The sequence below is a fragment of the Tuber melanosporum genome (assembly GCF_000151645.1).
Source record: "Tuber melanosporum whole genome shotgun sequence assembly, scaffold_131, strain Mel28".
Taxonomy (NCBI): Eukaryota; Fungi; Ascomycota; class Pezizomycetes; order Pezizales; family Tuberaceae; genus Tuber; species Tuber melanosporum.
The window spans coordinates 8,964-76,209 of NW_003298788.1; the positions used below are offsets into that span (position 1 = coordinate 8,964).

The 67,246-nt window shown below is 45.4% G+C and overlaps 3 protein-coding genes, besides 2 other annotated features; 1 reads left to right on the plus strand and 2 right to left on the minus strand.

The window, feature by feature from the left end:
* Positions 1-33,949: 33,949 nt before the first annotated feature.
* Positions 33,950-36,823, minus strand: GSTUM_00002484001 (uncharacterized protein; the record flags this gene model as incomplete). XM_002836121.2 has 6 exons in its annotated part: positions 33,950-34,027; positions 34,089-35,564; positions 35,618-35,738; positions 35,795-36,409; positions 36,475-36,659; positions 36,720-36,823. 5 exons carry the CDS (start codon positions 36,821-36,823, stop codon positions 35,444-35,446), a joined length of 1,146 nt encoding a protein of 381 aa, XP_002836167.1. The 3' UTR covers positions 33,950-34,027; positions 34,089-35,443.
* Positions 36,824-37,994: 1,171 nt separating this feature from the next.
* On the plus strand, positions 37,995-38,682 carry GSTUM_00002485001 (uncharacterized protein). XM_002836122.2 has 2 exons: positions 37,995-38,384; positions 38,453-38,682. The coding sequence occupies exons 1-2, from the start codon at positions 38,062-38,064 to the stop codon at positions 38,532-38,534; spliced, it is 405 nt and encodes a 134-aa protein (XP_002836168.1). The 5' UTR covers positions 37,995-38,061; the 3' UTR covers positions 38,535-38,682.
* A 73-nt stretch (positions 38,683-38,755) lies between these two features.
* GSTUM_00002486001 (uncharacterized protein) lies at positions 38,756-41,237 on the minus strand. XM_002836123.2 has 2 exons: positions 40,485-41,237; positions 38,756-40,419 (listed from the first exon to the last, which is right to left on the minus strand). Exons 1-2 carry the CDS (start codon positions 40,745-40,747, stop codon positions 38,955-38,957), a joined length of 1,728 nt encoding a protein of 575 aa, XP_002836169.1. The 5' UTR covers positions 40,748-41,237; the 3' UTR covers positions 38,756-38,954.
* Positions 41,238-61,260: 20,023 nt separating this feature from the next.
* Positions 61,261-61,287: a sequence feature (Short protein (GSTUM_00002488001, CAZ80361.1) was converted to a misc_feature.).
* A 42-nt stretch (positions 61,288-61,329) lies between these two features.
* Positions 61,330-61,356: a sequence feature (Short protein (GSTUM_00002488001, CAZ80361.1) was converted to a misc_feature.).
* Positions 61,357-67,246: the final 5,890 nt, after the last annotated feature.

Sequence of the window (67,246 nt, forward strand, 5' to 3'; positions counted from 1 at the left end):
GCGGCAATCCCTCCAACTCAATTCTCGTCCATGGAAATAGCATGGTACAATAGATGTAGAAGAGGGAGGGTAGATCAATGGCAAAACCATCGGAAGTCGACCTTTTTTTTTTCTTTCTTCCCCTCTATCCCCTCTTTCTGTCTATCATATGTTTCCACCTTCTACGATATTAAGGCACCTGTTAGTCTACGAATCCTTTCGATGCAAAAAAATACTTACGAGTAGACAGATGGATAGAGGGAAGAAAAAGAAAAAAAATAGGTCGACCAGTCGTTCTCCTTGTGCTATTCTCTTCCCGGGTCAATCACTGAATCAACCAACCAACCAACCAATCAATTGATGCATCATAGCCCGTTTCGGGAGTTGATGTCTTGGTTGACGCCTAGACAAGAGCTACAAGTACTCGTGACAAGATTAGGATACGGTAATGGTCGCTTGTCTCACCGCAGAGTACTAGTACTTGTACTCGTACCGGTACCGGCAGTCGATTACCGTGCCAGTCAGTACTTGTGGTACCGGTACTCGAGTAGTTAATAAGGTTAGACCAAAAGCGTCGGTTCTGGATCCTCGCACATTTAATCATTGAGTTTGCTATTTACTCGAGTACCCGAGCATGATTCCTTTCCCTCCCGGGAACCATCACCATCAGCACACAAGTATGATACGAGCACTCGAGAAGAAAGGAACGGCGGCATACGGTGCTATAACTATACTTACTCACGCTATGCCGACCTCCTTTTCCCCGCACTCATGGAGGTTTTTTTTTTTCTTTTCACTTTTGTGAGAGTTGGGTAGTTAGTTATGCAAAGGTGAAAATCATTCATACCGGAGAGCGGGATTTTAACAGTAACAGTTCACGAGACACACCACTACCCATCCATCCAGATGACGGACGCAAGACCCAGCCATCCTGCCATACATGAATCATCGTCGTCACCCACAGGGAAAAAAAAAAGAGAAAAAAAGTAATGAAAAATGCGGGGAACGGAAAGCTCCTCCAACCTATATCATAAAGTTACCCCAGAGTTGAAGGAGAAAAAAAAAAGGATCGAAAGCATGGGCAACAATGCGGTTGGTGGAAGGGTGAGTGAGGGAGAGAAGGGAAGGAAAAAAAGGAAAGAAAAGGAAAAGCACGCAGAGCTCTGTTTCTCATGGGCCGGCCAGCTCCGTTGGAGAGGAAAGTCCTCTCCTCTCCCAGGCTTGCCCTATACGGTACCGGTACTCCCAGAGGAAAAATGGTGGGAAAAGCAAATAGAGTACCAAGAAACAAGAGTGTGATTTCCAGCCATTCTTTGTGCTACGTTCCAAAAAGAGGAGCGTTTTTTTTGTTTACTGTCCGCGAGCACAGTACTTTTTGATTTTTTTTTTGAGCGCGCGGGGCCAGCCAGCTCACTTCCTTTCTTTTTTTCTTTCCTTTCTTTTTTTCTTTCTTTCTTTCTTTTTTTTTTGTCCATCAGTACTCGAGTAATGCACGAGTACCGTACATGCGTCAAACATGAGCTCTGCGGTCATTTTTTTTTCCTCCCCTTCCTATTGTAAACGAATACCAGTGCTCGAGTACGAGTACTCGAGTACAGTGCCGGACAATGCAAATGAACGCCCCCATCACCTCGAACATGGCCAACTTCAACCTCACCTGGCACAGCAACCTCAGCTCCCAAGCTCAAAAGGCTTCTGTGAAAGTGTTTACTTTATGACAGTCTAGAGAAGGATTTGAAGGAATCTCCACTTGCCGTGACGCCAGGGCAACCAAAGCGAACTTGTGTCGGGTAAAATTCTTGGCGACACTGCGCTAAATGGGGTAATATATTGGCCGATCATTTGCTGTCGCATAACCAGTCTATCCCAGAGGGGAAGATGATCGATTGCTTAGTAAGCGACCGTGAATTTCGGTGACCGGCACCATGCCGACATGCACTTGCTCTGCGGTGGTGTGGTATTCGTAGCAACGCCCTTTTTGCTCGCTCTGGTCGTACGTACCGTATCGAGTACAGTACGGCGCAACTCGTACAGGAGTTCTGGTTGGATCAATCATCGTGCCAGTCTACCAATCAGTAACATTGGTTATTGGTTGGCTCGTTCTAGAACTCAAGCCTTTTCAATAGGCCCCACCCCGAGGGGTCCCCCGGGAATAATCTTCGATTGCTGGATGATGTGAAGGATGATGTGTCGTGTGCTTAATTTCTTCGTCCGTTCAAGCCGTGTCGTATGGATGGATATAAATATAACCGGCGCTTGTGAATGTGTATAAAAAAGTTTTTCGGACCCAAGGCCATGAAATCCCGGAAGCGGGCTACTCGACGGGGGCCAAAAAGTCCCTCTTTTCCTCTCCGCTCTCCATCCCCTTCCCCACTCCTTCCCCCCTCCCTCTCTCCTTCATTCGCTTATTCGTTGCCTGAGGTCCGAGTCCTCCTATTCAACTTCAAGGGAGGGCGAGAGAGAGAGAGAGAGAGAGAGAGAGGTCAATGAACAACACGCCAAAAGTGATGAAGGCAAGCCAACATTTTGTGTATCCGGGATTCCAAATCCACTGTGCACGGTGCACTGCCAGAACCCAATAACTGTACAATATCCGGCCTACCCCATCTACCCATCCCTTGCGGCAGCAGATCCAACAGGGTGGCCACCGAGCGGGAAGGATCTAAACCTTGCTTTCCCATGTCCTCGTGTGCGCAAAACAAGCCAGACTGGTTGGTTAATTATCTTTTTTCCTTCTTTCTTTTTCTTCTTTCTTTTTTAGCTGTGCCGTGAAACAAGAGCCCATCAAATAATCGTTGTAAATAGGGAGGGAGGCAGGCCGGGTACTGTAGATACCAGCGAGCGAGCGACATGAGGGATAATTGAGAATATGATGATGGGTTTAGCCTTGAATCAAAAGTGCGTGCATGCATATCAACCGATTCGTCTCTGCTCGGACTTATCGGGAAGGGTGGATGGGGTTGTGGCCCTTGTGGATGGACCGACACGCGGTTGAGTTGAGTTTGGGGGGGGGGCGGAAGAGACTTCGCCATGGTCAATTTACCCCGACCGATCGGCAATGCTTTTTCAAGTCGGGTTGCATACATGGAAAAGGGTGTGGTTACAGGAATGATACAAGTACTCGAGTACTGTACCTCGCAGGGCGTCCGACGAACAAAAAACATTACCACTATCCCTTATTTGGACTGAGAAACTGTCAAACTCGCACCCTGGAACGGTTCAGAGTATTCAAAGCCGCGAAGAGTGCTGAGTCATTCGAGCACTGGGAGGAGTGAAAACCCCATCTTCTGACTGGGTTTAGCCAACACTTGCCAAATCTGGCGAATTTCAATGTTTCAGACTGACCAAGGGAAAAGTGGTAAATCGACAGGGATCAGCAACTGGGATTTTTTGTTACCCTACTTTATGATTGCGTTCTTTCCTTTTGCCTGGACAATAATCTACTCCATTGGAAACCTGAGTTACTCGAGTAAGTAAGACACACACGGAAAGACAACACGTGACCGTTGCCAAGGAATACCCTATCAAATTAAGGCTTGTTTGGCGGGACACAAAACAGCCATCTTTCCCACAGAGCATTTCTCATGACAAATAGAGTCGTAGATGGTGCGAGTGTCAAATTTCAGAGGTATCATACTTGTACGAGTACCAGTATGTGCATACATCAGTGGCGGGGTCCACCGGAAACGCGGGTCCTGGCCCCAGGGGTATCCGGATTTCTTCGAAATTCCCTACAAGCAGAACAGATACAAAAGCAGTCCCCTAACTTGGCTTCCGTACGTAATCGCAATGCAACGGTTTGGTTGTGGACTACCAAGGTAAGGATTTTGTTTATTGTCCTTCAGAGGTCGGATTCTGGGAGTCTTTTAAGTGTCCTTGCTCACAGCGATTGTATAATGCCCGGTATGTACTTGTACTAGTACAAGTACTCGAGTACGAGTAAACATACCGTATGGGATTCGGGAGATTAGGCACCGGTGTTATCCAGTGGCCTATGGCCAACCACCGGTACGAGTATCTTACTTGGACTTCATTTTTCCCTCAATGTTTCAAGCCACTCCCCCCTAGCACCGCAACAAATCAAAATCCACATACTATACTCGTACCGGTAATCAGTAGTCATGATTTTCTAAAAGAAAACGCCTCATCCGTTGGTTGGGTACCGTACGGGTACAGCACAGCACGGTGCTGTCCCGGAGAGCAGAGACTTGTTCCATAAAAACTGGAACAATCGCACCGCGGGCGAGGGTCCGTCCCAGTAATGTAAGGGGTATTTTTCTTTTCGATTGTGTCGGTCGAAGGTCGAAAGCGTGTTTTTCGCTGTGCCTTCCCCTGAACCCAAAGGGGAATTTCCTTACCCACGTCTTAGCGTGAGGTCCGATCATCACCACTTTCGCAATGGTTTCGTATCAAACGACATTTCGGTACCGACAATATTCGAGACAGGGTCTTCACCGCCATATCACATAATAGAGCAAGAAAAATCGGTCCAGGATCCACAGCCTCGGAAGAGACGTTCGCGGGTGAACGATCAGGGCCTGAGACTGGATACCATAAGTATCATTCCCGTTACGCTTCCTATCGCAGTGTTAGATTTCAGGATAATTTTTCCCCGGCTCTTTCTCCATGGCAGTTGCGCTTTTGCAAAGGTATGATCGAGGGAGATCTTGGCGCTTCCTGAGCCGTGCCAAGAGGTTCGGATACGTTTTCGACCTGCAGATGCGACAGTGATGCCGTGTTAGCACGACAAATTGGGTGGACTACGAGAGGTGCATTGCAAATTTTTGATCTCCTCGGACAAGCGAATTCGAGGCTAGCTAACTTTCAATACTCGAGCACCGTACCCTATGTGTCTTGGCGGAGAGTTGAGGGCACCGCCGGACGGGCATTGACCCAAACCTCCTTGCGGGAGGGTGGGCCGAGCCGGTCATGGTTATCCCCCAGTGCCGTACTTGTACTAGACTTATACTTACTCGTGTATATCCGGCATCAAAGTGTCTGAAATGGGACGGGGTCGTTGTTTTAGCTGATTGGGGAGTGTGCAATAACAGCCCTATTTTTCAAATACTTACTGTAGTGCCAATAGAGAGGCACGAGTACTCATACATCAGGAAAGTACTAGTATAGTACCAGTTAAGCATAAGGATTGCAGGGACAACTTAGGCTGAAACATCTTAATAGATCAAAGTACAGGTCTATCATATTCCTCTGCCCTCTTTGTGCGCGCACTTGCACCATCGACTAGCTACTTGTGGGCTAAAGTGAAGCGGTATCCCGAGACAAGAGGAGAGTCCTTGGGGGCTGGTTTACTCGAGTACTGTCATGGGCCCCACTCTCATTCCGGTTCAGTGTCGGTTTCGTGCATCTTTTCTCCACGCCCCGCCTAATACAGGGTCCAACAGTGGCTGTGGGGTAGGGAGGGTCTTTTTTTATATTTTTTTTTATAACATTCCTGGCCGGGTTCTGTCCCGTTCCTGAATTCACCAGTGCTCACTCCGTGGGTTCCTATTTTCTATAATAAGTAAAATCGTCCTATCTTGAAAAGATCGAAGAGATTCTCAGAGATCCCCAGATAGAGGACAGGAGGAGAAGTATTACCGGTATTCTCTGAAGATACAGATAAACATGACTTGGTTATGGGACACTAACTAGTAATAGAACACTTTTTTTAAAAATTCTTAGTACTAAGTCAATACTATGTCAAATAAGCTACTAATTTGTACCTAGATTACTGATATACTACTGGTTACACTATATGAATTTCATTATCAGATCAGAAAGGGGAGAACATTTGTTAGTAAGCAAGTGACAATCTATGATCGGTAAAGTTGTGTATTGTTGAGATTCAAAAAGAAAGGGTTTAAAAATATTTCATTTACTAGAACATGTACATGGAGGACTCACTTGGGGTTTCCAGATTACAGTAAAGAGATTACAACTCTGGAAGATTCAAGTCATTTATTTTGGATATGGTAAGACACTAAAATATATTAGTATTTTAGTATTTACTTTTGACACAAGACAGCTTAGCAGATAAGTATACTTTTTGAAATTAATTGATCAATTTATAGTAGAATAGAGGTTGAACATTAGAGTTAACTTGAGAATTTTTATTTTTATTTTTATTTTTTATTTTTTAATTTTTTAAGTTTTCATTTTAGCTAGATGGAGAAGGCAATTTTAAAATCATACTAGTTATATTGCTCAAATATTATATTCTGATAGTTTTGAATTAGTATTAGAAAACTTGTTCATAAAATTACTTTTATGAATTTTAAAAAAGTGTAGTGGTTACTAAGCAAACTTCTAAGAGTAATAACTCAAAACTAGGTTTAAGGTGTCTGACTAATTGTCACAAACCAGCTTGTGACAAGGTAGATTGATGAGGAGGAACAAAGGGTTTCACATAACTTACGCTTACGAGTCATAGGAGTTTATTACGCGATGACTCAGAGCTGTGAGTCATATGATGTTATGAATTTCGCATGTGATACATACTTATGAGTTACGAGTCTCAGACATGTGAGGTAATTAGCACATATGAATTTTTATAAAAATTATGATTAGTTTAGGTATGATGCACAGTTGACTCATATGAGTCAACACAGAATCTCACATGGCTCATGATTATGAGTCATAGGATATAGTAATACAAAGATATAAGTCACACAGGGTTAGGGTTGGTAAGGTATCTGTATAAATAGTGAGGTCCAGGGACCTCAGTTACAGCACACTCCTTCGCTCCTATTTTCCTCCCACATAGTTTGGCAACACCATGTCAACTATCGTGGGCCCTCCCACTCCCCTCTGCCCCCTCGATGGTTCCTGCCTAGGGGCACCGTTAACTCTACCGTCCTCTCCCGCTTTGGCCTCGCTTGTCTCTTGTCTGCTTGATGGGGGAGTTATCTGGGCTCACCCAGTAGTCCTGTCTTGCTAATAGGGGCTCGCTTAGCTTTGGCACAGTCGGCTTCCTCTCTTCGCTTCCAGATGGCACTGGCAGTGGTGGACGTCCTTCTCCCCACTTGCACGATCCCCATTGGGGAACGCCTCGGCTAGTAACTTCGGGGTCTGTCTCACGGTGAGATTTGACCATACCCTCCTAGTCGCTCGGTTCAAGTTTGGTTGCCTTCCTCACCTCGCCCTTCCATACTCCCTGCCGCCGGTGGGATCCCTTCCACTAAGTGACGTTATCTCTCGGAGAACAAGGGACTACATAAGAGACGTGGTAATACGTCAGTTCGGTCTACGGTCGGGTTTGCACTGGGGCCTTTGGCCCTACCTCCACTTTCCACTTCGGTTGCGTCGGCTCACACCCTACTGCCTTCCCTCCTTGGCTGGTACCCTACTACCTCCTCCCTTTGGCTGGCATCCTACTGCTGGGCGGCATCCCCTCTGCCAAACATCCATTCATTGGGCCTGGCACTGTTGCCTCTGTTCTCGATTGGCGGGTCATGGTATTGCACTACTTCTGTGGCTTAGCTGGTTGGGGGCGATTCTTTAAATAACGGCAAATCTGGTGGTACGGTGGGCAGTGGTTGTTTTCTTTTGTGGCCCTATGGGTCTTGTAGTTTACGGGATGGAGTTTTTCCTTATGCTTTCCTGCCTAGCTTGTTTGGTTTCCTTCCTGTTGGCTATGTGTAGTTAGTGGGTAGGGCTTTCTTTCAGGTGAGGAATCTTCTTGGGCTTTTGGTTGGCTTCTAGGCGAGACCCTTTCGCGTTCAAGTCATGAGGCCTGCGGGCTGGGCACCTGAGTTGATCGCCCTTGGAGTGTGTACGGTTGGGCCCATACCAGAGGGTCTTGGGGGTACGGGTTTTCTCTTGGTCCGGGGTGGAGGGGTTTTCTTAACGCCATAGCTAGCGCTGCATGCGATGTTCTTGTACCTTAAACAAGTAACTAAATACTTATAAAAAAAAAAAAAAAAAGGACCTCAGTTACAGCATGCTCCGCGCCCTCTTCTTTCCACCCCCCTACATTTTACTTCTGCTCTCAACACCATCTGCATCTGGTGAACAAGTCCCTTACACTTCATGATCCTCCTAGCCTATACCCAGGGATTATCTCTCCTTGCTGGGCCATGGACCCTTCCGCTCGCTCTCGTTCCGGCACACCTGTCTCTAACCAGGGAGATGCCTTTCACCCTCTCTCGCAGCCGTCGTCAACTACACTGATCCTCCCTATCTATGAGAACCTAGCAAGTCTTATCTCCTCTGCGAGAGCCTTGATGGACTGGCCCCCCGAAAGCTTACCCCCAATCTCCTGTCAGGAGGTGCCGGAACTCTCCACCGGAGAATGCTACCTGCTCCCCCTCGTCTCCTCTCTCGTGCACGGCATGTCCGCCCTCTCCCGAACCGTCGATAAGCTCAATACGAGAATTCACGACCTATCATCTCAGGTTGCCCACATGCTACCTTCCAACGACACCCCAGTCAACGCCACCAACATTTTGGCGAGCTCCGTGGCCTCCCTCCAAGCATCCATCAGGGATCTGTCTACTAGGTTGGTGGCAAATCCTGCTCCTCCACCCCAACCAGCTGTGTTGGCCCCAACTGTCCCGCTCTATTGGCCTTCCCGAAAGGGTAAAGCGCCAGCCACCAACATCTCTGCCTCCACTCTCCCTGAGGTCCTACCCTTGGGATACCCGGCATTCTACGACTCCGATCTCCCCAACTATGACACAGCGATAGGCAAATACCGGGGAAACCCTGCTGCCTACGCAGCCAAATATCCCAGGACATGGGAAGCACAGCAGGGGAGGGACGGCAAGTACCCTGACTCAGCTGAATTTCTACCCAGCATCCCCAACACAGATGACCCCCTATCTGGCAAGACCAGAATGTCCTACTCTGAGGCCGTGTCCTCAGGGCCCTCTAGGGCTAAGAAAAAACAAGGTGGCTCCACCCCCTCAGCAGTACAAGTCACGAAGACAGTCCTCAGACCGGCTAGTCCTCCCGCCTCTCGGCCACTGCCCGCTGCTGAGAGAAGGTTCTTTGCACCTCGATCTCTCACTGCTCACCACCCCCTGAGTAGAGAAATAGCGGCTTCCTTTCCTGACACAGCGGTAACAGTCCTTAAAGAGGCAAACTGCCCCCTTCTAAAAGCCTTTACAGCTAAAGTTAATGATCGCGGCACAGTGACCCTCTTTGCCCTTGATCCCCACACTCCAGCCACCACATACGCACCATACTACGAAGCCCTCTCCTCCCGTCTCAATAAAGCCTACCCTGTGGGCGATAACCCTTACCTCTGCTTCTGCCCTGCACCCAACAAGGTGCAGCTAGCTGTCTACTCCCTCCCCGTCTCCTTCCTTCCTGACGATCAAGAGGTCCTGTTGGGGACCCTGAGGGAAACTATTCTGAATGTCAAGGAAGTATGAATACTCTCAGCAAGGTTCCTCATTCAAGATGAGGAGATTCACCTCTCCAAGGCAAATACCTCATGCATCGTTATGGTCGTGCCCACGGATGTGGACAAGATGGTGGGCAGGACCATCCTCTACACCTCACGTTGCCGGATTGAAAGAGCCTTTTCCGTGAACAAATTCACTCAATGCAAGAACTGCTGGGGGTATGGCCACCAAGCACCCAGATGCAAAACTGACCACCTGGTCTGCCCAATATGCGCCCTCAGCCACACAAAAGTGACTCACCGCTGCCAGAACCCGACATGTCCCAAAGGTGGTAACCTCATACCAGTAGCATACTGGTGCCTAACCTCCATCCCCTTCTGTACCAACTGCTCTTCAGTCTACCCTGCCTTCGATCAGTCATGTACCTAATGACCTAAGCCCCCTCCGCTGCCCTCCTCTGAGTCCCCTCCCCTCGGGGAAGAAGAAATCGATACGCAGGACGATGGAGGTGAGGGTCCTTCTACCAGACCGACTTGGCCCGAGAGCCTTGCTCCTTCCGTGGACTTGGGAGATGGTCTCGCCACAAGAGCCCCCCCCAGCCTTCTTTTCTTGACTCCCTTCAGAAGACCTGGAAGTGTCTTCCCCATCCCCAGTACCCCATCGCGCCCTCAAGGTACTGACCCCTCCCGTACCCAGGAGGACGTCACTCCCACTCCAGTCTCCAAACCACTCCAGTCTCCAAACCACCAGCGGGTCCATCCCGTTAATGCACAATAACCACTCTACTCCCCCTCCTTTCCTGGTTTCTACTACTCCTCCACAGAGCACTAGCTCTTTTTCCCTCGTTCAACACAACTGCATGGGTAGCTGGAATGTATTTCTCTCACTCTTTAATGCTTTAGTCACTTTGCCCTCCCCTCCTGTGCTTGTTGCCCTTCAGGACCCCCCTTTCTTTTGTAGAAAACTCCCACAGTTCGCTGGCTTCAAGTCCTTTTAGCCCCCGACGGTGCTAGGGGAAAAGCCACAGGTGGCGATGTTTGCACTTCGTTCTTTTTTTGATATTGTTTCTTTGGTTCCTGTGTTTTTCGACAACCCTGCCCTGATGGCTGTAGATGTCTATACCCTGTCAGGTTTGTTCGACTTCTCCCATGAGAAATTACGTTTGATCAACCTTTATTCCCTTTGGACGACATCGTCGCTCTACCGCTCTATTTCCCCAAAGGAAGCTTACCCTGATCTCGACTTCCCTACCCTTGTAGTGGGCGATTTCAATATCCACCACCCACAATGGGATCCTGACCGGCCTCTTAGGAAATAGGAGATCCGAACCTCCACTCCATATGCAGAACTGTTGCAAGAAAGATGCTTCTCCCTCTTGAGCACTCCCGGAGTGTTTACTCGATTCTCACTAGGCTAAGACCATACGCCATCTGTGCTTGACTTGGCATTCGCCAACCAGCACCTCATGCCTTTTGTGGAAACATGGGATACATCTCTCCAGTCTACTGGGTTGGACCACGTCCCAATATCCATAACACTGACGTCTCTGCGTCTCTCCCCCCCCCAGCTCACACCGCATTGGAAAGCTACCGACTGGTGCAAGGTCATGGAGGACCTGGGCTCCCTCACAATTCCACCACCTCTACCCCTCCCAACTCAGCATGCACTTAGCACATGGCTCGACATCAACCTTGGCAGGATATGATTAGTCCTTACCAGACATACACCAATGAAAAAGTCCTCCACAAGATCAAAACCTTAGTAGTCTGACACCTTGTCTGACTTGAGGAAAGTCCACCATTCCCGTGCCCGAGAGGCCCATATATCCCCTTCAAATAAAACTCGGGCCTCTGCTCGCTTGGCCAAAAATGCCTATTTCAAGGCTATCAAGAAGGCTAAGAAGGAGCACTGGGCACGTTTCCTGGAGAGTGCTACCCCCCAAAACATGTGGACGGCCAAAAAGTTCACCTTCAGAAAACCCCCAGAGCGCTTCCTATCCCTTCCACATGCAAACTCACCCATGGAGCTGAACGACACCCTGCTTTCCCACTTCTTTCCTCCTAGGCCCCCCGCGTTCTGCCCGCCTATTCTCAGGACCTTCAAAGATGCACCCCCTCTACTGGCGGAAGAGATAGCCATGGCACTCAGCAAGTCCTCATCTGCCTCGGCCCCTGATCCCGACCTTTTTCCATACTCCGTTTGGAAGAAGGTTAATATATCCCGTCCCTCTCTGCTGGTTGAACTACTCTCTCTGCTGGTCTTGTTCGGTTTCCACCCGGCATCGCTCAACATGGCGAATGGTCTAGTCCTGAACAAACCAGGCAAACCATTCTATGACACACCTGCTTCCTTCAGAATAATTATCCTCCTTGAAACAGTCTCCAAGATCATGGAGAGGATAATCACAAATTACCTCTCACCCTTGGCTAGGTCGCTGGGCCTGCTCCACCCCCATCAATGTGGCTCCCTTCCGGAGCTTAGCACTTTGGATGCCTGCGCAACTCTGGCTCGCAAAGTTCAAATGCTGCAACGGTCACAGTTGGTTGCATCCACCTTGTTCCTTGATATCAAGGGAGGCTTTGACAATATCTCCCCAAATGACCTCTTCCATATGCAGCGTTCAAAGGGCATACCTCTATACCTCTGCTCCTGGATTAGGTCCTTCTTGACAGGGAGGCAATGCCGTCTCGTTTTCCAGGGATTACCCAGGATCTTCAAACCAGTTCAGGTTGGCACTCCACAAAGCTCGCCAATATCACCTCTTCTGTTCGTCATCTATGTCTCGTCCATCTACTTCCTGGTACTGTATGGGTTAATCCTGTCCTATGTGGATGACTTCGCGGTGACTGTTGCCTCCAACTCCTACAGAAGGAATGTCCAATGCCTCCAACATCTAGTCAAGAAGTTGACTCAAAGGGGTAGGCGTCTTGGGGTCTCCTTCTCTGTACCCAAAACTGAACTCATACACTGGAGGAGACCCAGACAAAGGGACCTCGTATCCACTCTACCAATCGTCATTATTGGACTCCTTTTCCGCCCCTCCGGGGTGGTCCGTTGGCTTGGACACTGGTTTGAGCTGGCCTTTTGTTCTCTCCGGTGGGCTACTAACACCCACTTCTCAAAATGTCTGGCACTTGCCTAGGGTGCCTTCTCCATGCTTAAGAGGCTATTGGGTCCCGGTAAGGGGCTCGCCCCCTTCGTCTGCCACAGGCTAGCGTCCTCCCTTCTCGTACCCATACTCCTCTGCAGTGCAGATCTCTTCTCACTCTCTGCAACCCTGTCTAACCAGCTTGCAGTCTTTTGGAGACAGGTCCAGAGATGGGTTACCAACTGCTTCTCCGAGACCCCTACTGGTATCCTCCCCTGCGAGTCGGCCCTTCCTCCGATACAATGCCTTATTGAACACCGTCAGTGCCTGGCAGCACTGAGAATGGTGTGCCTCCTCCCGGAAAGAAATCTGGCCACTGCGTGGCTGCACTGTTCCTTCCCTACTACCTCTTGTTACCGCTCCCTGGAGGACCACTGCGCCTTGACGGTTGGGCTTATGCCCGGCTACAGGCCCCTGAATTGGAAAACCCCTGAGCCATCCCCTCTGGTATGGAGGCATCTCCCACTTGATGCAATAGCCCACCGTGTGGGCAAGCTTATTGGTCATCTTTCTAGGGTCCCACCAGCATCGCCTGCCCTGCTCCCTGAGCCCTTGCCCCCTGCGGCTCCTGGCAATCCTCCTTTCCCGGCCCTCAAGAAAGGCTGTCGTCAGTTCCTCCTAAATGTATAGACCAAACAGTACCCGCCATCACCCCGATACGTCTACTCACCCACTCTGTTGCCCCACCCCTTCATGGGCTTGGTGAAATTCATAGCGGGCAGAATCCACCAGATGAGGTCAGGAAAGAGTTACCTGGCCAGACACCGCTCCTGGAGAGACCCGGATTCCCTCGACACGTGCCCCTACTGCGAGGAGGAGCCTGAGTCTTTCCACCACGCCATTCTCGAATGCCCCTCACATGACAGAGCCAGAGACACCCACCTCCCGGGAGTTGAGTGCCTGGACAAAGGTGAACCCATCTGGACATCGCTGGAACTGCTTCATGGCCTATCTACCTACATCTCTGCCACTTCGGTCGGCTTCCCACCGGAACTGCCTGCACTCAGAGATCCCCCCTCTGGGGCCTGTCCTGTCATGAGTCCCACTTCCTTACTCAGCTCCTCATCCTTAGCCTACACTGTGGAGTGAAGATACACTCTTTTGGTTTCCTTGCTTGTAGGATTTCTTTATATTTAGTTTGAATGATTCTCTTTATAGCTAGCTGTTTATGCGCTTTCTGATATGGGTTGTTCGCACTTGTTGGAGGCACTAGTTTGGTTTCTTTTGTTTTTGTTTGTTTTGAGATTAAGGTTTTGTTTACGCCATAGCTACCGCTACATGCGAGTTCTTGTACATAAACAATGAATTCATGATTATAAAAAATAAAAATAAAAAAAAAAAAAAGGACCTTGGTTACAGCGTCTGGCACTTGCCCAGTGTACCTTCATCATGCTTAAGAGGCTATCGGGTCCTGGTAAGGGGCTCGCCCGCTTCCTCTGCCACAGGCTAGCATCCTCCCTCCTCTCATCCATACTCCTCTTCAGAGCAGATCTCTTCTCACCCTCTGCAACCATGACTGACCGGCTTGCTGTCTTTTGGAGACAGGTCCAAAGATGGGTCACCAACTGCTTCTCTGAGACCCCTACTGGTATCCTCCCCTGCGAGTCGGCCCTTCCCCTGATACAATGCCTTATTGAACACTATCAGCGCCTGGCGGCACTGAGGATGATGTGCCTTCCCCTGGAAAGAAATCCGGCCACTGCACAGCTGCACTATTCCTTCCCTGCTACTTCTTGTTACTGCTCCCCGGAGGACCACTACGCCTTGACGGTTGGGCTTACGCCGGGCTACATGCCCCTGAAATGGAAAACCCCTGAGCCATCCCCTCTGGTATGGAGGCATCTCCCACTTGATGCAATAGCCCACTGGGTGGGCAAACTTGTCGGTCATCTTTATAGGGTCCCACCAGCATCGCCTGCCCTGCTCCCTGAGCCCCTGCCCCCAGCGGCCACTGGCGACCCTCCTTTTCCAGCCCTCAAGAAAGGCTGTCGTCAGTTCCTCCTAAACATATGGACCAAACAATACCCACCTCCACCTCGATCTGTCTACTTGCCCACTCTGTTGCCGCACCCCTTCATAGGCTTGGAGAAATTCATAGCAGATAAAATCTACCAGATGAGGTCAGGAAAGAGCTACCTGGCCAGCCACCGCTCCTGGAGAGACCCGGATGTCCACGACATGTGCCCTTACTGTGAGGAGGTGCCTGAGTCTTTCCACCACACCATTCTCGAATGCCCCTCATATAACAGAGCCAGAGACACCCACCTCCCGGGAGTTGAGTGTCTGGATGAAGGTGAACCCATCTGGGCATCGCCAGAACTGCTTCACGGCCTATCCACCTACATCTCCACTACTTCGGTCGGCTTCCCTCTGGACATGCCTGCACTCAGAGATCCCCCCTCCGGGGCCCGTCCCGTCTTAAGTCCTACTTCCTCACTCAGATCCTTGTCCTCGGTCTAAGCCATGCAGTGAGAGTATACATTTTCGGTTTCCTTGCCTGTAGGATTTCTTTATGTTTAGTTTTAATGTTTTCCTTTATAGCTAGCTGTTTATGCGCTTTGTGATATGGGTTGTTCGCACTTATTGGAGGCACTAGTTTGGTTTCATTTATTTTTGTTTGTTTTGGGATTAAGGTTTTGTTTACGCCATAGCTACCGCTGCATGCGAGTTCTTGTACCTAAACAATGAATACATGATTATAAAAATAAAAAAAAATAAAAAAAAGGACCTCAGTTACAGCCACACTCTGTTGCTCCTATTTTCCTCCCACATAGTTTGGTAAAACCACGTCAGCTATCGTGGCCCCCCCCACTCCCCTGCGCCCTCAATGGTTCCTGCCTAGGGGTGCGGTTAACTCTTTCATCCTCACCTGCTTTGGCCTCGCTTGTTTCTTGTCTGCTTGATGGGGAAGATATCTGGGCTTGCCCAGTAGTCCTGTCTTGCTAATAGGGGCTCGCTTAGCTTTGGCACGGTCGGCTTCCTCTCTTTGCTTCTGGACAGCACTGGCAGTAGTAGACGTCCTTCTCCCCGCTTGCACGATCCCCATTGGGGAACACCTTGGCTAGTAACTTCGGGGTCTGTCTCACAGTGAGATTTGACCATACCCTCCTAGTTGTAAGGTTCAAGTTTCGGTTGGCTTCCTCATCTTGCCCTTCCGCCTCCTTACCGCCGGTGGGATTCCTTCCACTAAGTGACACTATCTCTTGGAGAACAAGGGACTACATGAGAGACGTAGTAATACGGTAGTTCGGTCTATGATCGGGTTTGCACTGGGGCATTTGGCCCTTCCTCTACTTTCCACTTTGGTCGCGTCGGCTCGCACCCTACTGCCCTCCCTCCTTGGCTGGTGTCCTACCACCTCCTCCCTCTGCCACATGGTGTTCTGAGATTTTGGCTTGCTGCCTGCCTATGGTCAATCTTTGGCTGGCACCCTACTGCTGGGTGGCACCCCCTCTGCCAAACATCCACTCCTTGGGCCTAGCACCATGGCCTCTGTTCTCGATTGGTGGGCCACGGTATTGTACTACTTCTGTGGCTTAGCTGGTTGGGGGCACTCAGCCTTAGGGCTCTTCGCCGGCCGCCCACTTCGGGGGCGGTTCTTTAAAAATGGCAAATTTGGTGGTACGGTGGGCAGTTGTTATTTTTCTTTGTAGCTCTTACAGGTCTAGTAGTTTACGGGATAGAGTTTTTCCTTATGCTTTCCTGCCTGGCCTGTTTGGTTTCCTTCCTGTTGGCTACATGTAGTTAGTAGGTGGGGTTTTCTTTCTGGCGAGGAATCTTCTTAGGCTTTTGGTTGGCTTCTAGGTGAGACCCTTTCACGTTCAAGTTGTGAGGCCTGTGGGCTGGGCACCTGGGTTAATCGCCCTTAGGGTGTGTGCGGTTGGGCCGATGCCAGAGGGTCTTAGAGGTATGGGTTTTCTCTTGGTCCGGGGTGGAGGGGTTTTCTTAACACCATAGCTAGCACTGCATGCGATGTTCTTGTACCGTAAACAAGTAACTAAATGATTATATATATAAAAAAAAAAGGACCTTGGTTATAGCATACTTCATTACTCCTATTTTCCTCCCACATAGTTTGACAATACCATGGTCAATTATTGTGGGCCATCCACCCTCTCCTCTGCCCCCTCGATGGTTCCTGCCTAGGGGTATGGTTTCTCTTCAACAGCCTCTCCCACCTTCGCCAGGCTTGTTCTCCGTTCACTTGATGGGGGAGTTATGTGGGCCTAGACCAGTGTAATAGGGCCTCCCTCTGGGAAGATGGATTGCAAGATTGCGACTACACTGAAATGAATTCTTCCGCAAAAGTAAAAAAATAGAATAAATGTCAAAGTTTTAACAGTAAAGTTTGAAGTAACAAAACAGTAAAACTTAATATTGTTAAGCCACAGCTTTACTCAATTAAGTCCTGATCTTGAGAGGAAGTTGATTGTCAGAGTAGAGGAGAACTCGCATAAACTTAGCTTTGACATGGTCGGCTTCTTCTCTTCACTTCAGGTTGGCGCTAGTAGTGGTAAAAGTTATTCTCTTCACCTGGATGATCCCCATTAGGGAATGCCTCAACTAGTAACCTTGGGGTCTGTCTTGCAGTGAGATTTGATCATACTAGGCTAGTCGTTGGGTCCAAGTTGTCAGCGCCTTCCTACTCTCACCCTTCTACTTTATTTCTGCCAGTGGGATTTCCTGCACTAAGTGACACTATCTCTCCCAGAACAAGTGACTACATGAGAGATGTGATAATAGAACAATAGTTTGATTTCTACAGTTCGGTCTGCTCTGAGAGCTAGAGCCCTTCCTCCACCTTCCTACTTCGATTATATTGGCTCATACTATACTGTGTATCCTTCTTTGGCTGGTACCCTACTACCTCCTCCCTCTGCTGTGGGGTGTTCCAGGGTTTTGGCCTGCCACCTGCCCACAGTTGATCTTTGGCTAGCATCTAACTGCTGGGCAGTATCCCCTCTGCCAACTATCCACACCATAGATACAGCAGCGGGGCCTCTACTCTTAATTGGCGGGTCATGGTATTTTACTACATTGGTGGCACAGCTGGTTGAGGGTGTGTAGCCTTAGGGCTTTTCATCGGTGGCCCACTTCAGAAGTAGTTCTTTATAAACGGCATTTTAGTAGTTCGGTGGGCAGTTGTTATTTCTTTTTTGTGGTTTTCTTTGGTTTATGAGTAGAGTTTTTCCTTATGCTTTCAAGCCTAGCTTGCTTAGTGGTCTTTCTATTAGCTACATGTAGTTAGTGAGAGGGAGGTCTTTCGCATGAGGAATATTCTTGGATATATAGTTGGCTTCTAGGTAAGACTCTGTCACATTCAGGTCATCAGGCCTGCAGGCTGGGTACCTGAATTGATTGCTCTCAGAGTGTATGCGGTTAGGTCCATATCAAAGGGTCCTGAGGGTATGGGTTTTCTCATGGTCTGGGGTAGAGGGGTTTTCTTAATACCATAGCTCATGCTGCATGTGATGTGCTTGGACCTTAAACAAGGAATGAAATAATAATAAAAAAACTGCAAATGGAGAAAAAAGGACCTCTGGTACAGCATGCTTTGTTGCTCCTATTTTCTTTCCATATAGTTTGACAATGTCACAGTCAACTATCGTGGGCTATCCACTCTGCCCTCTGCCCTCTTGATGGTTCCTATCTAGGGATATGGTTTCTTTTCAACAGCCTCTCCCACCTTGGCCTGGCTTGTTCTCCGTTCGCTTAATGGGAGAGTTATCTGGGCCTCGTCACATAGTCTTATCTTGCTTTAGTGCTCGCTTAGCTTTGGCACGATCTGCTTCCTCTCTTCATTTCCAGTCGGTACTGGCAGTGGTAGAAGTCTTTCTCCCAACTAGTACGATTCCCGTTGAGGAACACCTCGGTTAGTAACTTTAGAGTCTGTCTTTCCTTGAGATTTGATCATACCTATATAGTTATTTAATTCAGGTTGTGGTCACCTTCTTACTATTGCTCTTCCAATTCCTTTCCTCTGGTGAGATTCCCTCCACTAAGTGATGCTATCTCTCCCACAACCAGGAACTAAATGAGAGATGCCGTAATATGGTAACTATTAGGTTTCTACAGTTGAGCCTGCTCTGGGGCCTTCTGTCCTCCCTCCACCTTCCCACTTCGTTTGCTTAGGCTCGCATCCTACTGCCTCAACATCTTTGGCTAGTACCCTATAACCTCCTCCCTCTGCTGTATAGTGTTCTGAGGCTTCAGGCCTACTGCCTACCTGCTGTTTATCTTTAGCTAGTATCCTTCTACTGTGTGGCATTCCCTCTACCAACCATCCACTCCTTTGGCCTGGCACCATGGCCTTTGTTCTCAATTGGTAGGTCATAGTATTATACTACATCTGTGGTACAACTGGTTGAGGACGTTTGGCCTTAGGGCTATTCGCCAGCCATACACTCCAGGAGTGGTTCTTTAAAAACAGTAAATCTGGCGGGATGCTGGGTAGTTTTTGCTTTCATTTATGGCCCTTACAGGTCTTGTAGTTTACGGATAGAGGTTTTCCTTATGCTTTCCTGCCTAGCTGATTTAGTTTCTTTCCTGTTGGCTATGTGTAGTTAGTGGGTGGGTTTTCTTTTAAGTGAGGAATCTTCTGAGGCTTTTTGGTTGGCTTCTAGGTAAGACTCTTTCACGTTCAAGTCGTGAGGTCTATGGACTGGGCACTGGAGCTGATTGTTCTTGGAGTGTATGTGGTTGAGTCCATACTAGAGGGTCTTGAGGGTACATTTTTTCTCTTGGTCCAGGGTGCAGAGGTTTTCTTAACCCCATAGCTTGCGCTATATAGAATATTCTTGTACCTTAAACAAGTAACTAAATTATCATGAAAAAACAAAGAAGAAAAAAGCACCTCCAGTAAAGTCTGCTCCATCACTCCTATTTTCCTCCCACATTGTATGGCAATGGTACATCAACTATCGTTAGCCCTTCTACTCCCCTCTGACCCTTAGATGGTTCCTGCCTAGGGATACGGTTAACTCTTCTGTTTTCTCCCGCTTTCACCTTGCTTGTCTCTTGTCTGCTTGATGGAGAGGTTATCTCAGCTCGCCCAGTAGTCCTGTCTTGCAAATTGGGGCTCACTTAGCTTTGGTACTGTTGGCTTCATTATTTCAGTTTCGCTTGGTACTGGCAGTAGTGGATGTTTTTCTCCCCACTTGCACAATCTCCATTGGGGAATGCCTCGTCTAGTAACTTCAGGGTCTCTCTCGCAGTGAGATTCGACTATACTCACCTTGTTGCTAGGTTCAAGCTATGGTCACCTTCCTCTCCACCCCCTTCTACCTGCCTACCACCAGTATGATCCCTTCTACTAAGTGATGCTATCTCTCCCAGAACAAGGGACTGCATACGAGATGTGATAATACAGCAAAGATTCAGCTTCAGTTGGGTTTGCTCTGGGGCCTCAGGTTCTATCTCCCTTTTTCGCTTTGATTATGTTGACTGGTATTTTATTACTATTAGATGGTGCTATACTACTGCATCCTCTTTTACTACTTTGGGTAGCTCCATTGGCCCTCCCTGATGGATGGCTTAGGGCTCCTGTTTGGCCAAAATCTTCTGCTTATAGCAGGCCCCCTTTCTTTATAGTTTCTCCCACTCACTTCTGTAGGCTACAGGCCTAAGACATATATTTTGTAAGCACCGGTGTGCGTGCGTGGGAGAGGGAGAATAGGAACTTAATGTATTTCCTAGCTATGAACATTGCTACTTAAGTAAATACATGAATGCCAAGCCGTGATGCCTACTGTGCTCTCCAACCCTAATACCTGTGAGGTAACTCCGGTACCCCTTACTAACATATTTATATAACCTATATACCATGCCTATTCATTATTTCGACTTCATGGTAGGGTCTGTTCTATGAGGAGGGCTGGGAATCTGGTTGTCATAGGCAAGCAGTTGGCTTCAGCCAGCGGTTTGGAGTTTCCTTGATTGGGGTTTTTCTTCTGCTCGATAAACAGTGTACAGTTGGGATGGGGGATTTCCTTGCTTTAAAGTATGAGTTGCTGGGCTTTCTGTCCTTACTGCTTGTAGATAGCCATGTGGGAGACTGGTGGGGGAGTTTTTTAAACCGAGGACTGGTTGGGTATTGGTGGCTCTAGGTGAGAACCCTCTACCTTCAAGTAGTGGGATCTCAGTATCAGACACCTGGCTGCAGATATTAGCCTTACTGGGGTCACAATTTTTCTTCTAGCTGCCACAAAACAAGACGTGGTGGTGGCACTAGTCTGTATAGTACAGGCTGACATAATCTCCGGCTTTATTGTAGGCAAAATTGGAGAAATAAATAAGATAATAATAATAATAATAATAATAATAAAAAGGACCTCTGATACAGTATGCTTCATTGCTCCTATTTTCCTCCTACATAGTTTGACAACTCCACAGTCAACTATTGTGGGCCATCCACTCTCTCCTCTGCCCTCTTGATGGTTTCTGCTTAGGGGTATGGTTTCTCTTCAACAGCCTCTCCCACCTTTGCCTGACTTGTTCACTATTCTCTTGATAGGGAAGTTATCTGGGCCTTGCCCAGAAGTCCTGTCTTTCTTAAGAGGCTCACTTAGTGTTAGCACAGTCAGCTTCCTCACTTTGTTTTATGTTGGCGCTGCTAGTAGCAGAAATCTTTTTCCTTACTTGCACAATCCCCATTGGGAAATACCACTGCTAGTAACTTCGGGATTTGACTCGTAGTAATATTTTATCATACTGGTATAGTGGTTCGGTCTAAGTTGCAGTCACCTTCATACCCTTGCCCCTCCAATTCCTTTCCGCCAGTGGGATTCCTTCCACTTAGTGATGCTATCTCTTCCAGAACAAGCGACTATATGAGTGACATGGTAATACAGCAATAGTTTGGTTTCTACAGTTGGGTCTGATCTGGGGCCTTTTGCCCTCCCTCCTCTTCGCCACTTTATTTGTGTCGGCTTACACCTCACTGCCTTCCCTCTTATAGCTAGTATCCTACTACCTCCTTTCACCACCATGTAGTATTCAGTGGTTTTAGGCAGCTGCCTGCCTACAGTAGATCTTTTACTTGTATCCTACTGGCAGATAGTATCTCCTCTGCCAACTATATACTCCTAGGTCCTAGTACCAGGGCCTCAGTTCTAGATTGATGGGTAATAGTATTGCACTACATATATGGCACAGCTGGTTGGTGGCATTTAGTCTTAGAGTTCTTCACTGGTGACTAACTTCAAGGGTTGTTCTTTGTAAATAGCGTTTAGGCAGTTCCGTGAGTAGTGGTTACTTTCTTTTCTGGTTTTCAGTAGTTTATGGGCAAAGTTTTTCCTTATACTTTCCTGCCTCACTTGTTTGATTTTCTTTCTGTTGACTACATATAGTTTGTGGGGGAGGGGTCTTTTGGGTGAGGAATCTTCTTAGGCACATGGTTGGCTTCTAGGCGAGACACTGTTACATTCAAGTCATGAGGCCTGTAGGCTGGGCACCTGAGTTGATCACTCTTAGATTTTGTGCAGTTAGGCCCAGAGCAGAGGGTCCTGGGAGTATGGGTTTTTACTTAGTCCGGGGAGGAGTAGTTTTCTTAATGCCATAGCTCATACTGCATGCGATGTTCTTATACCTTAAACAATTAAATAATAATAATAATAATTATAATAAAAAGAACCTCCAGTCTACGGACTTGGGAGATGGTCTCTCCCTTGGTGTCTCCTCTAACCTCCTGTTTAACACCCCATTTAGACTGCAAGGTGTAACTTTCCCCTTCTCTAGTACCCCTTCGCGCCTCCAAGGAACAGGCCTCTGCTGATCCCTGTAGGAGGTAACTCCCACCCCTGTCCCCTATCTGCTGGCAGGTTTGTCCCAGTAATGTGCAACAATCGTTTTATTCCCCCTCCTTCCCTGATTTATATTACTCCTCCTTCGAGCAGTAGCTCTTTTTCCCTCATTCAACGTAACTGCCTCAGAAGCTGGAATGTATTTCTTTCTCTCTTTAATACTTTGGTTGCTCCACCTGTTAGGCGGAGGCAACCCGAGAGACTTCAGAGTTGTCTAGGCTGATAGAGATTCGTTTTTATAGACGGAGATTTGTCTAGGAAGGCTCAGACTTCACTCGTTTCGTTTATAACTACTAAGAGCGGAGTAAAGTAGTAAAGTAAAGTAAAATCGTAAGAACAATATTATATTGTTAAGGTCTCTTCTCCATTGCTTGATGATGTCTAAAGCTTGGGAGGCACTTTGATATTTATATTCCACGTCTGAGTGTTCGCGGACTACATCTAACTAACATACAACCATGTACCTTTTTCCAATATAACTCGCAACGTCGGGTTTTCTTCCAAGGTGCGAACACCTGGAGACCCTGAAAATCATCACACCTTCTTTGATAATTATAATATGACTATTTGGAAGTCATACTGTTTCCAATAGTAATTATTCGATGGTGAGAGTCTTTTTTAGACAAATGGCCCAATTCTCAAGTCGAACTGTGTTGGCTCCAATCGTCTCCCTTGTCGATGAAATGATCAGTTTCATCTGCGGGTTGCATCTGCGAAGATAGTTGTTATTACCGACTTTCTAGGTCATCTAACTTCAACTCTTCATAACTCCATACCCAACTGATAGATCTTTTCCGGAGGACTTCCTACTTTCCTGCAGGAAGCCTTTCCATAGGGTTGGTAGATAATCCCTTGGTCGGTAACCCTTGGTTACCGTGGGTAACAGGATTCTGGTTACTGTCACCGGTTTGGGAGTCACCCCCTCGGTTGCAGTATGTACCGGAACCTAGTTGTAACACTCCTCGAACTCCATTGGGTTCAATGGTAGTATTCTTAGGAGTTCCAGACTCTTCTGGTTATCGTAGGGTGGATGTGAATGTATTGGTCTTTCATTAAGATCCTTTACTATTCATTATCATATCTTTGCGAGAAAAAAACGTCCCGTTACTTGCAGCCTATGCCAAAGATATCTCGTTCTTGAAGCCTAGTAACTTTCTGGGTAGTTGACGGATTCACTCCGTTATACTTCCCAGACCTAGCCGAAGGTCCCCTCTTATAAATCCTGCGAACAGGATCCGGTCAGACAGACGGCGGCGACGTATACGGTGTTATTTTAACACCTTCGATTCTGTGGTATAATACTCACAGGACGCAACTTAGATCGATATGTATGATGACGCGCGGGGCCCGTAAGTGGGCCGGAGGGGGGTGTTGGAGACCTGAGATTTCGATTTTGGGAGAGGTTACCCTACCTAGGGTGGTTCCTAGGTATCGGATCTCGGTATTCCTAACACCACCCTCTCCTCCTGCTCTTGTTGTCCTTCAATACCTTCTCTTTTTGCGTGGAAAACTCCCACACTTTGTTGGTTTTAAGTCTTTTGCCTCCACAACCTTGCAAGGAGAAACACCACAGGTAGCGGCTTTTGTCCAACAGTCAATTTTTTACTGTCATTTTATTGATTCTTAGGTTTTTTGACAATTCTGCCCTCATTGAAGTGGATGTATACACCCCCTCTAGTCTGTTTGACTCTAATCACATCAGATTTAGAGCCCTCAACCTTTACTCTCTCTAGACTTTCTCCTTGCTCTACCACTCTGTCTCCCCTAAAGAAGCTTTTCTTGATTGTGACTTTTCCACTCTAGTGGTGGGAGAATTCAACCTTTACCACCCACAGTGAGACACCGATCATCCCATAAGAGAAAATGAAATCCATACCTCCTACCTGTATGTCAACCATATATAGCAATACTACTACTCCCTCCTTAACACTCCTGGAGTATCTACTTGATTTTCTCTTAGATAGGCCTATGCTCCCTCGGTTATTTACCTGGCCTTCTCTAACCAACACCTCTCTCCCTTTGTGGAATCCTGTGATGTGTCTCTCCAGTCCAAGGGATTAGACCATGTCCCTATATCCATCACTCTATCTTCCCCTCTGCTCTCATCTCCTCAACTCACACCCTATTAGAAGGGGACATTGACTGACTCAGAGTCTATGATATCCTCAGTTGTCTCACAGTAACAGCCCCACCTCCCCTGCCTATCCAGCAAGCGCTGGAGATTTGGCTTGACTCTAACCTTAGCAGGGTGTGAATGGTCATCACGAAACATACACTAATGAAGAGACCCTGTACCCGGTCAAAACCATAATTGTCTGAAACTGTCTGCCCTAAGATCATTACACTACTCCTGTGCAAGAAAAGAGTATGTCGCCCCCTCAAATGATACCTGAAGTGCCGCCAGGCTTGCTAGGGCTGCCTATTTTAAGGTGAACAAGAAGGTCAAAAGTAGCATTAGATGTGATTCCTAGAGTATGCAACCTCCTAAAATGTATAGACAGCGAAAAGGTTCGCCTTCAGCAAGCCGCCGAAACATTTCCTGTCCCTGCCCCATGTGTCCTCTCTAACAGAGCTGATTGATATGCTGCTCTCCTACTTTTCCCATCTAGGCTTCTTGCCTTCCGCCTGCACCTTCGGCGAGCCTTCAGGAACACTCCTCCTCCTGGTAACAGAAGAGGTTGCCATTGCCCTTAGCAAATTATCTCTTTCCTCAGCCCCTGATCCTAACCTTATATCCTATGCCATGTGGAAAAGAATCAACACAGCATACCCCTCTCTCCTAGTTAGTCTCCTCTCCTCTCTGGTATTGTTCGACTACCACCCAACATTGCTTAAGATGGCAAATGGGGTAGTTCTTGAAGAACCTGAAAAGGCTTCCTACAACACTCTTTCCTCTTTTCGCATTATTGTCCTCCTAGAAATGATCTCTAAGATTTTGGAAAGAATAATGGCAAATCCTTTCTCACCCCTAATGAGGTCTCTTGGCATACTCAACCCATACCAATACAGCTTTCTTCCTTGGCTTAGTACATTCAATGTATCTGCTACCCTGGCCCATGAGGTCTAAACACTCCAATGCCTATCATTGCTTGTAGCTTGCACCTTGTTTCTTGACATGAAACGGGGTTTCCACAACATATCCTCTAATAATCTGTTTTATATGTTGTGCTTCAAAGGTATTCCTCCTTACCTCTGCTCCTGGACCAGGTCCTTCCTTACAGGCAGATTATACCATCTCATCTTCCAGGGCTCCCCCTGGGTCTTTAAGCCAGTCCAGGTTGGTACCCCATAGGGATCTCCCATCTTACCGCTCCTTTTAGTGATTTATGTCTCCTCTCCTAACTTTCCAATTCCACGGGTCTGATCCTTTCTTATGTAGACAACTTCGCTGTGACCATATCATCAAACTTATACAGAAGGAATGTCCAGTGCCTCCAGCATCTGGTAAAGATGCTGAGTCAAAGAGGAAGAAGACTGGACGTCTCATTCTCTGTACCCACGATGTAGCTCCTCCACTGGCATACTCCTCGTCAGAAGGGTCCCCCTTCCTGTCTCCCTATAGTTATAGATGGGCTCTTCTTTTGCCACTCAGAGCTAATCAGATAGTATGATTACTGGTTCAAACCTGCTTCTTGCTCCCTTCGTTAGACTAATAATACCCACTTCTTAAAGCACCTGGCCCTGGTCCAAGGTGCGTTCTCCATGCTATCAAGACTTTCAGGACCTGGGAAAGAACTTGCTTTTTTTCTTTGCCATCATTTGGCTTCCTCTCTTCTGGTACCCGTTCTGTTCTATTAGAGCTGATCTCTTCTTCCCTTCAGCCTTCATGATAGACCACTTAGCAGTCTTCTGGAGACAGGTTCAGAGGTGGATAACCAACTGTTTCACAGAAACCCCTCCCGACATCCTCACTTGTGAATCGGACCTCCCATCTATCCAATGTCTCATTAAACATTGACAATACCTGGCAGCCCTTAGGATAGTCTGCATCCCACCTGAACGAAACCCTGCCATATCAATGCTCCACTCCTCCTTCCCTACTATCTCACCTTTCTGTACTCCAGAGGACTACTGTCTACTCACAATAGGCCTCACGCCAGGTTACAGGCTCCTAAACTAGATGACTATAGAGCCCTCTCCTGTGGTGAGAACACACCTCCTGCTGGACTCCATAGACCATAGGGTAGTCAAAATGGAGGGCCATCTTCCCCCTGGCATCCAACGTCCTCCTCCCCTCACCTCTTCCTCTGGTAGTCCAGGGAGACCCCCCATTCTTTGCCATCCAGAAAGGCTGCAGGCAGCTGCTCCTCAACACCTGGGCAAAACAGTACCTGCCCCCTCCCCAGTATGTGTACTCCTCCATACTCTCACCTCACTCCTTCATGGAGCTGGGAAAGTTTATGTCGTGACAAATCTACCAAATGAGGTCAGGCAAAATCTATTTAGCTAGTCACCAATCCTGGTGGGACCTGGATGCCTCCGATATCTGTCTATACTGTGAGACTGAGGCAGAGTTTTTCTACTATGCCATCCTCACCTACCCTTTCCGCAAATGTGCCAGGAACCTCCACCTCTCGGAGATTGAGAGCCTATGCAAAGAAGAACCCTTCTGGTCTACACCGGCCCTCCTAAGTGGTTTATCTGCCTATATCTCCACTACCTCGACTAGTTTTCCCCCTGGAATGCCCATGTTGAGAGATCCTAAATCCCCTGCTCGGTCCACTAGTGAGTGGACTACTCCATCAACCGCTCTATCTTCTGATTAGTTTCAGAAGTTAGAAGAGTTGTTTTCTTTTGCTTCATTAGTAGTTAGAATTTCTTTTAACTTAGTTTGAACGTTTCTCTTTATACTTAGTTTTTTGTATCTTGCAATATTGGTTGTTCATAAAGTTTGGAGGCACTAGTTTGGTTTCCTTTAATATTGTTTGATTTAGGATCAAGGTTTTTTTCATGCCATAGCTAGCACTGCATGCGAGTTCTTATACCTTAATAATGAATATATAATAATAAAAAAAGAAAATTTTTAAAAAAAAGACCACCGGTAGACACACTCTGTCCCTCCTATTTTCCTCCTACATAGTTTAGTAACACCATGTCAACTATCATGGGTCTCCCCCCACTCCCCTCTACCCTCTCGATAGTTCCTGCCTAGGAGCATGGTTAATTCCTTCATCCTCTCCCACCTTTATCTCACTGGTCTCTTATCTGCTTAATGGGAGAGCTATCCAGGCTCGCCCAATAGTCCTGTCTTGCTAATAGAGGCTTACTTGGCTTTGGTATGATCAGCTTTTTCTCTTCATTTCCAGACGGCACTGGCAGTAATGGACGTCCTTCTCCCCACTTTTACATTCCCCCTGGGGGAACACCTCAGCTAGTAACTTCAGGATCTGTCTCACAATGAGATTTGACCTTACCCTCCTAGTCGCTCGGTTCAAGTTACAGTCTTCTTCCTCTCCACATCCTTCTGCCTCTCTACCGCTGGTGGAATCCCTTCTACTAAGTGACGCTATTTCTCCCAGAACAAGTGACTGTATAAAAGACGCTATAATATGGCAATAGTTCAGTTTTAGTTAGGTTAGCACTGAGGCCTTGGGTCCTACCTCCCTTTTTCTCTTCTATCTTGTTGCCTGGTATCCTATTACTATCAGCTGGTACCTTACTACTGCTCTCTCTTTTACTATCTTGAGTAGTCCCACCAGCCCTCCCAGATGGACCGCTTATCTCTCCTGTTTCACCAATACCTCCTACTTACAGCTAGTTCTCTTTCCTTATGGTTTCTCCTTCTCATGTCCATAGGCTGTATGCTTAAGACATACATTTATATCACCTGTTCAGTATGCATATTCGTTATTTTGACTTAATCGTTGTAGTCTGTCCTACTAGTCAGCCGGGTATCCGGTTGTTGTAGGTGAGGGGTTGGTTTCAACTGCTAGTTTGGAGTTTCCTTGGTCGGGGTTTTCTTCTGTTCGGTGGGAGGTGTACTGCCGAGATAGAGGATTTCCTTGCTTCAAAGAGTCGGTTTCTGGGCTTTCTGTCTTTACCGTTTGTAAATAGCTATGCTGGAGACAGGTGGGAGAGTTTTTTAAACCGAGCACTAGTTGAGTATCAGTAGCTCTAGGTGAGACCTCTTTGTATTCAAGTCGTGGGATCTGAGAATCTGACACCTAACTGCAGATATTATTCTTTCTATAGTCATGGTTTTTCTTCTGACTACTGGAGAACAAGGCAGGATGAAGGCACCGGTCTACATGGCGCAAGCTGGCATGACCTCTAGCCTTACTGTACATAGAACTAGAGAAATAAATAAGATGACAAAAAAAAAAAAAAAAAAAAAAAAGACCTCCGGTACAGCTCACTCTATTACTACTATTTTCCTTCCACATAGTATGGTAATACCACATCAACTATCGTAAGTCCCTCTCACTCCCCTCTGCCTCCTCGATAGTTGCTGCCTAGGGGCATAGTTAACTCTTTCATCCTCTCCCACCTTTGTCTCGCTGGTCTCTTGCCTACTTGATGAGAGAGCTATCTGGGCTCACTTAGTAGTCCTATCTTACTAATAGGGGCTCACTCAGCTTTAGCACAGTCGGCTTCTTCTCTTCGTTTCCGGACAGCACTCTCAGTGGTGGACATCCTATTCCACACTTGCATAATCCCTGTTATGCAATAGCTCAGCTAGTAACTTCGGGGTCTGTCTCATGGTGAGATTTAACTATGCTCTCTTAGTCGCTCAGTTCATGTTGCAGTCTTCTTCCTCCCTTCGCTCTTCCGACTCTCCGCCACTGATGGGATCTCTTCCCCTAAGTGATGCTATCTCTCAGAGAATAAGGAACTACATAAGAGATACCATAAAACAATAATAGTTCATTTTCTACAGTCAGGTTTGCACTGGGGCCTTTGGTCCTTCCTCCATCTTCCACTTTGTTTGCATCGGCTCACAACCTACTACCTTCCCTGCTTGGCTGGTAACCTACTACCTCCCCCCTCTACCACCTGGTATTCCTGGGTTTCAGCTTGCTACCTACCCATGGTCGATCTTTGGCTGGCACTCTACTGCTGTGTGGCATCTCCTCTACTAAAACATCTACTTCTTAGACCTGACACTAAGGCTCCTGTTCTTGATTAGCAGGTCATGGTATTGCACTACATCTATAGCTCAGCTTGTTGGAAGCATCTGGCCTTAGGACTCTTCTCCTACGGCCTACTTCAAGAATGATTCTTCATAAACAGCAATCTGGCAGTTCGGTACAATGTTGCTATTTTCTTTTATGGCCCTTACAGGTCTAGTAGTATATGGGATAGAGTTTTTCCTTATGCTTTTCTGCCTACCTCGTTGGGCTTTCTTTTTATTAGTTACATGTAGTTAGCGGGAGGAGTAGTCATTCAGGCGAGAAATCTTCTTGGAAGTATGGTTGTCTTCTAGGCAAGACTCTTTCCCATTCAAGTTATGAGGTCTACAGACTATGCACCTGAGTTGATTGCCTTTGGAGTGTGTGCAGTTGGGCCCATACCAGAGGATCTTGGGGGTACAGGCATTCTTTTAGTCCAGAGTAGAGGGGTTTTTTTAACACTGTAGCTAGCACTGCATGTGATATTCTTATACCTTAAACAAGTAACTAAATAATTTTTTAATAAAAAGAAAAAAAATTGGACCTCTGGTACTGTCTTTTCTTATAGTTTCTCCTACTCATATCCCTGGACTATAAGCCTAAGACATACATTTATGTCACTTATATGGCATACCTATTCTTTATTTTGACTTTACTGGAGTAGTCTGTCTCACAGGTCAGGCTGGGTATCTGGTTGTCGTAGGCACAGAGCTGGTTTTGACTAGCAGTTTGGTTTTTCCTTTGTTCGGTGGTAGGTGTACTATTGGAATAGGAGTTTTACCTTACTTTGAGGAATTAGTTTCTGGGCTTTCTGTCTTTATTACTGGTACATCACTATATGGGAGACTGGCAGAGGAGTTTTTTATACCAAGGGCTAGTTTGGTATTGGTAGCTCTAGGCAAGACCCTTCCGCATTCAAGTCGTAAGATCTGAGGATCGGGCACCTGGCTACTAGTGTCACCCTTTCTAGGATCATGGTTTTTGTTCTGGCTGCTGGAGAACAAGGCAGGGAGGAGATGAGGGTCTCTATAGTGCTAGCTGGCTGGACCTCAGCACTTTACATTACATAAAACTAGAGATATAAAAAGATAACAAAAAACAAAAAAAAAGTAAGGACCTCCAGTACAGACTCCTCATGCAAGCACTTAAGTTCTTTCCTATACTACAAATCAAATCAATACTTTATACACACTTTGTGTAACACTACGTGAGAAAGAAGTCTCACTTACAAGAGGTAATGCAAGTACAATATGATCTTCACTATCAGAAGTGATAGTGATGTTAAGAACTCTCTGAGCTATCGAAGGATCAGGGAAACCAAAGCGGTATACTCATTACCTGTTAAAGAACTAAGTACACAAGAGTAGGATTGTTACAGATATGATTATCTGATGGTAATTACTCCAAGATTACCGCTTATGAGTATTTTTTACAGCAATGGCTGGTTGGATATAGCGTTCGTTATGGGGCCCATTTCCGATAAAGGGAGCACCAAGACCAGGTTATTAACTCCAAGTTAAAAAAAATCATCCAAATCGGATCAAAACTGAGTGAGTTATAGCTCTTTGAAGTTAAACAACTTCAAATAGCTCTAGCTCCATCAGTTTTAGTCCGATTTGGCTGATTTTTTTTCTCAGTTAATGAGATTAACCGAGGTTATTTTGTTCCGGCTCCTGAGAAATGGGACCAGTAACCAAGCCTAGTTGGGTATTTATGGTTCTAGGTGAGACCCCTCTATATTTAAGTTATGATTTCTGACAATCAGGCATCTGACTGCTAACAGATATTTTTCTGATTTAACAGTTTTTTATCTGCCTGCTGGAACCTTAGTAGGGAAGGAAGTTTCTGGTCTATGTAGTATATGCTAATAAAATATATATACCTTTACTAGTCTTAGAACATGAAAAAAAAAATAGGATATTCTCTTTTGTTTCTTGAAAAAGTATATTGAAGAAGGATGGAAAGGTCAGTTTCTAGCGAAGGACTTGGAAAGGGTTCATGTTCATGAATAGCATACATTAATTACCAAGAGTATTGGAGATGTTTGGAAGAAATTACATCAAGAATACCAAGATCTTATTGAGAGATTATTTTGTAATACTGGTATCCCCTCCAGCCTGATGAATCTGAGGACTATCAGGTCAACCTTCAAGATTTGCCTAAACTATAGGTGGATTTTAATGGGACACATGGCTTGAATTGTGATCTCAAAATGAGAAGTAAAGGGAAACATCAGATGAGTAGGAAAGTTTTGTTAAAGGACAATTGGGAGCAGCTTTTAAAAATACTAGATGAAAAGAACACTTCAACAGGAATAGAGATAAAAGAGAGGGAAAATGAGGATGAAAATTTGTTGGAAAACAGTTAATCTTGCTGTAATAAAATTGTCTACTCAAGTGCTGGTATCAAAAAGTAAGTACAGTTTGTGTTAGCCAGTTGCTAAGTGCGTCTAAGTCCGCAATTCTCCTTATTTCAGGAATTCTACGGTACTACATACCATTCACCAGAGCTCGTTACCACTCAATACTATTACTCGAACACTCCCAATAAACCCAACCTCGTCAACACCTAGCAGAGTTTAACAGCCCGAACGCATATACCTCGCCACAAACGACCCTATACCCTCTGTGAGGATACAGGTAGTGTGACTATCCTTGTGCTTGGCATCGTCAGCAAAACCCTCCCAGCGAAGACATGCAACTGCAGGCACATACACGTTCTTTGTAGTCTTCGTTCATGCGGTGGCTTAGCACTTGGGAACCTTACCAGTGGGTGGGTACTAGTGGGTGGGTATTGACTGGTTGGACGGACAGGGCAGGACGGAGGGTGCAGGGATTGGAGTATGTCCAGGTTCGTTTGTTAATTGGAATTGCCAGAAACTTTGGGTATTGAATCATTGTCTATCACTCGATTAGGAATTGCAAACCAACTTTAATCACGAAGCACTCGGAGGTTTTCTCTGTCGCAATATATATGACCCGGGCAATTTTGGGGGGAGGGAAATATCAGTTAATTTTCCATATTGGGATAAGCACTGAGTTGAGATCAGGTGAAGAAAGGTGGAATGCCCACCTTAAAGAGCGAGGTAACTGTGGTTCCAGGGCTAGTCCTTTTGGGGCGACAGTCAGCAATTTCGTGTAGGAATGCATTCGTAGTTTATAATATTTGTTTTTCCGGGGGGTTTCTTATTTTTAAAAATACCATTTCATTACTACTGTTACTTTTACGACTATTAATGTATGAGGGACACAAAGCAGCAGTGCGAGTGCTTGTCACACCACGCACCACGAATCCCGACCCACAGCTGTTCCAATTCTAGTTTCTGATAATTCAGCTTATTCTAGAGAATGCATTGATCCGGTCCTTCGCCTCTGGTCTATTTGCATTTCCCCTTAGATTTTTAGGTTTCTTGTCCTTGGTCGAGACACTCTGTAGTTTCCCGAATAAATAATCCTTCGGGGTCATGTGCACCCACGGACTTGATTTGTGTCCACGTGTCATTTCTCGTCACCAGATAAATATTTGTCTTCTCAGGGTTATCCTATTCAAATAGCCCCTTCCGAGAGATTATCATAAGGTCTACTTCGTGTGACTGCGGGGTTGGAGTCCAATCTCGTCGATATAGATTACTGGCCTGTTCGCCATACTCACCCGTAGCCGACTCGAGCTGAAATATATAAATTGTGATAGCGTCCCCTTAAGTACAGCACTACGGTGCTTCCTCCAGTGATATTATTCATACAGGAAGCCGTTGTAGCTAGAGCCTTAATTGAGCTCGTAGCACCTATTTACGAACCACCCTGTTTTCCAGTTGTTAATTTCGAACACATTTGAGGAACAAAAAGAAGATAAAAAGCTGTTAGACGCTTTGCAAGAGACCCTCTACATAATGGCCTGCGGAATTATTCCCAAAGTTTTTTTAAAAAATTTGAATGCTGATAATTCGGTATACCAGTACTCTCCAAGAAGGATGCTTTTGGTGGAGGGAAGGTTTTGGTTGATGGGCCCTGTGCTGTGCCGGCATTGATCTGGAGCTTATCTGGGCTGAATGAATTGTGAAGAATCGAGTCCGGTTAGTAGTGGGATACTGCCCGTGCCGGAAGTCCAGCCATCAGGTTGTCCTCCTTGCTTGCCTTTCGCAGGATTCAAGAGCTGGTTAAGGTATGTTATGGTATTCGTGATTTATAGATGAGACTATTAATAAGATTTAAGGAAACACTTCCTCGATACGTACAGTACTCACCCTTAGCAACCCAAAGCCTTCCTAATACATGGTTTCCTTTATAGTATACTTCTTGCATCCTTGCTAGCGGAGGATTGAACAGAAAATATACGATCTCCTAACGTGACCCGCTGTGTATACAACTACGGGCACATGGTAACTTGGTAGTGTTGGAGGTTTTCGGTGGGCACAGGAAGAGTGGAAGTGATTCTGCAAGTTGCAAGAGTCTTGTGGGTTGTTTAAGGGTATTATGGATTGTTCTCAAGCTTTAGTGACTTACGGGGAAGATTCTACAGACATATCTTTCCTTTGTTATCATGGAAGTGTGCGGAGGGATGTGGACATTTGCAGACAAGAGATATCATATGTGCGGTGATCTATGGAAGGATCAGGACGCTTTGATCATGCTTTATCTATACAACCTGCCTTTACCGTTAGTTCAACCTACCCCATTAGGAAGAACGAGAGAACAAAGTTGTTTACCATATCCGTCTTTCTTAGTGCACAAGTCCCAAAAAAAGTCCTCTCACTCTACCCTCTACCGCTGCGCTATTTATCTCCCCCTCGATCCCCACCAGATAGGCAGAAGGTTAAAAACCGCGGACAAAAGACCTTGCCCTACCCTACTAGCTCAATCGAACTGCCTGGTACAGTAGACCCGAAGCCAAACCGCCGGACGGATGTTATGCGAACCCCCCCAACCGGAAGAAAGTCCACATCACGAATCGGTGCGAATAGAATCTAGCTAAGTTAGGTACAAAAGAATAAAACCAGGAATTAGAAGGTACGGGTATTTCCCCCAGGAGAGGAAAGTACTACACCTGGAGAACACCGAAAGCTCCGATGCGTCCGGGAGCACTCGAACTCGCGGTGGAGATACCTTGCACGTAATCACTAAAAATAGGATATGTACTGAATCCAAAGAGTGGCTTGCAAAGTAATATCATGCAAAGACATCCTTTCAGCCTTCGTAACTCGGCCCTGATAGATCCCCCATTTACTATCTGAAATTCTCCGCCCAAGATCAGATAAGACTGGCATACGGGTGTTCTGGGCATCGTCGAGGGGAGTTATGATATCAAAATGTTCCGAGTCGAACTTGAGTGAGAATGCGCGAATCATAGATTGTCACCTTCATTGAGTAGTGCTAACGTTAGTATGTGCTTTTAATGGGTGATGTAGAGTGTGGGTTTCTGTGATAATGTGATAGAAAACCATTTATACAGGTCGAAAGGGTGATGTCTGGCTCGAGGCATGGACTAGAGATAGAGTGTTATTTTCTTGTGACCTTCGAGCAAGCGATTCTTTAACGTAAAGGATTACTAGACAGCCCTATAGCGGTCCACATGTTGTATAGATCTCGATAATAGGAAGGTTGAGGTGCGGGAACATCATATGAGCATATCGCAACTAGGTTAAGTGGTAGATTTGGCATTCCTCAGTGCTGTACTGTGCTAATGGCCTGTTATGATGGAAATTCTCCTAGAGTTGGGAGAACGCAGCTCGAGGCATTAAGTTCCACAAGCATAGCTGAAGTGGAAGTAAACTGAATTTTAGAGAAGGGTGTAGTGATATATGTTATATCCACAGTCGGGACAGAAATAACACCACACTTATCCCACCTGGCTGAGCAATCAACCGCTCTGAATGTACTGTACTAGTACTTCATCAATAGTAAAAAATAATTTGATTGTCACCCGCCCCCATCCGGTCGTCTATGGATGTCATGGCAAATGCTAGCGAGGTGTAGCGTGGTGCCAGAAAAACTCACTGGACGAAAACAAAAAGAAACCCCCTAAAATCTAGAAATAATAGTGGTCAAGTCCCCCGTCGAGAGTTCAGGATTCAGTACTCTGCGTCAGTTTCCCCCTATAAACCGCATCGCCCCTGAGATTCCGCAGCCTCTCTGCTGCTTGTTCTGGGGTGATATCGCGTTGTGGCTCGGCCATGAGCTCGTATCTATATCTTTCTTAGCGGGGGGTGAGGGCAAAAGGAGGGTGAGTAATTCTTACCCAACGAGGAATTTCCTCACTGCAGCGCTACGGAGCAGTGGGGGGACGAAGTGCAGGTGCAGGTGACATACCTCACGGTCTTCCGGGTCGCTGTCAAGTGGTGCCTGATGTACTCCCATGCCTTTCGTAGCACGGTTAGTCCGTCAGGCAAAACAAGTTCTGGTTGATTTTACCCACTATAAGGGAAGTTCGTCTCAAACAAATTATCGTACTTCTTCGTGATAATAGAAATAACACCCGCGAGCCCAACCTGCTCCTCCTCTGTCAATTCCGGAAGGCTGCGCACCTCTCTCCTGCAAATGATCATGGTCTCGAACGGCCATACAGCCCACCAAGGGCACAGAACTGCAAAATGGTCATTGAGCGCCACAACCCTCTCCATCTTTGCAATCTCAAGATCCACATAATCTTTCAACAGCCCAGTCCCATGCTTGCGCTTGTACTCCTTCATATTCTGAATCTCCAGACTGGGTTCCTCGGGGACGCAAGTGGTCGTCCAGACTTGACCATGGGGATGCGGATTCGAGCAGCCCATAGCTGCACCTTTGTTCTCGAATATTTGCATGTAGGTATACTGGTCTCTAGGGACCGTGATCCCGAGCTCTGCCGCTGGTACCCGGTAGTGTGGGGATGATTTGGGGAGGTGGGATGCGTAGAGTGCCGTCCAGGTTTTGATGATTGGGACTATCATCCCGGCCGGGATGTCTGCCAGGGTGAGGTTGTGGGATGGGTTGAAGCATATTACGTAGCATTTGCCTCGAACACCGGTGGCTTGCAGAAGGGCGAGCTTGCCTATTGGGATCACCTCATTGGTAAGCCTCTGCGTACCATCCTCACACTCCACAAGACGAACCTACCTTCGGATTCTGGTTGAACATAGTCTGGCTGATCTTCTTTCACGGCACTATAGTCGTTGACGAAAGTGAATGTTTCCGAGTATGCCGGATTGGTGTCGCCCGCTGCCCGGGGATTTCCAGGACATAAATAGCAAGAAGAATCGAAAGCCGGAAGCGACGATTCAGAGGGGGTTTCCTTCTGACCCCTATAACCCTATTAGCCCCTCAATCACTCTAAAAAACAGGACAGGGATACCAAATCTTACTGCCACGGCCGCTTCGTACGATGCGGTGAAACGAGAATCCATGATCCACGAAGCGGATTATACCGACGGTGGGAAATGTCGTCCAAGATTTCACGATCGTTCATTTCTCACACTCGCTACCTTCTGCCGGTCTCCAGACGAGGTATTGGTAAGAGATTAGCGAACCAATAGAGGGTGAGATGGGGGAAAGGGGTGTTCGTATCCAGCTCTCGATCGAAGGCAAGACATGTCTGCCTGTTAGTAGGGTTAAAAGGTTGAAAGGTCTCATATTTGAACCTCTCAACTTTCCAAATTCCATCGGATATCCTAACACCCTGCTACGGTGCAAGTACTGTATCATACCGGCTGATTTCATGTCAAACTATGGGCAAATCGAGTAATGACGTCGCGAAGGTGGCCTCGCATCTCTCCCCTCCCTCACTGCCTTCGGGACATTGTGGAATGTTTTCCTCGAACCGCGAACGAACAGCGCCTAAACACAGGGGGCCACGGACGCGAAAACTGTGGTTGTCCAACCATTATTCAAAACAGTTTGCAATTGGTAGTTTAGTGATAATCCCGAAGGAACTAGCCCATTACTGACACATACCGGTATCCTAACGCCAGGTGTAAATACCTACCACAACGATCAACCGCAAAATCCTCCGAGAGTGACCGCCAAAGCTGCACTCCACCCTCTCTCTCTCTCTCTCTTCACCAGCAAAAGAATCGAGACAAATACCTCCCGCGCGGATGAAACGAGCCCAAGCACCCCAACCAGGTTCCCGGCACCATAGCGAAAAACAAGCCACAGGACCATAACACAACCCATTGCTCCCCCACAATTCAACAGTTGCGCGCAAATCAACCTCTCCACTCGCACTGTAGCGTAATGGCAAACGCGTTGCTTTCCAGTGGCAAAGAACTGGGTTTGAGTCTCATGGATGCTGAAAGCATCCATACTTTACCAAGTTAGAATGGGGTAAGCAAATCCTCCGATCGGGGATGGATTATCAGCTTCGTCCATAATACCGATGCTCTACCGGTACGGCAGCCTTTCCTTGCTAACAATGCACAACAAGCCGGGAGGGACCGATCGATGGATGATACCGTAGGGGGTGAGGGAGCCGGGAATTTTCCCTCCCGAGAGTCCCAGCTTCTCCGCACGTCACCCTAGCAATCAACACACAACATGTCAACAACAAGTGTCAACAACCACCCACCACCCTTCCTCTTTCTTCCCTTTCCCCTCTCTCCCCCCTCCCCTTTCCTTTCCTTCACCCTCCCACCTCCCCCCACAGAGCCTCACCACCACCACCACCATCACCCACCAAGTCTAAAAACCCTCAAAAGAAAAAAAAAAATGGACTACCTAACATCTTGCCTTCCCCAAACTCCCGGCTTGCTTCCAAAATGGCTACTCTTCGTCGCCGTAGTGGCGCTCGGCAACTCCATACAAGCGTACTTGACACTGCGCTACAACAAACGCATATACTGCACGCGTCCGCACGAGGTCACGGCGCTCTCATCCCGCACCTTCGGCACGTGGACCGTGCTCAGCGCAATCCTACGCATCCACGCTGCTTACTACATTCAAGACCCCATCGTTTATGATCTCGCGATTTGGAGCTACGTCGTTGCCGGCGCGCACTTTGTTAGTGAGTGGTTGGTTTTTGGGAGTGCTGGGTTAGTGTTGTGCTCTTCCTTGAATTTTTCTCGAACGGGGGGGGGATTGTGGCTAATCTGGAGAATAGGTTGAATGCTGGGTTGATGGGACCGTTGCTGGTTTCTTCAACGAGTCTTGCCTGGATGATTACGCAGCGGGGGGAGTATTAAGGGGGGTTCGAGTGGTAGGATTGAAGTTAGGGAGATGAGAGGTGAGAGCTGGAGGTAGAAATTGTATAGAAATTGTCTAGTCGTTTTTTAGATGATCCTTTGGCGGAAATGAGAGCAGCTGGGGGGCAGGAGCCATACCGGTTTTCCCAAGTGAGAGACCATCAAACTTTAATACAACTACAGTATCGCACTATTGTCCATAGAGGACGTATCACACGGATAAAACCATAATATTATTAAATTAATAACAGATTCCTAGTTAATTAAGTTACCTATAACCTCCCCAACTTTTCCCTACCTTCCCCCCCCCTTCCGTAATCTTCATAACGCCCAAATCCCAAATCCCGAATCCAAAAGACCCAAAAAACTCCAATTAGCAAATCACACCCACCCACACACAAGAAAATAATGCCCAAAGAACTAAAACAGCATAGCCAACTCCATTTCCCTCATCCCGGGTGTCCGCTCAGTATGTCCCCACCACTTGACCCCTCTCCCAGAAGCAAAGCTGGTGGAATTCCACCTGCCGCTGCACATCTCCACCCCATCACCCGGTCTCCACTCTGTGGATACCCGGGCATTAAGCAGGCCCGCAACCGTCAGGACAGCAAACTCGCTGCCCCAAAGATCCGGTAGCAGCTCGTACTTGACTTTGCTCTTCCAGTCCCCCATGAATGCCTTCAAGTCGACGCTTAATCCTTCCTTCTTCGCGGCGCCCTCGGTCACCACAATACGCATAAATGTGCTCTGTCTTGCCGCCTCAATTCGCTCCTGTGCGTTTATCCGCGCTTGAGGGAGCGAGCGGGAGTACCTGGTTTCCGGGTAGAAGTATTTGTCCTCTCGCTGTTTCTGCTTCGCCCTCAAGAGGCGGGCTTCGATCCTGTCGAAGGGGAGGACGATCTGCTCGAGTGGTTTGCAGACGGCCTGAATGATGCCGTGGTGATCCGATGGCGCGCGGACTGCCTTTAGGGCCGGGAAGGCGGAAGAATAGATGCTACGGGCGAGCAGAACGTTGGCTGGTCCAGGGATTAGTACATCCCAGTGGAGGAGCTGTAGGCTTGCCGATGCAAACGTTGGTTTGGTCCTGTCCGTAGACGACTGTGGGGGCAACTGCGGACTACTGGTTTGCACTAGTGTGAACTTCTCCAGGTGCGTTAGACGGGAGAGTATCTTGGAAATGAGAAGGGTCGAGAGTAGTTCGAGTTCTATCAATGATAGCGAGCGGATCCTTCGGCAGACGGAGGTTCGGTCGACGTACTCTGATACACCTGCGTCCGTTACGCCAGGGAGCTCCTCTAATCGCAGGTACTCGATTTGGTCTGGTATGGCCAAAAGCGTGTTGTTATCGAATTCGTAGTCATGGAATCGAGCCACAAATAGCTTCTTGAGTGAGGGAAGCCGTTCGAATAGACCCGCAAAGGTGAGGTGGCTCATCGACCCTGCCTTGTTCCCGGATCCTCCTTGCAAAATCAATGTCTCCAGCTTGGTCCAGCGGATATGCCCGTTCGCGAACGATTCTGACTGAGCCAACTGCATAGGCCCCTCAGACCCAATCGTCCAAATATGCTCCTTCAAAAAGTCCCGAGAGAGGAGCGCGGTCTGGATGCTATCCTTCACACCCACCCTATACACTGGATAGTGCCCCTCCAATCTTTCCAGGTGCGGGCACAACTGGACTATTGATGCTACAAGCTTGTTGTTTTCCTTGCTCTCTCTGGCCGTCAAGTCTTGATATTCGGGCAACTTCAATTGCTTGACCATAGCAGCAAAATCAGGCCTAACAAGTAGTGTCTTCCGGAGAAGCCATGCTCGGCATCCGTGCCGCATTTTCATCCGCTTCTGAAGCTCGAGCGAATCTCCCCCAGCGATGAATATCCTACCATATCTATCATTTGAAACTTGTCAGCACCTAACCTCAGCATATCATATTGAAACATCATGGCAACAAACAATTGTGGTATGGCGGCTGCGTGCCATTCCATGCACACTTTCGAGTAGGATGAGAGATCTCTTGCCAGGCAAGTGGGACATGAAGGCTCGAGAGGATCCCTATGTAGCGTTTCCAAGTGCCCCAGGATGCGCGAGTGTATCTCCCGCGGAAGAACAACCTCACAGACTGCATTGAGCGGTGGTCTTTTAGTCGAACGGCGAGATTTTAGCATGCAGATATCAAAGTAACGATAGTTCTGTCGACGGGGCCCTCTTGTTGCCATCGTTCGTGCCAGATGATCCAAGGTGAGTCTGGAACTTCGCTTCAACGTCCAGGGAAAGGAGGAGGAGAGACACGCTGGGTTGGGGTGGGTTCCTTATTATTATAAACCAACTTCCTTTCCTATACATGTCCTCCCGGTAGCCCGAGTTTACTTTTTGGTCACAGCCCAAGTTTCGTGCCTTAGGTACCCGACAAGGATGACCCAGTGAAAAAAATCGTAGGGAAAAAAAAAGAAACTTGCACCGAATAGTTGGTGTTGGATGAAGCTCATCCCCGCACCTCCCGTGAGTCTCCCATTCTGTCAATCTGTCGGTGCCTTCACTTCAGATACGGTAGCGTAAAAAGAGAAGATCGGCATGGAATAATTCAAACACAGCTGAAATTCCCCATAATATGGGGGGTTCACTAAGCAACAATCCAATTCACCCCTGGTTCATCCCTAATATCCTTCCAGGGTGCACGATCTTGGTTGTGCTCGAGTAGAGTGTTAGCCAGCAGTGAGGCTGAATTAACCCTGCGGCCCTCGGCAGATCGCTGATTCGAGTTTGGCTGCCGGGTCGCCGACTTGGTTTTACCGAGCACCGACCAATCGGAACCCAAGATCCAAGATTCAAGACGAGCCAACATTGGGGGCTAGGTAAGGCCGTAGAGGGAACATTTTAAGCAGATCATAGCTATTAATTGGAGAATCTTTAAATACCAGCGATCGACGAATGGAGGGAGGTAGATAATAGACTACCACTTGAGGAGTTGGAGATAGACTATATCCTATTGTGATATCTCACAACACACAAATATGTTGCAATGCAGAGATGTCTTCGGCAACAGCTGCAGCCTGTAATTGCACATACAACCACCCGATCAAAGCTCCTTTTGTGCAGCTTATTTAGGAACGCCCTTCAAGCCACAACCATGTCAATTTCGGCATCGAGGAATCAATGAGTCGGCTGGGAGATTGACGCAGCCATCTGAACGCGTTGATTGTTAACCGATCAAAGCGTCTTAATTCTCGCGATACCGCCCACTGCTCGAGCACCTGTACGAGTACTCGAGTACCCACCCTGAAACTTGGGGAGCCTTCAGCCGCCACCTCGTACCACACAATTACAAGTATTAGGGACACTCGAGGTACCGGTACAGTATATCATAAACGAGCAGATAACACAAACAGTGTTCATAACGATTGCTTTTCCCTCGAAAATACTTCGCGGCACACTCAAGCGAATAGTCACACCCACAGCCACCAGAGATTGGACAGACCAAGCGAAGCGAGAAAAGCAATACTGGTAATTTGGTCACCTATAACCTGCACAAACGCTCGATCGGTAGAATACTGTACTCGAGTACGATACGGTTGAATTAAAATTGGACATTGTTTGAAGGGCTCGTGTTACCTTGCGCACTGCGCGTGCTTTTTATCCTACCAATTGCCAGTTTAAGGTGGTATATTCGAGCCCGGCACAGTACCTGTTGTGAGTGCTAGCGGATTGTGAAATGGACGTGCATCGCGCCTTCGCAGAGCGGGACGAAATCCCCACGAACACCACCGCACTTGAAGACCCCTAAAAAAAAACAGGTTTCCGCCGCTGGCACTGTACTCGTAGCGTACATCCGATAACCATTACTCGAGCAGTCGGAAAACCAATGCCCATGAGCAGTCCAGTAGGATTTTTACAGGGAATCCTGATTCAAAATCACCAGCGAACAGTTCCGATCCTCCTTCTCGCGCAGTTCAAATTTCACATCAAGTACCGCATCCAATAGGAATATGTTAGGACACTCAGCCTCGGATCGGAGTGTATTATTCTTGCGCTTGCATGGTTCGTCAATGCAATCAGTTGGGAAGAAATTACCCATCCCACATCCCCTTGCCAGGCATATCCCGTCCGTGCGTGATCCTTAGCCTCTGTCTGAGGAATTCTCATGATCGGTAGAAAACTTGTAACGAGTGAGACTGGATGATTGCCAGGGTAGACGATAATCGATATGACTATATTTCAATATTCTCGGGTGAGAATTTTTCTTGCGCAAAGCGCGATACAGGAAGCCTCAAAGTTGAGTGATGGTGCCATGTGGTGCCTTTGGTATGGTTATATGACCAAATAGTGCTAACATTCTGCAATGTTGTTCTTGACTTGCAGGGGTGGTTGGGGATTGGGCCTCCGGGATCGTACTGTATGAGTAACATGCTTCTGCTTCTATCAGTTCCCAAGTGCTCGTATGGTGCGGTAATTCACCTGCAACTCAACTGCCCCGCTGGGGAAGGTATTTTTCCGGAAGGGATTTCTTAAGTAATCTGATATGCTGCCGACCAGCCTGGCCTAGTGTAGGAGATCTTTGCCTCATTGCAGAGTTAGCAGGCTATTAGGCTACCCCCTGGTTGGCCTGTGCTTCTCTGCGCGCACTTGAACATTTGTAGGAGTACTCCGGCGGTGAGCACAGCTGAGGCGATTTCAATTTTTATTGGCCAGAATTTGGTGAGTGTAACCAGAGGAGGGGCCAATGGTTTTTATTCGAAGGACGGAAAAGGTCAGGTGTGCCCATCTCTACCTTAGGATCTCAACTTATTGCATACGGTACGGTAGTGTGCTATCTCGCACGAGTTGCCCCCTCTGGCAGGGTCTGTTTTTTTTTTACGACTCTGAAAGGGCTGAACAACTCACCTTTTGTTGCACTACTGTAGTACTCTTCGTCCCGCTTCCAGAGAGAAGGGAATTTCGGGCCACAAGTACAGTACCTAGCACACGGTTCAAGGAGTCTATTTAAGATCCCACGGTACGGTACTCGTGCCCTACTGTCTCTAAGAAAGTTAGCACACAGTAAAAGCTAGGTTAGCCTGCAGAATAATCCCTGTATTGTACTAGTACAGGGGTAGGAGTCCCTTCACTAGAACAAACAGGGATATGTGTTGCTCCTTAACCTCAAGTAACCGTTCCATAACCTCTTCCCTGACCTTTGTGCGAAAACAGCTTCCCGGTACGATGCTTGTGCTCCTCCTCCTATAGCAGCTCTATAATATACCGTACTGCCGTAAAAACTGGATGGAAGATAAGTCTGCTAGGACGTTGTAGTTGCCTCTCCGAGTAAGGCGCTGTGTATATTACTTTTGTCCTGTCTCAACTGAGGGCTGAGTTTGCGGTGTTTTCCTCCTCCTGGCCGAGAGGTCCAACGTCCTCGCCCATTTGCTCGAGTGTTCGAGTTTTACGATACCGGTACTCTCTCAGTGACCAAAATGCCACCAGCCAACCACGCCCCCGTCGCTTTATCATTCGGGCATGATAGTCAGTTTCATTTTGTCTCATTTGGCGATGATATTTGCACTGGATTGTCGATCGTCACGTGAGGTGATATCATACAGTGTCAATTACTGCAGAATCTCGTTGGGAACCGGCCTGGACAAGGACTTGCAGGATCGGTACCAAGAGCACCGAGCTCCCGGAGAGGAATTTTGTCTAGGATAAACCTCAAAAAACTTGATCCATTGTAAACTGTCCTGATCTAGGTCAGTTCATGGCGGGCGGGATCTTGGGAGCAATGGGATTTGAGTGAGAGTGTCGGAAGAAATTGTGAAATACTTACCAAAAAGCCGGCTGCTTGGGTGCTGAAAGGTGCTCGGGTGTTCATGTTTGTTGTACTCGTACTATGTACTGTACACCCCACCTGTACCTAGAGAGCCAAGGTTTGTAAGACCGAAGCCAATCAATTCTTTCTGCGATTTGTCATACTTCGTCATATCATAGATATTTGTAGGGGCAATTGGTTGGATAACCTTATGATATTCCCGTCGTTACCATTATGTGGCCGTATACCGGTTCGGCGGTGCAAGGATAACGATAAATTATTGAAACCATTATCGATATAGTAGTGCGGGTAGCGGAAATTGTAACCAGCTGCCTACTTGTGGCCGACTGCAGTTTTCACCAATACCGGTGCTCGGGCATGGTTTTCTGCTCTGGCTGCTCAAACTCATGAATTTTCAAGTGACACCTTGTGCCGTGGCCTTCTGGTTTTGCCAGAAACGGCTCTAGAAAAATGAATTAGTAGTATCTGCGTTAATGCCGTCTCGCAATCCAGTCTCCGTTACTCGGGTGCGGTTTTGAGTTCAATTAGGGTGATCCTCCGGATGGTCCATCCTTTCTGATCTTCTGAGTTCTGCCGAGAGATGGTACGGATGGCCTGTTGCGGAGGGATATTAGTGCTCGGTGCAAGGCGAGATCCGTATTTGGGAGGTATTCTGGGGGACAACGGGGCGGGGAGCCATGAGGCGAGGGGCCCCGATGATTGCGAATACTTTCCTGACCAAAGGAGCACAAGAGAGAGAAAGGAGTGGGTTCATCACTAGTTAGACGTGTTAGCATCTGGGGAATAGGAGTGACAATGGGTGATGAAGCGAGGGGGGGACTGGTTCAGCTTAAAAGCTGTCTGCAGTGCCTGAAATTCTAAAGACGCGTGGAGGGGGGGTTGTAAAATTGGGGAAATGGGTTCTGTTGTATCATATATCATCAACGGTAAACCGCCCCTTATAAGTTTTTTTATTATTCTTCCCTCCAGCAGATCATGAGACATGTTTAGCCAAACATTGCCAATCATAAATCCTACACAAGTCACCAGCCAACCCGGTACTTTAGCAAGAGTATATCTCGGCGGTCCCTTTAGGAATCTCTTCTCTACAGGTCTGAGATAAAATAAAGCAGCGGGGCTGCCGCGTTTTCTCCAAAGTCTCGGTGGAACAAACTCTCCTGTGTCTGTGCTAGAAAAGTGACTGGAGCGATCAATGCCAACAAATCAACTTTATAAGTCTTATGTTTCATTCATACTCGCTACCACCATGGGTACACAATAAATTCCCTTGCGGATATGGTATTGTGATTCAGATCCTATGGAGAAAAAAAGAAGGCATCGCTCTTTGTGTAATTAATCGAGTGATTTTGTGTGACTAGGGTACTACATGGAACAGAACATTGGACACCGTCTGCCTCTAATCTGGCTATTTTATTGATAAGAGACATTACTTGGCATAGGAAAGGTAATCAAGAGGTGTCTTCCACACCTAGATGCCAAGAAGCTAGAAAAAAACAGAAACCGACGGGGTCGGAGTCGTGACGTAATTACTTTGGATGTCTTATAATGGATATATGGTTCTGTGACTACTATCGTTAGTAGGGCACTGAAACAATGCCTAACGTTCAAGTTGGCAAAGACAGCCTCTATCTAACTTATTCCCTCGATGAGGAGCCCCTGACGCCTAGAGAATCGTTGTTCTATGTTTTAGCTACGTTTCACAGGAGCGCAGATTGTGTCTAGTTGGTTTGCACACATGAAGGACCAAAAACCCATTTGCAAGTAAGACTCTCATCTTTGGAAACATTGTAAAAATTCAAGTTTCACCTAAATCCCTCCGCAGCCTATCCTCTCTCCCTATATAAAGGCCAAAATCAACACCCAACTCTCCGTCTCCTCCACTAGTACTATCAACAATATCCCCAAATACAACGAAGCAAATCTACCCCCCCCAAAAAAACAAAAATCTACGCAGAAAAACAGAAATGGCAGGAACCCAACAGCTCTTACAGGAACTCGAGAAGTACCACCAAGCTCATAGAACCATGGCTAGGATAATCGGGAGAAAGATTAGTAGGCACCAGGCGGACGCTCGTGGCAGCAAGTACACCGCCCAGATGATCGCTTATAAGGCTGAAATGTTGAGGCATGTCCTTCAGCCTATGTATAGGAAGTTGCACAATCTGGGGGCAAAACTTGAGCAGATGGGAAGGGAGATTAGGGATTTGGAAGCCGCAGAGACACTATTGAGTTTGAGAGGGTAATTTGAAAGGGCAGGGGTGTGGCCATTGGTCGGGCCGGGGATGTTAGGAGTAGTCAAAGGGGCAGAGGTCGGAGGGGGAGGTTCTAGAGGAATTTGATAGAACTAATTATCATATAATATCTTTGTGTATGAAATTTGAGTGGTGTCGTGCCTTCTTGGTGCTGTCCTGTCCTACCCTTTGTTATGCTGGGGAATTGGCTTGTTGAGATATCATGAAATGTGACCCCTGATTCCTTTGACTAATAGGTACTAATTGGTGTGATCGGTGTGATCGAGGTAAAAACAGAGACTTGCGAGGTTGATTACTCTTTGATCTAGTATAGTGGGATATCAGCTATACCAGGAGCTTAAAAACTACAATACAGATATCTAACTACGCTTCACCTATTCAATGAGTCCTCTGCCGTTGATGGCTTCTGTTTGCCAGATGTTTCTGGGCCTAGGGGTATGTCTGGAGCAACGTTGTCTATAAATAGTTTAATCACTTACAATAAAATCACCATAAATGCATGTGGGATCGTGTTACAGCCAAGCCTGCGGCCCTATGGTAGTGGTGCTTATGGAGATATGGAAGAGTTTAGTGCTACCATAACTTTAGAGGAAATCATTCTCATAGTGCCGAGAACGGCCATGTGAATAAAGTTAGAAAGAAAAATTATCATTAAGTACTCCAGTGCCTTGTCGGAAGTGTTCGTGAAACATGCTTTTGCCCTACTAAGCAACTTTGCCAAATGTCATCTTGCTAAGTACAACCTCATCAAATACCACCAGGTTGATTGTAATTAAGACCATATTATGATACCTGTCCACAATTTATACCACAATTGTACACAGCATTACCTCCTCCACTTAATAATCCTGAAATTCTTACCATATACATATCAAAAAAATAAAAACAAAAGTGAATCTTAAAGACCTCATGAACAGAAAGGACTAATATTGAAAAAGGTATGATTATTAGATTTTTCTCCTGTCTTTAGAATATTGCTCTTATTACTTAAATTATCAGTTGGTTATAGACAACTATTAAAGGTTTTCTTAGTAATATATGTGAGTACCAATTACTGGATAACATCCCTTGTCCCAGTTATATACTAACTCTGAGCTAGTGACAATAAGGTACAATTATCTGGACAGCAAAACAAAACTAACAGGAAAATAACTAGATCACATTTCAGGGATTAATATATGCTAGGTGATTCTCTCTATACAGGTAACCTCAATCCCTTGTACCTATCAAAGTGATAGGACATGATTCTCTGGCAAATTTATAGTTGATAGAATACTCAGAAATGTGAATATTACGAAGTGGCTGACAAAATCAAGACCAAAAATTCAAGTCTATATGTATTGCTAGGAGATTAGACTAAGTTAAAACTCATCATTATAAGGATTAGAGAGTTGAGAATTTTAAGAGGGTCATTTAAAGTAATAATTATAGTATGGAGAAATCTAAGTATTTTAAATAACTGTTAGACAGAAGCCAACTCTAGTGTACATTAAGAAGAATCTAGATAGAATATTTTATGTAGATAGAGATTGTCTAGGAAGGCTTAGTAATATATCAGTAAAAATTAAGGGTTATGTCCTGTATGTTCTGTGTGTCAGACATACTGGATACTAAAATACAAATCGCTAACTAGGATGCAAATAGAAGTGACAACCAATCTCTGGATATAAGAGTATGCAACTGAACATACCTGCTATGCTTAAGGTGTAATATAACACATCAGACAAACTCAGGATCTAACTACACATAGTAATTAACATTAGAATGTGTTTACTATAGTGCAAAATTCACAGAATACAACTAATATAATTAGAAAACATAACTTATGCCTAGGTTATAGATGAAAGTTGATGAGATTTTAGCTTAAAATTATCTTAGAATTTATTTATTTCATGGCAAACAATAATACAAAAATTGAGTGACAGATAGGCAAATAGTCAGTAATGTGATAGGAAAGACTCTATAACTAGTTGTAACTCCACATATATTGGCATCAGAAAGATCTGTACACTGTTGGAATACTAGTATCAAGTAGGTCTAAGTTACAAAGTATTAGCTTGTATGTTGAGGTATTCAGAAAGAAATCTGGTATCAAAGTCAGTACTTTATCAGGACACAAAATAGGCTGCAACTCTACAGATAATGATATCAGGAAGATGTTCTATATATTAATAGAAAGCTGGTGTGAGGTAGGTCTGGGTTGCAAAGTAGCAGTATTTATGTCAAAAGTATTAGGAAGTAATCTGGTATCAAACTCAACATTTTACCTAGGTACAAAGTAGTCTGTAATTTCTTAGAAACTCATATTAGGTAGAAATTATTTTATTGATTAAAAAACTAAAATTGAATGGAATGTTGTCTTAAATTATTAGTTTTGATAGTATAGGGTCAGATGAGAAATAGTAGTTATCAGACCAGTTGTTAATGTTTTGATTGTAATATTGGGTAATTGTTATTATGATGAATAAATTTTAGAAAAAATTAACTAAAATGTACTAGTTACTACCTACTTGACCAATTTTAACTATTATTCGCAATTGTGACTTAAGAGACAAGATTGTATATCTATCTTGAGTAAACTATGTGATATTAAGTGGATATCACGGGCATGTTTTGTGAGGAGTGGTATGGTTTGAAGGTAGATTGGTAGAGGTTCTGTTTTTTATTTCTTCTAAGCGAGGTGTATAGGTTCTCACCCCTATATATTTAGGAGTGTGCTGACTCGTAGTAAAAGAAATATAATTAGGAAAAACATAAGTAAGAATATGTTTTTTGGTAGAAAAACTTAAGTGCAAATGTTTTTTACCCTGAGAACCTGTCAAGAAAAATCTCAAAAGTGCATATAAATCAAAGATGATATGCAGGAAATATTAAGGAAATATCACAAATCTAGTATGTAATCAACATGTATAGATATGCATAAAAGATAAAGAAAAACCTAATTATCCGGTAACTAAATAAGAAAATAATGCATACGTTTCCTGTCCATATTCAATGAAATATCTATGAGATTAATATTGATATGACCCAGCTGTAGTAATATCTGCAGTGTACAGGTTTTAACCGAAATCTAATCAAGTAAGTGAAAATACTACACTTATCATTAAACATATTGAAATATGACATAGGAAAGAAATTTCAACAACTATTACTCACTTTTACATTCTAAAGATATGCTATTTTGGCTCCAAGATTTAGCCAGAGACTAAAATTGTAACAAGATACTATGGAGTACTATTACTGTTAACTAAACCTATACTTATACCAGTATCAAGATACTAGTACTATAGAAATGGTGGTAGACCAAAGTCTACTGAGTAGAGATACTATTAGTTAGGTGTCACGAACGTGGCTTAGCGAGGAAAGGGTTTTCACGTGACGCATAGTTATGAGTCACAGGTACGTTATTGTTTCACACATATGACTCATTTAGGTCATATGATTTGTTATGTGTGGGATTTGTGATGCTTTCGCACATGGCTTAAATATGAGTCATGGGACGTACATAGGGTGAGTGTGCCTTGCAAGTATACCTTGCGAGTATGCCTTGCGGGTAAGCCTTATGCATATGATTTATGTTTCGCACATATGACTCGGTCGAGTCATATGATTGGTTTATTGCGTTATGATTGGTTTATGAGTTTTTCGAACATGACCTCGCTATGAGGTCGTGGGGTTTGAACATGTGACCATGTTGGTCACATGATTAGTTTGTTATGATTTTGTTTCGCACATGTGAGCACTTTAGATCACATGATTATGGGCGGAAGAACACTATATAAGGAGGCCGAGGCGGCCGAGGAGGATATGTTCTTCACGCTTTGTTCTAAGTACTTTTCCTACTTATTACTTTAATGAATATAAAATACCTTTATGATCTTTATCCTTATTGCAGCGTTATTGTTACACCAAGGAAGGCGCTTTACGAAGAGGAGTTAAAGAAAGCTTACGATAGGCATTCCTGATAGAAGACAAGGGTCTTGTACTATCGGTAATGTAGGCAGAGGCCTAGAGCTATAGTAAGACAAAGGAAGAAAGAAACAGAAACGAGAAGTATCGTTCCCCGTCGCCAAGAACTAACTATCCAGAGAGGGATCATTACATTAGGTACCTTAGTTGGACATGTTATGTTATACTAGAAGTACTTAGGTACTTCTAAGGAACAGTGGTTACCCTACTGAGTAATGTAACCCAAATAGTCAATTTGGGAGTTATTCTGAATTGTTTGACAGTAAGTCTGGGTAGAGTTACTGGATAACTCAAAGTACTATTATCCTATCTTTAGACTAGAGTTACCCTACCTTGAGCATTGGATTACCTTGCTAAAAAGATGAATTACCCTACCTTGAAAGTAGCTTGTTATGCAGGACTTCGAGGGAAGTTACAAGATTGATTATCACAAAAAACTGCATAGTGTATTTAAATCTCAAATTGTGCGGATCATTCTAGCACAATAAGATAATCTCTGAATAAGCTGTAACTGAGATATAGTGGCTAACACACTCCTCCAGCTCTGTTATAAGTCACTAGTGTCATGGGCTACAGCTTGAAGAGTAGCTATAAGTCTAATAAAAGTCTACAACAGGAGATGCTCCTACGATACCATATACACTCACACCGTCTGGTTAATCAGCAGCTGTTCACAAGATATATGAGTGGCCAAGAAGAACCTGAAAAATTGCCTCAGAGTAGCTTCATGCAAGATGGACCAGAACTGAAGGAGTAATACTACTTTGAAGTTAGAAGTAGTATGTGAGGTTACTGGAGCCCTGTAGATAAGATGACTGAAGTCTGTTGCCCTGAAAGTGTAACAGTATTGGATAGTCATTCAGGACTGCAAGACACTAGTCTGAAGTTATGATAAGACCTACTTCTAGAAGGATTGACTCTGAGTTGCACTTATTGGTAACCAACCTCTGAAGCGGTTAATCGAGTAAGCTACAGGGCCATTATCTGGAATGATATAGAATAGAGTAGAATTGGATAGATGTTTATGGGCTCAGGATAATTGTAGAAGATTAAGTATATATGGGTAGAGAGTTTCATAGTTGGTAAAGCATCCACTTGGATAGGACCACTCACTATTTACATATCTGCGATATGCAAAGTGTTTACTACTGCAATTATATTGGCCATATAGCAGCTAAGACACTTCTATTGAGAAGATGTAGAAAACTATAGAGTAATCTAGTTTGCTATAGAGGATCTTTGGTCTGACCTATAAAGGTTGACTAGATAGACTATAGGAGTTGGGTGCTCTCCAATGCAGAGTAGTGATAGGGAGTATCTTTCTTTCCTTTTTTTTTTTATATTATGTATTCATTATTAAGATATAAGAACTTACATGCAGTGTGAGCTATAGTGTAAACAAAACCTCAATCTTGAATAAACAAATAAAAGAAACTATTGGCTGCAATCTCACAATAGATATTTGTTGGCGTATCTCAACTGGTGACCACTTAAGTAAGTAAAGAAATAATAACATCTCCAGCTAGTCAAGGAAAGTTATCAACATAAATATTTTAGTTAGGAAAGAATACAAGGCAGCCTATGTGTCATAGATGGCAGGGGAATAAGGCTTGAGTACAGGTATATTGGGAGGGAAACCAGTCCCAGTAGTATGAGTTATGTAGCTGGTCAACCCTTTGATCAGGGTGACTGAGGACCAGAGAGGTAAGTCAGGGCCAACATCGAACATTTCAGAAAAATGGAGTACCTTCTGACTGGTTTAGACTGAGCAGGATAGAGGTGTATGGTAGAGGTCCTCGTCTTCTACCTCCCAGTTTTGGTATAGAGTTGGTTTCCTGTCCATGTCACAGGAGTGGTGGCTGGCAAAGCAGCTTTTGTCAAAACTAATCTGATGTATCCTGCTTGCAGTAAACCTATCCAAGCCCATAAATGCATGAGGTCTGATTGTTACTAGGTAGTGGTAGTAGTGGTAAGAGAGTACTTGTTAGGGCCAGTCAGTGGTGAGTCATAGCCTTAGCCTAGCCTTCAAGGAGGCGTAGGTCAGGAGCAGATCTAGGTTCAGATCAGGAAATTGGTCTGGGAGGAGGTGTAGGTGTTCCATCAGAAAGCTGTCAATAAATTTCAAGGATGAGAGAAGGGAGTAGAGTGTATTCTGAATTGTTTCGAACTATTGTCAGTCGACTATTCTTATCAATTGCCCATCTTACAAATCATTCCAACATTTTGAAAATTAGGCTAAAATTTCCTTATATTGCTTGTAGCTGTTCACTACAGTTTCTTAATAGAATGATGAAGAGAGTTGCATCATCGAATTCTGCCTTGTATTCCAGGAATTGACATTTGTTCAACTATGCTGAAAATGGTTGTTTCCCGTGTTGGAGCTTTTCCAACTTTGATCTTACCATCTCTTTGGCATTAGGATTGCTAAACTAATCAAAGAGGGTTACCTTGAATTCAGCATAGGTGACCCATTCTATCTGTTTCCTTCCATCTTAGATGGGCATGATGTGTTGCTCAATGAGTCCTTTCAACAGTAATTCCACATAGGGAATTTTGATCTCATCGTGATGTTCCCTATATCTTTTAACCATGAAGTATTCTTCGCATTGTGCTAGGAATATTCATAGTTTGTCCTCAGCTTCTTCATATGTGTCTGGTTTCTTTATTTTTGGCTGTTGGACATTCTCTCCACCTGCAGTAGTTTCTCTTGTTGCCACTAAAAATGCCTGAAACTGGTTTTCAGTCATACCTAAGACCTTAGTGCCTGGTGCTAAAGTAGCCTGGGCCAGTGGTACAGCTACTGCTGATTCAGGCATTCTTCTTGGTCATGGGGTTCCTGCAGGTGAGCCATCTACCAGGATCTGTTTTGTAGTATTACTGGACTTGCTGTCCTCAAGGGCTCTGCTGAAACATATTTTAGGGCATCGCTAAATTTCCCTAGATTAAGGTTTTGATAATTGATGTCGATATCTTCTTCTCTATCTGAGTTGATAAAAGCCATCTTGTTTCGTTTAGTATCACTTTAGGTAAAGCTTTGTAATGTAACGATCTCTCTTCGGATAGTTAGTTCTTGGCAATAGAGAACGATACTTCTCTTCTTCTTATTTTCTTTTCTATTAGCTACATGATAGCGTTTGGCCTATGCCTACATTACAGATAGTGTAAGACTGCTGTTGTCACGAATATGGCTTAGCAAGGAAAAGGTTTTCACATAACACATGGTTATAAGTCACAGGTATATTATTGTTTCACACATATGACTCATTCGAGTCATATGATTTGTTATATATGGGATTTGTGATACTTTCGCACATGGCACAAATATGAGTCATGGGAGTGTGCCAGGTAAGTATGCCTTGCGAGTGTGCCTTGCGGGTAGGCCTTGCGCATATGATTTATATTTCGCACATGACCTCATTATGAGGTCATGGGTTTTACGCATATGACTCAGTCGAGTCATATGACTTGTTTATTGTGTTATGATTGGTTTATGAGTTTTGCATATAACCTCGTTATGAGGTCATGGCTTTTAAGCATGTAACCACTTTGGTCACATGACTAGTTTGTTATGATTTAGTTTTGCACATGTGACCACTTTGGGTCACATGATTATGGGCGGGAAGAATACTATATAAGGAGGCAGATGCGGCCGAGGAGGATAGGTTCTTCACACTTTGCTCTAAGTACTTTTCCTCGTCCTTGCCGTCGCTTCGCTCTGAGCAATTCTTTCGCACCCATGGTGGGCTTTGATGCCTCGGATTCTGGGGGAGATATCTGAGTTCGCTCAGTAGTTCCTGAGGCTCTTGGTGTTGAGGTCTGTTAGGCGTTACATGGCGGATTACTTGTTTGCTTCTCGTTTCGTCACCTGCTGGCTATCTCACGATACTAGCACTTCGAGCTATTCATCATGGTCGCTTACGAGTCCCTTTCGGTAAAATGCCTTTAGCTTCCTGCCTATCGTCTACTCATAGGTTTCGCGTTCGATTGGGGTAATTGAACATTGCGTTTGGGGGGATCATCCGTGTCGTTCTTTGGGCCAGCTCATGTTTCTTGTTGGGTTTTAATGGAGTTCTTAGTTTTTACGATACAAAATACCCTTAGGTTAGACTGATGATCTTCCCAAGTTCAACATGTCGTTCCGGCTGCATCATTCCTCAGGTGGCAGGGTGGTGACTGCCCAGCCCCTCCTTGTTACATTACGTTTCTACAGTTGGAATCCTACAATGTTGTTTATCACCGTTTCCTTGGAGAGCTTGTTCTTGCGGCATTTATGGTGATTCAGTCTGGTGTCTCCTTCTTGCTTCAGTGGGGATGGCTTTGACCCTGAAAACTCTTACCCCTTGGTGTAGTTGTTGTTGCTGCCTGGGGTGGTGTGGGACGATTGGCTGTTAGACACTCGCATTGTCTGTGTGTTTGGGTAGTTCAGTTGTGGATTGTAGTTGGCGGCTTCACCCATTGCAAGTGGGGCCTACCTTCTGTTTATCTGGTCCTGTTCGTGAACCCTTCCCCTTTACGTCACGTTATTTGGGGATGCCTCTTGCCAGTTATTTGGTCTGTGCCTATCGCCCGACCTGTGGGGCTGGCTTCGGCTGGCTCTGCTTACTCTTTCCCGGCTCAGTTGGACTTCAGCTCGGCTGGGTTGGATGGTGTAGCTGGTGCCAATGTCTTCGGGTGTTGGTGCTTCCTCCTTTATGGCTCCCGGCGGTGGCTGGTGGGTCCCTCTCAGCTATACGATGTTGGGGGTTGGGGCTCTGTTAGCTCGGCCAAGACTAATGGCTGCCTGATGGGGCTGGGTATAGGCTGTTCTGTGGCTGTTGGATGGTTGATCTATCTGAGGAGCTGGGGGGGCTGGATGGGCTCTGCGGCGTCTGGTGAGTAGGGCTTGGAGGGGGCCGACTGGGGGGGGAGAGGCATCTGCAAGTACCGGTCGGGTCTGCGTCAGGTTGGGCGAGGTTTAATTAAGTATTTCCAGTCTGGCTTGGGCTGTTGGGTGAAGTTGCTGAGTGCTGTAAGCTCCCTGATAGACCGGCTGGCTGATGGCCACCTGTGCCGAGAGTGGGTTGCGACCACCTGGTTTGTAACATGTTCGCAAGGTGCTAATCACGTTAACGGTAATAGGTACGATAGTTGGCAGGTGGCCTGCTCTTCCAGAGAGGAGGCGAGAGCTGAGAACTAAAAGGGGCTTCGAGGGTGTACTGAGGAACAAAGAAGTAACCGTTTAACCAAGTATATTGAAATACTGTCTGTCGAAGTCTGCCTTTTCTATCGTAGAAACAGGCGGTCTTTAAATACACAAATCTGTTCATGTCTAGCATGAACGAAACTAATCAAAGGTATCAATTGATACTCTTTGGTAAAACTCCTTAAGTATCAAAGCGATACTTAAAACAAAACATAAAACAAAACCAAGTATCAAAGCGATACTTAAAACAAAACATAAAACAAAACCAAGTATCAAACGATACTTAAAACAAACCAAGTATCAAAGCGATACTTAAAACAAAACATAAAACAAAACCAAGTATCAAACGATACTTAAAACAAACCAAGTATCAAAACGATACTTAAAACAAAACATAAAACAAAACCAAGTATCAAACGATACTTAAAACAAACCAAGTATCAAAGCGATACTTAAAACAAAACATAAAACAAAACCAATAACCAAGTACCCGTACCGGTTACATGGTTGGACTTGTTTAGGTCTTGCGTGCTGGATTTTGTGGGATTTGTTTGGTTTCTTTGGTTTGGCTACGGGATTGGTAGGAGGAGGCATGGCACCACAGGTGGGAGATAGGCCCCACTGATCCTTTTTGGTCTGTTACAACCTCTATGTATTTTCTTTGTTTATAGTGTTTTTGTTTGGGGTACAGGCAGCAGGTACAAGTCCTCCTTACCAGTATGCTCCTCAGAGGCAACTGGCAAGGTAGGTTCATAGGGTCGACAGCCTGGCATGCAGGTGTGAGAGGTTGACATGTTGGTTACCTCCTCCCTACCATTGTGCCGCCTGTAGGATTAGTTTGTGTATTTTGTTTGGTTTTCTACTGTGGTGGAGGAATCGTGGGACGGTATTTAGACTAGGTGGTAGTATTTTATGTTTGTTGGACGAGGAACCTGGTCGGGTCGGTCTTTTGCTTGGCTTTAGCTACGCTTAGTGCTGGTTGGCTTCATACCAGAGGGGCTACGAACTTGGACCGGGGCAGGCGCTGGGTTGTTTGATGGTCTTGTAATTAGTTTCCATGTGGACATGACTTGGGGATGGTAGGTACAGGGCTGTAGACTTAGTTAGCTTAGGATTAGTGGTATACCGGTTAGTGGTATCCCTGTACTGGCAGGGGCTTGTTGTATGCCAGTGTTAGCGGTACGAGTTTAAATAAAATTAGACTGAATTCTAAGTACTTTTCCTACTTATTACTTTAATGAATCTAAAAACACTTTTACGATCTTTATCATTATTGCAACAATATCGTTACGCCAAGGAGAACTCTTCATGCAGAAGAGTTAGAGAAAACTTACGATAGGCGTTTCCAATAGAAGACAAATATCTTGTACTATCTGTAACGTAGGCAGAGGCCTAGTACTATCATAAGACGAAGAAAGAAGAAGAAGAGAAGTATGGTTCCCAGTCGCCAAGAACTAACCATCCAAGGAGGGATCATTATATTACAAAGCGTCACCTAGTGTGATACCAAACGATACAAGATGGTATCCTTCAACCCAGATAGGGAAGGAGATGTCGACATAGATGATCAAAACCTTATCTTAGGGGGATTCAGCGACTCCCTAGATCACGTTTCAGCAGAGCCCTCATGGGCAGCAAGCCCAGTAACCCCAGAGAATAGATTACCAGTCAATAGCTCTCCAGCAGGAACTCCACGACACGAGAGAATGTCGGGATCAGCAGTACCTGGGCCACTGGCCCTAGCCACTCCTGCACCAGGTACTAGCATACTTGGAATGACTGAGAATCAGTTTCAGACATTTCTAGCAGCAACACAAAATACAGGACAAGGAAACATCCAACGACCGAAAGCAAAAAAACCTGACACATATGAAGGAGCCGAAGACAAGCTACAAATATTCTTGGTACAATGTGAAAGGTATTTAGCCGTTAAGGGATATGGAGAACACCACGATGAGATCCAGATTCCATCTGTGGAATCTCTACTAAGAGGACTCATGGGGCAATGGATCATGCCCTTCCAAGATGGAAGGAAATAGAGGGAATGAGTCACGTACGAGGAGTTCAAGGCGATACTTTTCGAACAATTCTGGAATCCCAACACTAAAGAGACAGCAAGACGAAAGCTGGAAAAACTCTAACAAGGAAAACAAACCTTTTCGGCATATGGGAACGAATGCTGACTATTGGAATATGAGGCTGAGTTTGATGATACTACTCTCTACATCATCCTTCTAAGAAACTACAGCAAGAGACTCCGAGAGGTATGGAGAATCTCGGACTCATACTACACAATAGTAGAACAATTTGCAAGATAGACGATTGATAAGGAAAGCAAACTAAACATGGTTTAAAACAACTCGAAGAACACTATAGCGTACAGTGTGGTCCAATCATCCAGGAACGTGGATGTAACCTTCAAACCGCAAACAGCTCGAGGTGAAAGTCAAGCATTACTATCAGGCGAGTCAATGGAGTTGGACAAATCAAAGATAGGACCTGCTCTGAACCTGTCCAAGGAAGAATACGCTAGAAGAATGAATGGGAAACTCTGCTTGAGGTGTGGAAAAGCAGGACATCAGATTCGAGAATGCAGAAGCTGACCAGACAGTGGATATCAAGAAACCAGGGCTGCTGGAAACAACTGCTTCCAAGCTCACAAGAGGAGCAACATTTGCGAAATGATTGCAGAAGATTTACCAGCAGAAAACGACAAGAGTCCCTAGTAGATAGTAGTTCGTGAGACCCAAGATGTGGACCTGGAAAACCCATCAAAGTAACAAACTACTACACAGTACTATATTCGCAGAGGGGAGAAGAAGACAGAGATCATGTGATGATAAAAATGAGGATACACAACGAAAAGCATGAAGAAACAACGATATATGCAATGATTGACTCTGGGGCTACCGAAGATTTCATTGACAAAGAAATCTGCAACAAATACGGCCTCTACACCAAGAAAGCGAAGAAAGCGAGACAGGTCTACCTAGCAGATAGAAAGCCAGGTGCAATGGGTCCTATAACCTATACGGTGACAGTACCTATGAACATTGACAGCCATAGGAAAATGGCAACCTTTCAGGTAGCAGATCTCAAGAACCATGAGATAGTTCTAGGGATGCCAGGGTTATGAAAACATAACCCGATAATCAATTGGAATGAGAACAAGATGACCTTCACCAGCGAACTGTGTGCTATATGATGTCTCAACAGTTTGTCTGTGGTCTACTCGACACCGATATAGGAGGCGGAAGAAGAAACTTTGCATGCAAAGTTCGCCGAGATGGGGCAAGATAAGAGAGTCCGAATACAAAAACTGGACCATGAGGTAAAAGTGCCTACTAATGGTTCCAAAGGGGCAGCATGATACGACCTGTATGCCAACGAAGGAATCAAGATACCTGCTAACAGGCAGGCAACCATAGTAACAGGAATAGCTATCGGACTGCCAGAAGGCACCTATGGATGAATAGTACCCCGCAGTAGTCTAGCAGTCAGAAATCGACTCATGACCATGGCAGGAGTGATTGACGTCGACTATATAGGTGAAATCAAAGTGGTCCTGGCCAGCCTGGCTCAAGATGACTACGAAGTCCAAAAAGGCGATCGAATTGCACAGTTGATCATCGAAAAAATCAACAAAGAGGATCTGCACGAAGTAGATCATCTGGAAGAAACCACAAGAGGAGACAAGGGATTTGAAAGCACGGACCAAAACCAGCCCGAGACAACAAAGAGAATCGAGATTAAGGAGATTACAGCACAAGTTGTTGGATGGTACTATCAAAGAGAAGATACAAGAGGAATTCTCAAATGGACATACGAAGACGAAAAAGCGGTCCTAGCGAAAATCAACATCAGCATGGAACTAGCAATCCAAGATAAGAAATACTAAAGTAAAAAGGGATGGAAAGAATTGATTTCAAAGGAATATCATGAATTTACGAACCTCTTCCAAGAAGAGGAAGCTACCGAGCTACCACCTCGAAGACCAGGAATCGATCATGAAATTCAGTTGGACAAAGACGAGAAAATGGGAAAAAAAAACGAGATTCCCCACAAGAAGTTATACCCACTAGGAGAAGTGGAGCTCAAAGAACTTTGGAAGTACATTGAGCAAAACCTAAAGCCAGGATGGATCAGAGACTCCTTCGCATCAGGAGGATCTCCAATACTATTCGTCAAAAGGAAATATGGAAAGATGAGACTCCGTGTGGACTACCGAGCCCTCCATTTGGTTACCAAGAAAGATCGATATCCACTACCCTTAATTGGAGAGGTACTGGATAGACTATGGTGAGCAAAATACTTCACCAAGCTCAATGTCAAGGACGCATACCACAATATACGCATCAAGGTAGGAGACGAAGGGAAAACTACATTCGCCTCGAGATATGGAATGTTTAAATACTTGGTTATCCCCTTCGGGCTAACCAATGCACCAGCTTTATTCTAAAGATGGATCAACAAGGTACTCAATATATACCTCGACATATATTGCATCGTATACTTGGACGATGTACTCATCTACTTGGAAAACATACAACAACATCAGAAGGATATCATAAATATCATGGCTGCAATACAAGGATCAGAAATGAAGATCAAACCTACAAAATGCGAATTCTATAAAGAGGACACAGAATACCTTGGATTTATCATCAATCGAAGTGGGATCAAGGTCAACCCAGTCAACATGGCAGCAATATGGGATTGGGCCAAACCAAACAACAAAACAGATATTCAATGCTTTATAGGATTCTGCAACTTTTATCGAAGGTTGATAGAGGGATTTAGCAGGCTTGCAAAACCACTCCATGACTTAACAAAGAAAGACAAGATGTGGGAATGGGGAGAAATGGAACAGAAAGCATATGATACAATACGAACACATCTAACATCGGCACCCATACTGGTTCATTTCGACCTAAACCGAAGGACAATGATCAAAACGGATGCCTCAAAATATGTGTGCTCAGGCATACTATCGCAACAATGTGAAGACGGAAAATGAAGGCCAGTGTCTTACCGATCTAAGACAATGACCCCCGCAGAGTGTAACTACGACATTGCGAACAAAGAACTATTGGTGATAGTTCAAGTATTAAAGGAATGGAGGAGATACGTTTTGAACAACGACCATTCAGTCTGAGTTCTAACTGACTATAAGAATCTTGTCCCGTTCATGACTACGAAAGATCTGAATGACTTCTAGATAAGGTGAATGGAACACCGTAGCAAATACAACTTCAAAATCGAATACCAACCAGGCAAAGAGAGCGGAAAGCCAGATGCTCTCACAAGGATTGCAAGCGACAAACCACAAACGAAAGAAGATGAAAGGATCAAACAAAAAACATGAACATTATTACCAAAAACCTACTTCAAGGCAATAGAGGTTATCCAATTCACATCAATGGAGGAAAGGGAAATTAAAAAGGCAAACGAAAGAGACAAAACAATTCATGCAATAAGAGAAGCATTGAAAGAAGGAAAAAAGGAGATAAAAGTAATTGCTCTGAGATTATGCCAATGGAAGGATGGAAACATGTAGTACAACGGAAAACAATAGATTCTGGAAAAAGAAGAGATAAGGACAGACATCATATGACAACACCATGATATCCGAACAGCAGGACAAGGAGGAATGGCTAAAATTACAGAATTCATCACGAGGTCATTCTATTGGCCAGGACTGAGCGAAGATGTCAAATGATATGTCAAAAACTGTGACATATGCCAAAGGACGAAAATGGCTAAACACGTACTATATGGATTATTAAAATCGAATGAAGTTCCTGAACGACTATGGGAAACTATTACTATGGATTTCATCATGGACCTACCGGTATCGGAAAATTGCCATAGTATCCTGGTCGTGTTAGATCGTCTGACCAAAATAAGTCATTTCATTCCAGTCAGAAAAGATATCAACACGAGGGATTTTATACAAACATTCTTCCAAGAAGTCTTCCAACTTTATGGCATCCCAAAGAATTTCATTATCGATTGAGAAACACTATTTACATCAGAACTATGGAAGAAAGTAACTGGAGAAATGGGGATACAAAACAGGATTAGTACAGCTTTCCACCCGCAAATGGATGGATAAACAGAATGAGTAAATGCGATACTTGAAAAATATTTATAGGCCTATATCAATTACCAAAAAGATAATTGGTACAAACTGCTATCAATGGCCGAATTCACATACAACAATGGAAAGCAAGAAACGATTGGCACAACACCCTTCTTCGTGAATTACGGACAACATCCACAAAGTCAGACCACATATTACACAATTAATGGAATAATACCGGACAAAATAGATATGGGAAAACTACACGAAACATTATAATACGAAATGAGTCAAGCACAACAATGACAAAAAGAACAATACGATAAGTACCGAATACTGGATCCAAACATGCAACCCGGAGATATGGTATGACTAATATCACGCAATATCCATATGACGTGACAATTAAAGAAATTTGATTACAAGAAAATCAGACTATTCAGGATACTGGAAAGAGTGGGCAGCCGAGCTTATAAACTCGACCTTCCACCCTCGATGTGAATACACAACACATTCCACATCTCACTCCTTGAATTACACAACGACAACAAGTTTCCCTCATAAACAATTATTCCTTCTCCTCCGATTGAACTCAACAGAGAACCAGAAGACGAGCTCGACAAAATAGTCGATTCTCGCTTCTTCCACAGTCACCTCCAATACCAAGCCAAGTGGACGGGATATTCGCCCGAACATGATAAAACTTAGTACTTCACACACAACTTTGAATACGTACAAGATACTATCTCAACCTTCCACCAGCAATACGCAGGCAAGTCCGACCTAGGTAATGATCATGTTCAACCAAAATCAAGGCAAGGGAAAAGCTCTCGTGCCATTGCAACAACATGAGGGCTGGGGTGATAGCCCCCATCAAACTACACCGACCAGCTCTGAATACTCATTCATGGGGCCAACTGATGAAGAACTCCAAGAAAGGGAAAAACAAGCACAGTATAACGCCAGGTCATTGACGGTATGCTACAACAATAGATGTCACACATACTACAAGGACAAGGAAGGCTCGGGATGGTTCCTGTGAGAATACAAAAAGTTCGGTCCGTGTCCAGACCATGCCCTAAAGCACTGGAAACAGTGCTTCAACAACATGTGCAAGATGCACAGGATGAAGAAAATCTCTGCGGGATACTACCTGCAGAAAGATAAGATAAAGAAAGAGTTGGAAGGAAAAGATGTCACAGTATGGCAGAGTGCTAGGGCCTCGAGGATGAGGCCCAGGGAGGGGAGAGCCCAAAACTCATCGATGGAAACGGAACCGGATGCCAGGAGCCTACACAGGCAAATCCGAGGACACCGGGAACAACTTGGTCAGGCCGAAGCCACAATTTCGGCAAACGACAAAACGATCACGAAGCTATGACAGCTGAACGATGTTCAGAGACACACGATCGAGATGGCGGACCTCACCTTGGAAATGGTGAGGGTAAGATGAACAGAAGCGGACAACAAGTTCAATAGGCTTCGGAGGTCCATGCACTTTGGAGAACGGGAACTATTGAAGCTTGGGGAAAGAGCCTGATGGGACTCAGGCTTAGGAGGAGAGGAGCGAATGTCACAAATATGGTTTGGCAAGAAAAAGGTTTTTACATGACACATGGTTATGAGTCACAGGTATGTTACTGTTTCACACATATGACTCATTCGAGTCATATGATTTGTTATGTGTGGGATTTGTGATGCTTTCGCATATGGCTCAAATATGAGTCATGGGAGTGGGCCTGGCGAGTATGCCTTGTGAATGTACCTTACAGGTAGGCCTTGCGCATATGATTTATGTTTCGCATATGACCTCGTTATGAGGTCATGGGTTTCATACATATGACTCAGTCGAGTCATATGACTTATTTATTGTATTATGATTTGTTTATGAGTTTTGCACATAACCTTGTTATGAGATCATGGCTTTTAAGCATGTAACAACTTTGGTCACATGACTAGTTTGTTATGATTTGGCTTCGCACATGTGACCACTTTGGGTCACATGACTACGGGTGGGAAGAACACTATATAAGGAGGCCAATATGGCTGAGGAGGATAGGTTCTTCATACTTTGTTCTAAGTACTTTTCCTCCTTCTTTCACCCCATGTTGGACGTAAAGGTTTAGTGTTGATCCAATCAGAGTTCTTGATTTCTATCTCATGACAGGCTTCAAGTCTTTCACTTCGAATACCTTTCGGGGGCTTTGCTGTTATACCTTCTCCTACATTTGCTAGAAGTCCTTTCTTCCTTCTACTTATCCTTTCGGTTGTTCACTACCGTTACCTCCTCACGGTCGCAATGGCTAAGTGAACTTCCGCCCCCTCCACCACGTCAGCTCTACGTTCGTTAGTGGTTCTGTCTCATGCTGTCAAGAAGAACTTCGCCCTAGAGGCCGAAGTCTCTCGGCTTCAGCATCACATCTCCGTCCTTTCTTGGCGATTTCATCGTGCTGTGAAAGAGATATCTACCTTGTCAGCTACCCTGGCCTCTGAATGTGATACAGTTCGCGGTTTGGTCACAATTCTGACGGCTGAAGCTTCTACAGTTATCCCCTCTTCACCTGTCCCCTTGGTCGCTTCGGTTACTACGGTGGTCTCTGTTGAGGGGTGTGGGCTAGACCCTGAGAATTCTCAGAGTCAAGCAGAAGAGCTCCCTCAAGCGAATGTTGCGCCACCAGTTATCCCAGCCCCTCCTGCAGCTTTGGTTGTGGATGGTGGTGTGGGTGGACCGGTTCCTGATTCGTTGGGTCCGGTTGAGGCACTGGCTACTGGTGTGGGTAAGGTAGATCCTGGTGTGGTGATACAAGTTGCGGTGGTATCACCCGCTTCGGCGGGGAAGGTGCCTGAGTCCTCTGTGGCTGAGCCCGTGGCTGAGCCCGTAGCTAGTCAAGGTAACTGTAACATGTTCGCAAGGTGCTAATCACGTTAACGGTAATAGGTAAGATAGTTTGACAGGTGGCCTGATCTTCCAGAGAGGAGGCGAGAGCTGAGAACTAAAGGAGGCTTCGAGGGTGTACTGAGGAACAAAGAAGTAACCGTTCAACCAAGTATATTGAAATACTGTCTGTCGAAGTCTGCCCTTTCTATCATAGAAACAGGCGGTCTTTAAATACACAAATCTGTTCATGTCTTAATATGAATGAAACTAATCAAAGGTATCAATCGATACACTTTGGTAAAACTCTTTAAGTATCAAAGCGATACTTAAAACAAAACATAAAATAAAACCAAGTATCAAACGATACTTAAAACAAACCAAGTATCAAAGTGATACTTAAAACAAAACATAAAACAAAACCAAGTATCAAACGATACTTAAAACTAACCAAGTATCAAAGCGATACTTAAAGCAAAACATAAAACAAAACCAAGTATCAAACGATACTTAAAACTAACCAAGTATCAAAGCGATACTTAAAACAAAACATAAAACAAAACCAATAACTAAGTACCCGTACCGGTTACAGTAATGCCTTTAGTGGCTTTCCCCCTGTGGTGGTCGGTGGTGATGAGGGTGGCCCATCTACTCCTGTTGCTAGACCTGCATCCGGGAGTAGGAAGAGGAAGAGAAACAAGAAGCACCGGGTCAAACAAGACCAGACCTCACCTGTGCCACTTGTCCCTGACTCGGAAGAATCATCGCCTTCACCAGTACGCTACCGCAAATCGGTTACTACAGAGTTCACGGCGGGTTCGCCACCTGCGTAATGAGCTGGGGAGCTAGAGGAGGAGTTGAATACCTGGGCTTGTTCGGTCAAGTGCCGACAGCTTGGGGACTAGATCATCCTGGCTGCTTCCGTCGAGGTTTTTGGGCTGCGCTGCCAGTGAGGTGCCCTCCTGATTCTCTACGACGGTTCGTACCCCCTTGGCTAGGAAGCTCTTACCCTGTAAGTCGGCTTTCCCTCGGGTCTACGTGCCTGGGTATTAGGTGTTTCTTTTGTTTGGGAATGGGGATGGGTGCTGGGGTGCTCAGCAGAGTGTCCCGGGATCATTGAGTGGGGGCACTCGGGCAGGTTTCTACTATGGAGGAGGATATCGCGGGATCACATTTAGGTGACGGTAGTAGATTTTTGTATTTTGTATGGGTGACTTGGCTGGCAGGTAGGCTGGGCTGAGGAGGATTTTTCTTTACCGTTGATGGCTTTGTATTTAGTGTTCGTGTTGGGGCATAGCGCGGACATGTTTGAGGTACGGGTTTGGAGATTTAGTTAGTTCATAGTTAGTAGTATCCGGGATGTGACAACCTGGGGGCCTGGCTCTGAAGCTCATCGTATGCCAGTATTGGCGGTATGAGTTTAAATAAAATTAGATTGAATTCTAAGTACTTTTCCTACTTATTACTTTAACGAATCTAAAAACACTTTTACGATCTTTATCTTTATTGCAATGATATCGTTATGCCAAGGAGAACTCTTCACACAGAAGAGTTAGAGAAAACTTATGATAAGCATTTCCGATAGAAGACAAAGGTCTTGTACTATCGGTAACGTAGACAGAGGCCTAGTGCTATCATAAGACGAAGAAAGAAGAAGAGAAGTATCATTCCCCGTCGCCAAGAACTAACTATCCAAGGAGGGATCGTTACAGGTGTCTTCTATTTGTAACCCCTATTGTAAGCTTTCTCTAATTCTACTTCGTGTAGACTTTCTTGGTCATAATAGCAATAAAGGTTGTAATAGTAATAATGAGTATAAAGGTGTTTTATATTCTGTAAAGTAGTAAATAGGAAACGTACTCAGAACAAAGTATGAGGAGCCTATCCTCCTCGGCCCTACCGGCCTCCTTATATAGTGCTCTTTCCGCCCCCAGTCATGTGACTCAAAGTGGTCACATGCACAAAACCCATAATCCCATAGCTAGGTCATGTGCAAAAACTCCTAAACTAATCATAACACAATAAACAAGTCATATGACCCCAACTGGTCACTTGTACGAAACCCATGACCTCATAACGAGGTTATGTGCAAAACATAAATCCGATATGTAAGGCCTACCTGCAAGGCATACTTGCGGGGCACACTCACCAGGCGCAAGTTCCATGACTCATAATCAAGTCATGTACAAAACCTAACAAATCTTAATATAACAAGTCAAATGACCCAAATGAGTCATATGCACGAAACAATAGCATACCTAAGGCTCATAATCCTGAGTCATGTGAAAACCTTTTCCTTACAAAGCCATGTTCATGACACATAGTTGGGAATTGTACACCTAAGTGTTCATCTCTTATTTCACAACTTTATTTTAATTTCCTTTTTTCTTCAAGTCAATTAATTTCCATGTGTCTCACCTTATTTCAACCTATCATACTAGCGTGAGGTCCAATTGAGCGAGTTAATACGGTACTGTACTAATTCCATAAATCCAAGGAATATGGAGTAGAAGAATAGATTCCGTCAATGGCGCGCTATCCTGGCCTGACCGTTGGCC

Coding starts and splice junctions, on each gene's coding strand:
- GSTUM_00002485001 (XM_002836122.2), top strand. CDS start 38,062: ATGGACTACCTAACATCTTGCCTTCCCCAAACTCCCGGCTTGCTTCCA. Junction 38,385..38,452: donor TTGGTTTTTGGGAGTGCTGG/GTTAGTGTTGTG, acceptor TCTGGAGAATAG/GTTGAATGCTGGGTTGATGG.
- GSTUM_00002486001 (XM_002836123.2), bottom strand. CDS start 40,747: ATGGCAACAAGAGGGCCCCGTCGACAGAACTATCGTTACTTTGATATC. Junction 40,420..40,484: donor GCAGCCGCCATACCACAATT/GTTTGTTGCCAT, acceptor TTCAAATGATAG/ATATGGTAGGATATTCATCG.